Source organism: Rattus norvegicus, assembly GCF_036323735.1.
Source record: "Rattus norvegicus strain BN/NHsdMcwi chromosome Y unlocalized genomic scaffold, GRCr8 chrY_unlocalized_10, whole genome shotgun sequence".
Lineage (NCBI taxonomy): Eukaryota > Metazoa > Chordata > Mammalia > Rodentia > Muridae > Rattus > Rattus norvegicus.
In genome coordinates this window covers 88,410-160,498 of record NW_026947368.1, presented here as the reverse complement: position 1 = coordinate 160,498, position 72,089 = coordinate 88,410, and the positions used below count along the sequence as shown (strand labels likewise).

At 37.3% G+C, this 72,089-nt stretch overlaps 1 long non-coding RNA gene across 1 annotated transcript; it reads right to left on the bottom strand.

Annotated features, from left to right (window-relative positions):
* Positions 1–32,175: 32,175 nt before the first annotated feature.
* On the bottom strand, positions 32,176–59,351 carry LOC134484567 (uncharacterized). The gene is made up of 2 exons (XR_010062034.1): positions 57,906–59,351; positions 32,176–32,270 (listed from the first exon to the last, which is right to left on the bottom strand). It is a non-coding gene; the product is annotated as an uncharacterized LOC134484567 (long non-coding RNA).
* Between the last annotated feature and the right edge of the window lie 12,738 nt (positions 59,352–72,089).

Sequence of the window (72,089 nt, the reverse complement as noted above, 5' to 3'; positions counted from 1 at the left end):
AATACAGTCACAAAGCCCCAAGTGAACCTCACAACACACATACCAGCCCTAGCAGAGACAAAATTTTCTGCATGTACACCTTTAGATCAAGTACAATTGCCAGCTTCAGAAGGGGCTCTTGAGAGTTCCATACCCAAGGAAGATGTGGTAGAAAATTCTGAGTCCACCCAAGGGACTCCTGTGCATTCTGTACATAAAAATATCATTAGCGTACTCTACATCTCCCCCAGTACTTCTACTGTCACTATACAGAAAATTATTCAAATATCCTCTACCACCGAAAAGGACCCTCTTGACTTGTCATCAGGCCCAAAACGACCCAAGTTTATCGCAATACACAGTCAATGAGAGATGAACAGTCCATATTTATATGATGTAAAGAGAAGATAAAACATCCCCTACATCCTCAGAGAACTCTAGGTCATTCTGGCCTGAAAGGAGAGGCTCCAAAATTTTCCACATATACATCAGAGATGCTAGAATTTCCCAAAACTGAGCAGGACTCTCTGAATAGTACTCTATCTCATAAAGAGACTGTAGGACAAGAAACATCCACAAAAGGATATCTATCCACAGCCAAATCTTTAGAAATGGTTTGCGGATGTGACACAAGTAAAAAACATGTTCTAGGACATTTTCCATCTTAGAGAAGGTTATGGATCCAACCATATGTTAATGAGGAGTGGGGGAACATGATATGCAAACACCAGTGTCTGTACCATCCTTGACATTGAGGAAAGGGATTCCTCGTTTTAATTTGTGCAAAAGAATGCATATGACCTCTGCAAAATTCACAGGGGGCTATTTGAAAATCCGTATATCCTCAAGATCAGGCCATCTTCCCCAAATACAGAAGATGCTACACACTCTTCCAAATATGCACAAAGGTTTTCCAGTCCTTCTTTATACCCACAAGCGGACCCATAACATCTGCAAAATACATCAAAGACTTTGGATTTTTTCCTTATATTCTGAAGGGGCCTTGGATCCTGTTTTGCCTATCAAGCAGGCTATGGAACCTGACACTTCTACACAAAAGTCTGTTTCCACTTCTCCAGCAGAAGAAAATTTTTTGGAACTTCCTCAATTACAAAACAATATCTAGAAACATGCTTATCTGCTCATGAGGCTCTCAGCCCTCTCACATATGTCCATGATGCTCTAGGAGAGGTCACATCTTCTGAGGTAGCTCTAATACCTACCCCCCATTCTGATGTCACAGTCAGGATTTCAAAACATATACATGGTACATTAAGACCTTCCTCATCTGAGAAGGAAGTCGTAGGATCTACTGCATCTGAACAGCATGCTTTACAACTATCCCCATCTACCCAAGTAGATTTCACATGTCCACTCTGGGGAGAAATAGTCGACATTCTCCCTCTACCAAAATGGACCACAGGCATCCAGTTTCTAGAAACAAAGGGTTAAGTTTTGACCCTTCTGATGGACTTGAGAAATTTCTCCTCGAAGGAAGAGAGTTTCAACCTTACCCCTTCTGCCAAAAGGTATCCTTTGCCATCTTCTGCTGACAAAGAGACACCAAAAGCTACAATTCTTCCACAGGTGAGTCCCACACATTCTCCATCTGTCCAAAGGGCCTTGAAATTTTCCATAAATGATGAAGGAATGGTGGAAAGTTGCCAATCCTTACAAGAGAATGCTGGATATACCATATTGTCCCAAGATGCTCAAGTACCTCCTCCTTCTACCAAAAAGGCATGTTCACCGTCTACCCTAGGATTTCAGGGAATTTCTTCACCCCTCTCTAGAGCTCCAGAAAGTGTTCTCCCATCCTCAAAGTAATTTGTCATTGTGAAAATTAGACTCCAAAATAAAAAAACAACTTTTTATATTTTGAAAGGTCTGATGGAAAGTCCACATCGAAAAAAAAAATCATTTAGACCTTTTGCCATTAGCCCAACTATATCAGAAAAATATCATGTCTTCTAAAGCATCAAAAAATCAATCTGGTTCTAGCACTCTTCCTGGGAAACATTTACCATCAGCCATAGTATCCCCAGGACCATCAAAATCTAAAAAGGGGTATCTAGAATATTTACCATCTGCCAAAGGTCTTTAGGATGTTCAGCAACTTCTCCATGAGCTTGGTTAACCCACAGAACGAAAGAACTAAAGCCATCTTCCCAGGGTGTTTTCCCAAGAACCACATAGTTTTTTCTTTTCTTTTATGCCAAGACTTAAGGCCAGCTCATTCATATCTCTATTCTCTTGACCTCTTTCTTCTCCCTCCCAAATGGCTGTTAACACTGAATTAGAGACCGATTAGTAAACCCTAGAGGTACTGAAGGAATATCCGAGAGGCAGTTGCTGTCAGGACAACACTAGAAACATCACAGAACCAGTTAGGGCTCTCCAGGATACAAGAATATTTCTGGCAGGACCTAATGATGATGTCACTGAGAACTTCCATGGCCTACCTGCTAAACAGCTTTCCTTACATTGACCAATTTCGAGGGTGTCCTTTCCATGAGTGTCTGCTGTGACACAGTGGAAACCTTTACATACTACTTCTCTCCACTGCTAAGTACTTCTATTGTTTCATTTGTGGTTACATTCTCTGAATGGAGAAAGTTAGTTAGGGACTTGGCATTGGAAGAAAAGATTTAGGAACATGGAGTGGAGGAGATTCTTCTGGATAATAATTTTATTCCCAGGTCCAAACCTGTGACATACTCTTGAATTTCCTAGGATTTCTCTGTATCTCCAAGGCAAGTATTTTCCCTACAGACCTTCAATTGAATAAATATTGTATTAATTATTTTGTCTGCATTCCTTGAGAGGGGACGTTATACATATTCCTGAATGTGTACTCAAAAATTCAGTTTTCCAATTCAATTTTTTGCAATTATTTTGTCAACAAAGGGGGCACAGCTATAGAGTGAGTATACCATTGTAAATACTGTGTACCTTTTTCAAATGATAAACTCCCAATCAGTTATTTAATCCAAACATTACAAGACATCATTAAAGCAAAGGAGAGCATGGACTATAGAATCCAATGCATGGAGGAGCTTACTCTTTGCTGAGAACACAATACTTGCCTTACCTTTCTTCTTTAGGACCTTTTCCTTCTTGGCAAAAGGATAAAAGCTAAGAGCTCCTTGGAAAAAATAGAGTGCCCTACCAAAACCTGACATTTGGGATAAAGAAATGAAATACAAAAACTATCTGACTCCCAAGAAAGTAACAAGCAGGAAAGTCCAAATGCTCCTGATTCCCATATGTGAAAAGCTAAGATAAAGGCTATCTCTTCAGTCAACCTACTCAACCCCTACACAAGACTCAAGGAGCTTTCCCATTGACCACATATTTCTTCTTTTTTTTATACCAAGACATAAGGCCAGCTTCCTACTCCCCGTATCTGATCACTTCATCCTCTGTGTTCTTCCTCCCAAATGGCTGTTTACCCTGCAATAGAGGCCAATAAGTAAACCCTAGAGGTACTGAAGGAATATCTGAGAGGCAGTTGCAGTCATGACAACACTTGTGACATCACAGAAGAAGCTTGGGCTCTCCAGGATACAAGAGATTTTTCAGGGAGGACTAATGATGATGTCACTGAGAATTGCCATGGCCTACCTACTAAACAGCTTCCCTTACATTGACCAGATTTGAGGGTGCCATTTCCAGGAGTTTCTCCTGTGATACAGTGGAAACCTTTACATACTATATCTCTCTAAAGGTAGAGACTTCTCTTTGCTTCATTAGTGGTTACATGCTCTGAATGGACAAAGTTAGTCAGGTGCTTAGCATGGCTAGAAAAGATTTAGGAACATAGAGTGGAGAAGACTCTTCCAGATAATATTTTATTCCCAGGTTCATTCCTGTGACTTACAGTTCAATATCCCAGGTTTTCTCTATTTCCCAAAGGCTAGTATTTTGCCTACAGACCTTAATTGAATGAATATTGTATTTCACTTTCTCATTGTACATTCCTTGATAAGAGACTTTATTAATATTCCTGTATGTGTACTCAAAAATTCTGTTTCTAATTCCATTTTCATCAAAGCAAAGGACAAAATGACTATAGAATTCACTTATTTAGTCCTTTTTGGAATCAGTACTACACTATCTATCGTCCTGTGTCCCCTTCAATAGACTTGAGGGTCGGATGTTTTACCAAGATTGTCTCTGAAGCCCAAAGATAAGATACCGGAAGATGGGTAGAAAGAAGAATGGCTTGAGGACCAGTATAACCTCAATTTCAATAGGTTCATAAGACAAGAGGGATTCTATTTGGCATTGTCATTTCTGTACTCTATATTCTTGAACTAGTTGTGCAGAATCCATGTTACAATTCCACCTAACTACATAGCTGTAGGAGCCATCAAAAGTATATATATATATATATATATATATATATATATATATATATATATATCTGCCACCAAAACTAGATAAGATTGATGTAGCTAAAAAGTAAATTCTGCAAGCAACCAGACATAGATATTTCCTGAGAGACACAGGTAGATCATGTCAACTGCCTAAAAAACACAAAGACCCAAAAAAGAAAGAGAACTTCAGACCAATTCCCTTTATGAATATTGACACAAAAATACTCAATATAATTCTTATGAACCGAATCTAAAAAACAATCATCCATCATGATCAGGGATACAGGGATGTTTTAATATACAGAAAACCATCAATGTTATCCAACATCTAAACAAACACAAATATAAGGACACATGGTCATTTCATTAGATGCTGAGAAAGCATTTGACAAAATTCAACAACATTTCAGTGTAGGGAGCGTTGAGGTAAAACATAAATGGTGCCGACATCCAGTCCTGTCTGGTAGTAAATGATTTATTGCACATGCACAGCCTTTTCCCCTTGCCAGGGTGGCTGTAGGATAATGAGGTGATCCGGGGCCCTCCTGTGGTGATCAACGATACTGCACATGAGCGGTTTTTCCACCTGCATCAGTTCGAAGGGATGGTAATAAGGTAATGAGGAATTCATGTGCCGCCAATCCCTGAAGGAAAAGTAGCAGGTGTGATAGTGGGGTGATTCATGCTCGACCAATCACTGAAGGACAATTAGCATAACCACAGCCTGTTGTGTATATAAGGCAAGTGCTTTTGGCAATCAAGGTCCCTGTATCAACAAAGAGGTGGTCCTGCCATAAAGGCTGTAGAGAAGAATGCGACCTTGTTGTGTCTCCATGCCAGACGAGGTGGGCGTGAAACTTCAGAATAAAGAAAGATCAGGAATTGAAGGCCCATTTCTAAACATAGTAAAAGAAATGTACATCAAGCTGCTAGCCAATACCAAACTAAATGGAGAGCAACTTGAAGCAATCTCACTAAAATCAGGACTAGACAAGGCTGCCCACTCTCTCCCTACTTATTCAAAACAGGACTCCATGTCATAGCCAGAGAAAACAGACAACAAAAGGAGGTCAAAGGGATACAAATTGGAAGGGAAGATATCAAAATATCACTATTTGTAGATGATAGGATAGTATACACTTAAGTGACCCAAAAGTTCCACCATGGAACTTCTTAACGTGATGAATAACTTCAGCAAAATATCAGGATATAAAATTAACTCAAACATACCAGGAGCAATCCTCTCCTCCATGGATAAACAGGCTGAGAAAGAAAATAATGAACCCACACACTTCACAAGAGTCCCAAATAATATAAAATATCTTGGTGTGAGATTAACCAAGCAGGTGAATGATATGTATGACAAGAAGTTCAAGTATCTGAAGAAAGAAATTGAGGAAGATCTCAGAAGATGGAAACAGCTTCCATGCTCATGGATTGACAGGATTAATATAACAAAGATGACCATTTTGCCAAAAGCAATGTACACATTCAATGCAATCTCCATCAAAATTCCTACTCACTGCTTTAATAGAGGTGGAAAGAGCAATTTGGAAATTCATTTGGAATACTTAAGAAGTTAGACTCTAGAAAGCAAAAGAATTTTAAAAACATATTTTCTAGGGTCTTTCTGCCCCCTTTTCTCAAAGTCCTAACTAATATCATATCAAAAGTTAATGAAAATATTTTAAACCCTCTCCAAGGCACAGAAACTTATTTGTTTACAGCCAATACGGTACAATCGGGGTGACTTTCAGCTCTTTATGAGAGGCACAACCAGAAACGTCCAGCCCCTACTACTCCTATATCCATATGCACAGGAGGCCCAGATGGAGCTATGTGGTTTTTTTTTCTTAAGTCAGGAATGTGAGCAGAGTTCTCAGGGGTTTCCGTCCCTCTGATTGTCTCAGACTGACCCACCCCACACGAGATTTGGGTATAGGATGCTGTTTGGACCAGTTCAGATCCAGGTGCAGTTTGGACTGCAGGTCTCCTGCAGCTTAAATGCTCCTATATATATATGTGTGTGTCCAGAGGCACTATGCAGTTTCCTCTTGGGCTAGGGATGTGGGAACAGGTGGGCGGAGGTGGCAGTCTCTCCTTCCCTGAGTTCTCAGTATTGCCCACTCTTCTGTCCCACAGAGTTTCCAAAGGAGTTTCAAATTTTCATTCCCAAACCTACCTGTCTCCATCTTTCCAATTCTCCACCAGATGTGTTGGAGAAGACGCCTCTGGTCAAGGGGAGGTACAACAGGCCCCACCAAACAAAGAGGTCTGCAAATCTTCTTCTCTTAAAGGTAATCTCAGTGATTTCCATATTCCACAAATGGATTAAGTCCTGCCCCCTCTCAACATGAGACTTTAATACCTTCACCAACTGCCAAATCTTGGCAGAGAGCTATGTCCACTCACAAAGACACTCAAAGATGTCCCACATCTCCACCCAAGTGCCTTATGCAATCTGCTTCGGGTAAAATGAGTTGCAAACTGATTCTGCTGACAAAGGGGATTTCAGAAATTCCTTATTAAACCAAGTGGAACTTCAAAGTCCTCCACTATTAAAAATGGGCTTAAATCATCACTTATGATCCAACGGGAACAAAATACAGTCACAAATCCCCTAGTGAACCTCATAACACACATAACAGCACAAGCAGAGAAAAAACTTTCTGCTTGTACACCATTAGATCAAGAACAATTGCCAGTTTCAGAAGGGGCACTTCAGAGTCCACACCCACACAAGATGTGTTAGAAAATTCTGAGTCCACCCAAGGAACTCTTGTGCCTTCTGAACATAAAAAATATGATCTAGTACCCTCACTATCTCCACCAGTACTTCCAATGTCCCTTATACAACAGAGAATTATTCAAATATTCTCTACCACCAAAGAGGACCCTCCTGACTTGTCATGAGGCCCAAAAGAGACAAGGTTATCAGAACACACACTCAATGAGCCATCCAGACATCATATTGATACAATGTACAGAGAAGATAAAACATACCCTTCCTCCTCAGGGGACTCTAGGTCATTCTGTCCTGAAAAGAGGGGCTCCAAAATTTTCCACACATACATCAGAGATGCTAGAATTTCCCAAAACTGAGCAGGATTCTCTGAGTAGTACTCTATCTCATAAACAGACTGTGGGATAACATCTACAAAAGGAGATCTACCAACAGCCACATATGTAGAAATGGCTTGTAGATGTGACACATGTACAAAAGATGTTCTAGGACATTTTCCATCTGTAGAGAAGGTTATGGATGCAACCATACATGAACGAGGAGTAGGGGAACATGATATGCAAACACCAGCGTCTGTAGCATCCTCGACATCTGAGGAAAGGGATTACTTGGATTCCATTTGTGCAAAAGAATGGATATGACCTCCGCAAACTTCACAGTTGGCTATAGGAACTTCTTAATTTCCTCAAGATCAGCCATCTTCCCCAACTACAGAAGATGTTCCACACCCTTCCAAACATGCACAATGCGGTTCCAGTCCTTCTTTATACCCACAAGCGGGCCCAGAAAATCTGCCAAATACCTCACAGGATATGGATTTTACCTTATCTTCTGAAGGGGCCTTGGACCCTGTTTTGCCTATCAAGCAGGCTACGGAACATGACACTTCAATTCTTCAATACGAAATTCTCTTTCCATTTTTTCAGCAGAAGAAATTTTTCTTGGAACTTCCACAATTACACAACGCTGTCTAGAAACATCCTTATCTGCTCATGAGGCTCTCAGACCTCTCACATATGACCATGTTGCTCATGGAGAGGTGACATCTTCATAGTCAGCTCTAATACCTTCCCCCCATTCTGACATCACAGTCAGGATTTCTCCACATATACACTGTACATTAAGACCTTCCTCATCTGAGAAGGATGTCTTAGGATCTACTGCATCTGAACAGCATGCTTTACAACTATCCCCATCTACCCAAGTAGATTTATTTCACATGTCCACTCTGGGGAGAAATAGTTGACATTCTCCCTCTACCAGAGTGGACCACAGGCACCCAGTTTCTAGAAACAAAGTGTTAAGTTTTGATCATTCTGATGGAGTCTTTAGAAATTTCTCCTCTAAGGAAGCCAGTTTCAACCTTCCCCCTTCGGCCAAAAGGGATCTTGTGCCATCTTCTGCTGCCCAAGAGACACCAAAAGCTACAATTACTCCTCAGGTGAGTCCGACACCTTCTCCTTCTGTACAAAGGGACGTGGAATTTTCCAAAAATGACGAAGGTATTGTGGAAATGTGCCAATCCTTACAAGGGCATGCTGGACATTCCATATTGTCCCAGGATGCTCAAGTAACACCTCCTTCAACCGAAAAGGCATGTTCACCATCTGCCCTAGGGTTTCAGGGAATTTCATCACCACTCTCTAGTGCTCCAGAAAGTGTTCTCCATGCTCAAAGTGATTTGTCATTGTGCAAATTAGATTTCAAATATACAAAACTTTTTTTTATATTTACAAAGGTCTGAGGGAAACTCCACATCGAAAAAAAAATCATTTAGAACTTGTTCCATTAGCCCAAGTATATCAGAAAAATTTCATGTCTTCTAAAGCATCTAAACATCAATCTGGTTCTAGCACTCATTCTGGGAAACATTTACAATCAGTCATACAGTCCCCAGGACCATCAAATTTAATAAGGTGTATCTAGAAACTTTACCATCTGCCAAAATGTCTTTAGGATGTTCAGCAACTTCTCCATGAGCTTGGTGAACCCATAGAACAAAATAACTAAAGCTATCTTCCCAGGATGTTTTCCCAAGATCCACATATTTTTTCTTTTTTTTTTTTATGCCAAGACAGAAGGCCAGCTTCCTTCTCCCCATCTCTGATATCTTCATCCTCTTTGTTCTTCCTCACAAATGGCTGTTTACTCTGAATAGAAGGCTAATTGGTAAATCCTAGAGGTACTGAAGGAATATCCGAAGTGCAGTTCAAGACATGAAAATACTTATGACATCACAGATGATGCTAGGGCTCTCCAGGACGCAAGAGTTTTTTCAAGGAGGGACTAATGATGATATCACTGAGAATTGCCATGGACTACATGCTGAACTGCTTTACTAACATTGACTAGATAAAAGGGTGCACTTTACAGAGTGGAAAACTTTACCTACTATATCTCTCTAAAGCGAAGGAATTCTCTTGGCTTCATTATTGATTACATGCTCTGAATGGAGAAAGATAGTTAGGGGCTTGGCATGGGTAGAAAAAATTTAGGAACCTAGAGTGGAGGAGATTAATCTGGATAATACTTTTATTCCCAGATCCATTCCTATGGCCTATAGTCCAATTTTTTCAGAAATATGTTTCCCAAACACTACGATTTTCCCTATACTCATTTAATGGAATGAATATTACATTATATTTTCTTATTGTACATTCTATGATAGGGGACTTTATAATATTCCTGAATGTGTACTCAAAAATTCTTTTTTCCAATTCCATTTTCTGCAATGATTTTGGCAACAAAGTGGGCCCATCTACAGTGTAAGCATAACAGTGTAAATACTGTGTACATACTTCAAATGACACACTACCAAATCCTTATTTTATCCAAAAATTACCAGACATTAATAAAGGAAAGTACCACATTGACTATATAATTTGTTTCTCTATTCCCACTTGATATTATTTCTGCAATATCTGCCTTCCTGTGTTTCGTTGCCACACATGAGGGTTTTGGATATTTTACCATGATTTTTATTAAGGCCAAACATAAGATATAGGAGGCTGGGCAGCGAGTGGAATGACTTGAGGACCAGTGAAACCTCAATATCAGTAGTTTCAAAAGAACAGGATGGGGTCTACTTGGTGTTGCCATTTGTGAATTCTACAGTCTTGACCTAGATGCACAGAATTCATGTTAAAATTCCAGCTAAATTTATAGCTTCAGGAGCCACCAAAAGTACATATATATACATCAGCTTCTGAAACTGCACAAGATTTATGAAGGTAAGAAGTGCATTCTGTCAGATATAAATATTTCCTGAGAGACACAGCTAGATTATACAAATACAGAAGTGAATGCTAGTGGCAAACCAGTAAAGTGGAAATGGACTTCTTGTTTGTAGATTTTGAGGAAAGATTACAAGAGCTGAAGGGGCTTTAACAGTATAAGAACAACAATGCCAATGAACCGGAGCTTTCTGATACTAGAACAATATTCAAAGAATGTACATGGACAGAGCTATGGCTCCAACTGCCTATGTGGAAGAGGATGGACTTGGTGAGCACAATGGAAGGAGAAGTCCTTGGTCCTCCCTAGGTTTGACTCCAAGTTCAAAGGAATGTCAAGGGGTAGTATGGAGGGTTATAGAAGAGGAGGGGGACCAGTTAGGGATCTTATGGGCAGGAAACTGGGAAAGGAAATAACATTTTAAATGTAAATATAGAAACATCCAGTTAAAAAAAGCAATAATAATTGCTAAAAATGAAAGATATTAAAGAAAAGATAATTGCCAACTAATCATACCTATTGACTTGGAAATCTACAATGATAGTCAGAGTAATACTAGTGGAAAGACTAAGATGATGAAATCTGAACTAGAGCACTTCTCTCTCCCAGATAGAAGTATCAGACAGAAACTGCACTATAGGTACCCAAAACATTGAAGAGTTTACTCTGAGCTGAGGACATAATACTTCTCCATCCCATCTTCCTTAGTAACTTTCTCTTTCTGACAAAAAGTATAAAGTCCATGACCTGTCAGGGATACAACTGTGCCATTCAAAACACTTGACTTTTGGAATAAAGAAATGAATCATATAAACTCTCTGACTTCCAGAAAGCAAAAGAACAGGGAAGTTCAGATGCTCCTGAGAGGCTCCTGGCTCCTGATTCCCTTATGTGGAAGGCAAAGTTAAAGGCTATCTCTTCAGAGATATGCCTCAACACCTAACAAGGACACACTAAGCTTTCCCAAGCACCAAATATTTCTTCCTTGTTTTTATACCAAGACAGAAGGCCAGCTTCCTTCTCCCCATCTCATATCCTTCATCCTCTTTTTTCTCACTCCAAAGTTGTCTCTGAATTAGGCCCATTAGTAAACCTTAGAGTTATTGAAGGAAAATCTGAGCGGCAGTTGCAGTAACTACAACAGAAGGAGCTAGGACTCACCAGGTTGTAAGAGAGTTTTCAGGGAGGTCCTAATGATAATGTCACTGAGAACTACTGTGGTCTACATGCTGAACACTTTTCCTTACATTGACCAGATTCTAGAGTGTCCTTACCAGGTATATCTCCGGAAACACTGTTGAAACCTGTATGTACTACATCACTCTAAAGTAGAGACTTCTCTCTGCTTAACTAGTCGTTACATGCTCTGAATGTAGAAAGTTAGCCAGGAGCTTAGCATGGGTAGAAAAAATTTAGGAACATGGAGTGTATGACATACTTCTAGATAATATTTTTATTCCCAAGTTCATTCCTGTGACATAAAGTTCAATTTTCTGTGTTTTCTTTCTTTCCCAAAGGCAAGTATTTTCTCTACAACCTTAAATTGAATGAATATTGTATTTCAATTTCTTCCTGTAAATGGGTAGTTTTACCAAAAGGTATGGCCAATAGCCTTCTATGTGTCAACATTTGTGGGCAATGCCATTGCCCCAATAAGACAGAAGTTTCCTGCACCCCATTTTACAGATGATATCCTTTTAACTGCAAAGAATGAAGAGATTTTAGATTTAGTATATAGAAATTTATTTAAATTGCTAGAAGGTAGGGGATTTGATTACTGCCCCAGAAAAGGTACGAAAGGGCAATTTTGTAAATTATTTAAAAGCAAAACTAAGTCCTTATAACATTATCCCCCAGAAGGTTGAATTGAGGAAAGATAATCTTAAGACTCTTAATGATTTTGAAAATTTGAAAAATTACTAGGAGATATTAATTGGGTCAGATGTCATTTAAAATTACCTAATTATGAATTAAAACCATTGTATAACATTTTAAGAACAACAATGCCAATGAACCAGGGCTTTCTCATACTATACCAATATAGAAAGAAAGTACATGGACTGAGGAATGGCTCCAAATGCATATGAGACAATGGATGGAATTTTTGGGCAACATAGGAAAGAGAAGCCTTTGTCCTCCCTTGTACATCTTTCACTTCAAGGGAATGTCATTCAGGAGAAAGGCTGGTTAGAGAAGAAGGAAATGGGAATGTGTAGGGATCTTATATGCAGGAAACAGGGAAAGGAAATAATATTGGAAATTTAAATATAGAAACATCCAGTTTAAAAAAACAATATAATTTGCTAAAAAATAAAAAAAGTAAGATGTAAAAGACAGTAAAAGTTGCCAAGTAATCACACATATTTACTCGTAAATCTGATGTGGTCGAGTAATACTAGTGGAAAGACTGAGATGATGAAATCTCAACTAGAAGCAATTCTGTGTCCGTAATATTAGTGTCAGACAAAAAAATCACTATAGGTGTCCAAAGCATGGTGTTTACTCCGAGATAGCAACACAATATTTGTACTTCCCTTCTTCGTTAGTTCCTGTCTTCTTGAGAAAAACAGTAAAGGTCAGGAGCTCAGGGAATCAATTGTGCTCTTCACAACACTTGGATTTTGTAATAAAGAAATGAATGATATAAACTCTCTGAATTTTAGGAACCATAAGAAGAGGGAAGTTGAGATGCTTCTGAGAGACTCGCAGCTCATGATTCTCATATGTGGAAGGTTCAGATAAAGACTATCTCTTTAGCGATCCCACACAACTCCTATCTTGGAGTCACTGAGCTTTCCAAGGACCACATAGATCTTTCTTTTTTTTCATAAAAAGACAAAAAGCCAACTTAATCCCCTTCTCATATCTCTTCATCTTCTTTTTTCTCACTCCCAAATGACTGTTTACTCTGAAATAGAGGACAATTAGTAAACCCTAGAGGTAATGAAGGAACATCTGAAGATCAGTTGCAGTCACAGCAAAACTTGTGACATCACAGAAGAAGTTTTGGCTCTCCAGGATACCAGAGATTTTTCATGAATGAACTAATGATGATGTCTCTAAGACCTGCCATGGCCTATCTGCTAAAGAATTTTTCTTACATTGACTAGATTTGAGGGTGCCCTTTCCATGTATGTCTTCTGTAACATAGTGGAAATGTTTACATACTCCATCTCTCTAAAGCTAGTGACTTCTCTTTGCTTCTTTAATGGTAACATGCTCTGAAAGGACAAAGTTAGTCAGGGTCTTGGCATGGGTCGATGAGATTTAGGAACAGGTGTGTAGAAGATTCTTCTAGATAATATTTTCATTCTCAGGTTCATTCCTGTGGCACACAGTTCAATTTTCTTCATTTTCTCTGTTCCCCAAAGGCCAGTATTTTCCCTACAGACATTTATTTGAATGCATGTGCATTTCAATTTTTATTGTATATTCCTTGATAGGTGACTTTATTCATATTCCTGAATGTGTACTCAAAAATTCTCTTTTCCACTTCTATTTTCTGCAATGATTTTCGCAACAAAGGCGCCCAGCTCTAGAGTGATAATAACAGTGTAAATTGTGTGTATCTACTTCAAGTGGTAAACTCCAAATTCCTATTTCATCCAAAAATTTCCACATATCAGTAAAGCATAGGACCACATGGCGTACAGAATTTGGTTCTCAGGTCCCTTTCGATATCGGTTCTTCAATATCTCTGTTCCAGTGTCTCTGGGTTAGATTTGAGATTTTTGAATGTTTTACCATGAATATTTCTTGAGGCCAAACATAAGATAGAGAAGGATGGGAATTGATAAGAATGGCTTCAGGACCAGGGAAACCCCCACTTCAATAGTTTCATAAGGACAGGAGGGAATCTATTTGCCAATGCAATTTGTGGACTCTACATTCTTGACCTAGTTGCACTGAATCCATTTTAAAATTCCCCCTAACTTCATAACTGTTGGAGCCACCAAAAGTATATACATATATATCATATATATTTCATATGTATATGATATATATATGTGTATATATATATATATGTATGTATATATATATATATATATATATATATGAAATCAGCCACCAAAACTAGATAAGATTTATGAAGCTAAGAAGTGCATTCTACCAGGAACTGGATATAGATAATTCCTGAGAGACACATTTAGAGCATGTCAAATACAGAAGTGAATGTTAGTGGCAAACCAGTGAACTGAAAACAGACATCTTGTTGGTAGTTTTTGAGACAGTATTACAATAGTTGAAGGTGTTGTTAACTCCAAAAGAACAATATTGTCAATGACCCAGTGCTTTCTTGTACTAGACCAATATTCAAACAATGAACATAGAACTATGGCTCCAAATACATATGTGGCAGAGTATGGGCACCAATGGAAGGAGAAGCCTTGGTCCTACCTAGGTTTGTCTCCCAGTTCAAGGGAATTTCAAGGGGCAGAATTATGGTTAGAGAAGAAGGGATTGTGAACAGGTAGTGATCTTATGGGCAGGAAATTGAGAAAGGACATAATATTTTAAATGTAAATATAGACTCATCCAGTTTAAAAACACTATAATTTGATAAAAATTTAAAAAAGAAAGATTTAAAAGTAAAGAAAACTGCCAACTAATCACACTTATTTACTCAGATCTCTAAATTGGTATTCAGAGTAATACTAGTGGAAAGACAAAGATGATGAAGTCTCAACTAGAAGCACTTCTTTCTCCGAAATATCCGTGTCAGACACAAAATGCACTATAGGTATCCAAAGCTTGGAGGAGTTTACTCTGAGCTAAGTACCCAATACTTGTCTTTACCTCCTTCCTTAAGACCTTTTTCTTCTGGGCAAAAAGAATAAAGGCCATAGCTCTCAGAAAAACAACTGTGCCCTCTCAAAATCTATTCTTTGCAATTAAGAAATGAATGATATAAACCCTTTGACATTCAGGAACCATAAGAACAGGGAATTCCAGATGCTTCTGTGAAGCTTCCAGCTCTTGATTCTCATATGTGTAAGTCTCAGATCAAGTCTATCTCTTCAGCGATACCACTCCAACCCTTCCAAGGGCTCTCTGAACTTTTCAAAATACCACTTATTTCTTCATTTTTTTCATACAAAGACAGAAGGCCAGGTTCCTTCTTCACATCTCTGATCTCCTCATCCTGTTTGTTCTCACTCCCAAATGGCTGTTTACTCTGAATTAGTGGCAAATTAGCAAACCAGAGAGGTAATGAGGTAATATGTGAGAGTCAGTTCCTGTCAGGACAATAATTGTTACATCACAGAAGAAGCTAGGGCTCTCCTAGTTACAACAGATTTTTCATGGAGGTCCTATTTATGATGTCACTGAGAACTGCCATCTCCTTCCTGCTAAACAGCTTTCCTTACATTTACCAGATTCGAGGGTGTCCTTTCCAGGTATGTCTCCTGTGACACAGTGGAAAGCTTTACGTACTCCATCTCTCTTAAGCTAGAGACTTATGTCTGCTTCACTAGTGGTTACATGCTCTGAATGGAGAAGGTTAGTCAGGGGCTTGGCATGGGTCCCTAAGATCTAGGAATATGGAGTGCAGGAGATTCTACTGGATAATAATTTTATTCCCAGTTCCATTCCTCTGGCCTATAATTCAATTTCCTCAGATATCTTTCTTTTCTAAAAGCCAGTATTTTCCCTACAGATCTTTAATTGATTGAATATTTTATTACATTTTCTTAGTGTACATTCCTTGATAGTGGACTTTATATATATTGCTGAATGTGTACTCAAATGTTCTATTATCCTATTCCATTTTTTGCTCTGATTTTGAAAAAAAGGGGGCCCAGTACTAAAGTGAATATAACAGTGTATATATTCTGTATCTACTTAAATGACAAACTCCCAAATCCTTATTTTATCCAAAAATTACCACACATTAGTAAAGCAAAGGACAACATAGACTATAATGTGGTTCTGCGGTAGCATTAGATAGCAGGTCTCTAATATCTACCTTCCAGTGTTTCCATGGCCAGACTTGAGGGTTTTGGATGTTTTACCATGATTCTTTATTCAGTCCAAACATAAAGTTCATTACATGGACTGGGAGAGGAGTGGCTTGAAGTCAAGTGAATCTTCTACTTCAGTAGGTTCATAAAAATAGAATGGAGTCTATATGGCTTCGTCATTTTTGGATTCTAAATTCTTAACTTAGTTGCGCAGAATCCATGTTAAACATCCACCAAACACCATAGCTGTACAAGGGACCAATTATATCCTAGTCATTCTGATTGCTGTGCTATGGAAACTCAGGATTTTGTTTTTGATTTCCATTTACCTGATGGCTAAGGATGTTGATATTCCTCATTTGAGAATTCATTGTTTAGCTCTACACACACAAACACAAACACAAACACACACACACATACACACACTCTCTGTCTCTGTCTCTGTCTCTGTCTCTCTCTCTCTCTCTCTCTCTCTCTCTCTCTCTCTCTCTCTCTCTCTCCAAAATCAAATGTAGATAAGAGTGATGAAGCTAAGGAGTCTATGCTGCCAGTGAACTGATAATGGACATCTTGTTGGTAGGATTTGAGAAAGGATTAGAAGAGCTAAAGGTACTTTCAACACCATAATAACAACAATGCAAAAAAAAAAAAAAACAAAAAAAACCAGAGATTTCTGGTACTAAACCAATATTCAAAGACTCTACATGGACAGAACTATGGCTCCAACTGCATATGTGACAAAGGATGGTCTTGGGGTCACCAATGGAAGGAGAAGCCATTGGGTTTGACTCCAAGTTCAAGGCAATGTCAGGGAGCAGTAAGGTGGGTTATAGAAGAAGGGGAGCAGAATTGGATAGGGCAATTATGGAAAAGAAACTGGGAAAGGAAATAACATTTGAAATGCAAATGTAGAAATATCCAATTAAAAAAGCAATATAATTTTATAAGAAATTAAAAAAATGAAAAAAAGAAAAGAAATCTGCCAGCTAATCAAACCTATTGAGTCAGAAATCTAAAGAGTCACTGTCAGGGAATGGAATTCAGAGTAATACTAGTGGAAAGACTGAGATGATGATGTCTTAACTAGAAGCTCTTTTCTTTCAGATATCAGTGTCATAAACAAATTGCACAATAGGAATCCAAAGCATGGAGGCATTTACACTGAGCTGAGGAGATAATACTTGTCTTTCCTTTGTTTCTTTGGACCTTTTCTTCAGGGCAAAAAGAGTAATAGCCACAAGCTCTGAGAAGAACAACTGTGCCCTTCCCAACAACTGGCTTTTGTAATGAATAAATTGATTATATAAACTCTCTTACTTACAAGAACCATATCAAGCAGGGAAGTCCAGATGATTCTGAGAAGATCGCAGCTCATGATTCCAATGTGTCGAAGGCTCAGATCAAGGCTATTTATTCAGAGAACCCACTCATTCCCTACCCAAGACTCACTGAACTTTCCCATGGACCAGATTTGAGGGTGCCTTTCCAATAGTGTCTCCTGTGACATACTGGAAAACTTTACATACTATATATCTGTAAAGCTAGAGACTTCATTTTGCTTCATTAGTACTTACATGTTCAGAATAGAGAATGTTGGTCAGGGACTTGGCATGGGTAAAAAAGATCTAGGAACATGGTGTGGAGGAGATTATTCAGGATAATAATTCCACTTCCACGTCCATTCCTGAGACATACAGGTCAAGCTCCTAGTTTGTCTCGGTTTCCCAAAGTCCAATATTTTCCTCCAGACGTTTAATTGAAGGAATTTTGTATTACATTTTCTTAGTGTACATTCTTTGAAAGAGGACTTTATATATATATTCCTGAATGTGTACTCAAAAATATTGCTTTCCAATTTTATTTTTTGCAATGATATTGCAACAAAGTGGGCCCAGCTAAAGTGTGAATATAACAATATAAATATTGTATACCTACTTCTAATGATAATCTCCCAAATCCTTATTTTATACAAAAATTAACAGACATCAATAAAGCAAAGGAGAACATAGACCCTAGAATGCGGTCCTGAATTTCTTTTAGGCTTGAAAAATTTTGCCTAGAAATTTTGTAGTTGTATTTGTGTCTTTATCCCTCCACTGGTGTCCTTCCGGGCTACAGGAGTTGGCCTCTTAATGTTCCATATCACCAATGTAAGTCACAGCTTAGGTAACCCCCATTGATTCGTGGGTACCTCCATTATCCTGGACTCTTTCTCTTCCTGGAGATTTCCCCTACCTCCTCATCTCTAAAATTTCAAGATTTCCTTTCCTTCTCCTGACTATTGGATCATATCTCCTGTCCCTTCCCACACAGGATCCATTCTCCTCTTCCTTCCATCTCCCATCTAGTTCCTTCCCTCAATCGGCCTCCTAGACAATTTTATGCCCATTCTACATGAGACTCAATCCTATGCACTTGGGGCATTCTTCTTGTGTATCTTCTTTGTATCTATGAGCTTAGTGGAGAATGTCCTGTAGTTTACGGGTAATATTACTTATAATTGAGCAATTTCAAAAACCCTGCTGGATCATATTTTTATAGTAGTATTCAACTTTGAAAATGATAATTTAATATGTGTGAATGTCCGGAGAAACAAATTTAAGTAAAAAGAAACTTAAAACATAGATCAAATCACAGATTTTAAAAGTTGACCTAATAATAAAATTGTCTACTATCATAAAGTTTGATTATATCACAGGCAATTTTTTAAGTGGTACAATAAATTTGGCAGACAAATGATGTTTTTACCAAATAATTATGGATAATTTGACTAAGATCAAATAAGATAAATATATTATTTCCATTTTGATATCACTTGCTGGCATTTTTCCTCAAACATGATGTATATAGCATTAAACATAATGGTATTAGTTTTAAATTTTAATATTTATTTTAACCTAACCTATAACAGGTTGTTTTATTTTATTCTTGTTGACATTCAACCTCATCCTTGATTTTTCAGTTCTTTGTTCCTTCCTGTCCTATGTCCCTCACCACTTATACTAGTCTCTCTTCATTATTCTTACATCTACATCCATATCCCACATGTTCAATATCTTCCATAGCACACTGTATAAAACCCAACTTTCTAATGTCTGCGACCTATATCAGTTAAATAAACTCAAGCCATCCACAGCTTCACATAAATACAAGTATATTAGAAGGAGATTCTATGATCTATATGAGAAAGAACACATGGTATTTGCCTTTCTGAGTCTTTGCTACCTTACTCGGTATATTTTCTAGTTACATTTATTTTCCTGAAACCATGATAGTTTAGTTTTCCTAGGGCTTAATGAAATGCCATTTCGTATATTGTCATATTCTTATGTATCTACATATCAATGAACATTCCTTACTATTCTCAATAAAACAACAATAGATTTTTTGTGAATAATGATGAGAAAGCTCAGATAGAGAAGTCAAGATTAATTACTGACAAACTAAGAAAAAAATTTCAAAGATAAAAATTTGTGGTTATGTTAACTAGATCAGTGTACATTAAGGTTAATAAAGGATGTGGTATTTATAATGTTTTAATAAAAATTAAAATTGTAGAATATTCAATACTTTAGAGAATGCTTATAAAATTGTCCATCACTAAGTGTTACTTACACTAAAAATTTAATATTTTTATAAAATATTTTGGAGATATATATATATATATATATATATATATATATATATATATATATATAACCTTCAAAATAACATTAAGAAGTTACTGTCATAAAATTCAATAACAACACCAAAAACCGATTATATGAATTAAAAATGGACTAGAAGTTATTGAAAACCTCTACAATTAAATTCAGAGACTTAGAAAAGAGAGCCTTTTAATAGAAAGGCACATGGCAAACAAGAAGCAATAAAATCCTGAAACTATACTAAGATGGTTATTATTCATTCCTATGTGCTAAGGTTTCATCAACAAGCATGGTAGATGAAGAGAAGGTATATGTCAGAAAAATTAATTCATGTTTAACATAGTAACTTTCTTCATAATACCCAAGCAGACACTTCTCTTTTTTGTTGCTTAAAAAGTATGTAAAAAGCACGGCTTTTGGTTATAACACTAATATTTCAAAACTATCATTAAATATGCAAAGATCTTAACACAAAACCCATAGTTTTCATAGCAACCATACAAACTTAAGAAGGAAAAGAAAACATTTTTAAGTACATAGATATGCGTAATGAAGTCCCCACCTTACCAGTAACAGATGGGTCAAATTTATTGTTCTATGCATTACATAGAATACTCTATCCCAGTTCACTGTTCCTTAGCATATGTTTTTCCTCATCTTTCTCTGTTACTTATCTTCTGAAAGCAGGTTGTATTTCTCATAAAATTAGTTCAAATCATCCAATCTTCACTCCAACAAAAAGGTGTTGACATTAGAGGAAAACCAATTAAAGGTTCTCATTTTTTATTGTGCAAAATTTTATATATTATTTTGTATGCTTAATATGCTTCTACACCTTAGTGATGACAATTCAATATTGGCCTGAAATCCAACATTCTTAATTCACAATGTAAAAGCCCTTTAGCTAATCACAGAAAAGCCTTCAAAGTGTATTTACATAGGTTTATTTAAAAATAATTCAACTTATAGTGTAAGGGGAATAGTGATGTATAACATCTTTTCTTACATTTTTGGTGCCTCACATTATTTTATAGCTAAGAGATTTCATTAGAATCAAGAAAAAATTATTAACATCTTACTAAAATAAAATGAGAATTTTTCTCTGTATAATTCAGAACTTATTCTTGAACATTTTTGTGACACTGTTTCTTTTATATCCCTGGCAGTACCAGAACTCACTCTCCCTCTCACCTTTTCTCTCTTTCTCTCTCTGTAGACCAATCTGGCCTTGAACTTAGAGTTCTGCCTGCTTCTGCTCCCCAGTGCTAAGAATAAAGGCCTGTGCCACCACACCCCGTTCTTGTCTACATCTTTAACATGCTCTTGTCTGATTATATTCCAAATCTTATGAAGTTAGTTCCCTAAAGTACTAGAAAAACTCCAATACCAAAAATATATTTTGCATATCTAAGTCCCTCTTCCCAAATTCCTGATTGATCTAGTCACCTAGCAAGCTCTATGAAGGAACTGAAAACAACAAATTTTGCTTTCATAACAGGAATAAAGAAAAGGACTGTTTACTGCACGATCTCTTGATATCACGGAACAATTCTTCCAACACTACAAAGTGAAATCTCATAAAGAAATGGGTACCCGAAGCCACAGTTTCTTACCTTCTATTTGGTTGTGCACACTGTGACCACCATTTCATTTTAACCAGGTTTAACACAAAGGTATTCTCTGCCCCAAGAATCCAATTCTACTATATTGACATATTCAGCCATGTTCAGATAAATTTAATCACCAAGCACACCAAAGTAAGGATTTATAAAATATCCAACAGAAACATGGGAAGAAATGCTACAAATATAAATTCATACAGAATAAATAAACAAAAGGTCATTTACTTTTTGTAACACAACATCTATCCATTTTCATTGTATTGATTGGTTCTGTGTATATTCAGAAGCCAAGAAAATTGTATTTAAGCCAGGACACAATTTGTGAGTTTTAGTTCTCTCTATTATATAGACTATGAAGACTAACACTTAGATATCAATGCTTAATAGAAAGCAATTTTACATGTTGTGTCATTTAACTATTTCTCGGATTTTTTTGTATAATTGAAAAAGTATAGCTAAATCTTGTTATTTAATATTATTCCCACTCAATTTCAATATCTACTTTAACTCTGAGTAATAAGTCCAAATGGGATCTGATTACATATATTGGCCACATACGTATTTTTCTAAAAATTATAAGGCAAAGTTTTATATGCTAGAATGTACACTTTTGGGAGTACTGGAATTTAGTTCATCCTTTTTCATTACTTTTCTCTGAAAGACTATTTTTTACTAATTTGTTTCAAATTTTTAGAAGTATTGTTGTGTGTGTGTTTGTGTGTGTGAGTGTGCCTGTGTGAGTATACATACATACATATACATGTATATTTTATAATTCAAATATAATAAGACCAGAGAAAGTAGCTTGAGTGATATTGATAATTTATAGACACAGTGAATTTTTGTATATGCCGTATATATAACCTTGAAAATATTTTCTGAGTATTTTTTCAAAAGCAATTTTTAAATATGTATACTAGATCAAACATGCTAATTGCAGTTTTAGCTTTTTCCACACTAATTTTATCTCATTAGATGTCTAGAAAGAAATATATGGATCCCTGAATCATATATTAACTCCAACTGTAGGTAGAATCAATGATAGATCTTATTTTTCTCACCTTTACTTCATAAATTATATATTTAATATGCTCTATTTATATTAGAAACGTGTGCCACATTATACATATATATATGTATTTGTTGATAACTTCCTTCTGTAAACAAACATTAAGAATTAATGATTTATATACATTATTACAAAATCTAAGAACATTCAGTGTCTTCCATAATCAACTACCATAATGCATAAATATTAGAATCATTTCCTGACTGACGCTATTAACAAAAATTACTTGATGTACCATTCCTATAAACTAATTTAGATATTATCCATCTGAGTTTCTTCAAGGAAATGTCTAACTTTTCATAAAGGGAAATATAGTAAAATTGTTACTGTCTTTGAATCACAAATGATGTCAGTATTTTTTTTCATTCTATATTTCTTTAAATTGTAAAATACAGTTTTGTTTAAATAAGTCATAACAAAAAGGGACATATTGATTATAGACAGCAAAAGAGAGCAAATGAAATTAATGCCAAACTCTAATATTTGAGCCAATATCAGAAAAGGGGAATGATATTTTACTATTAATTTAAGGAGACATAATGTCATTTTTATTTAATAATTTTCCTGAATATTTTATGTATTTTCAGTTCAAATGGTATCTCCTTTCCTCCCTCTCCCATAAACCCCCCTTCCAGCTTCTTTGAAGATGTTCCCATTTCCACCAACTCACTTCAACCTCAATGCCCTGGCATTACCCTACACTGGGGAAACAAGTCTTCACTGGATTAAAGGATTTTAATTCCAATCATGCTGGACAGTGCATTTCTCTGCCACACATGTGGCTGGAATCATTGGTTCCTCAAACTGTACTCACTAGTGGGTTGTTTAATCCCCCTAATTTCTGGTGTGGTCTTGTTGGTTGATATTGTTGTTCTTCCTGGGGTTTTGCAAATCCCTTCAGCTCATTAAGTATTTTCTCTAAAACTTCCATTGAAACCCCCATGTATAATCCAATGGTTAGCTGCAACCATCCTCATTTATATCAGTAGGGATCTGTCAGAGCCTCTCAGGAGACATCCATATCTGATTTCTATCAGCAAGGATTTGTTGGCATCAGCAATGAAGTCTGAATTGGGTGGCGGCATAGTGGATGGATCCCCACGTGGGGCAGTCTCTGGTTGACCCTTTGTTCAGTCCCTGCTTGACTCTTTATCATTGTATTTCCTCCCATGAATATTTTGTTCCTTCTTCTTAGAAACAATGTAGCATCCACATTTTGGTCTTCTTTTAGCTTGGGCTTCATATGACCTGTGGATTCTTTCTTATGAATTCCACACTTTTGGGTTGATACACACTTCCAATTAGTTTATATTATTTGTGTTATTACCTCACACAGAATGATAATTTCTAATTCCATCCTAAGAATTTTATGCAAACATTGTTTTTGATAGCTTAGGATACAGGGTGTAAATATACCACATTTCCTTTATCCATTTCTTTGTTGAGGGACATCTGGGTTCTTTTCAGCTTCTGGCAAATATATGTATATATGTATATATGTGTGTGTGTGTGTGTTTATACATACAATATATGTGTGAGTATTTATGCAGATATATATATATATATATATATATATATATATAGTTGCTTTCCACATATAGCATCATGTGTCCTTGTTATATGTTGGAGCATCTTTTGGGTAAATACCCAAGAAGTGGTATTGCAGGATCCTCATGTAGAACAAATTTTGTTAGAAAATTCCAGATTGATTTCCAGAGTGGTTATACCAGCTTGCAATCCCACCAACATTGGAGGAGTGTTCCTCTTTCTCCACACCCTTTTAAGTATCATTTGTCTACTGAATTTGTTTTTATCTTAGCCATTCTGATTGGTGTGCTGTGGAATCTCAGGGTTTTTTTTTTGTTTTTTGTTTTTTTTTGTTTTGTTTTGTTTGTTTTGTTTGATTTGTTTTTTTTTTTTTGTTTTTTTTTTTGTTTTTTTTTTTTGATTTCCATTTACCCGATGGCAAAGGATGTTGATATTCCTCAGTTAAGAATTCATTGTTTAGCTCTATACACAATTTTGATAGGACTATTTGATTCCCTGTAACATAATTCATTGAGTCTTTGTATAGATTGAATTTAGCCCTCTATCAATTGGAGGATTGATAAAGATCTTTTCTTAATCGGTTGGTTGCTTCTTTTTGCTAATGACAGTGCCCTTTGCCTTACAAAAGCTTTACAATTTTATGAAGTTCCATTTGTCAAATCTTTATCTTAGAGCATAAGCCATTGGTTTTATATTCAGGAAATTTCCCCAGTGCCCAAGTGTACAAGACTCTTTGACATTTTTCTTCTACTAGGGTTAGGTTATATGGTTTTATGTGGAGACCCTTGATCCACTTTTACTTGAGCTTTGTATGCGGTGATAAGAATTGATTGATTTCACTTCTTCTACATGCTAATTTCCAGTCAAACCAGCACTATTTGTTGAAAATGCTATGTTTTTTCCATTGGATGATTTTGGCTCCTTTGTCAAATACCAAGTTCCTGGTGTGTGCCTTCATTTCTGGCTCTTCAATTCTATTCCATTGATCTGGGTATTTGTCTCTGTACCATAACCATTAAATTTTTATCATTATTTTTCTGTTACACAGTTTGAGGTAAGGTATAGTGATTCCCAAAGAAGGAAAAGATCTTTACCAATCCTGCAAAAGATAGAGTCCTTATATCCAAAATATACAAAGAACTCAAGAAATTAGACCGCATTGAGACAAATAGCCCTATTAAAAAATGGGGTCAGAGCTAAACAAAGAATTCACAGCTGAGGAATGCCGAATGGCTGAGAAACACCTAAAGAAATGTTCAACATCTTTAGTCATAAGGGAAATGCAAATCAAAACAACCCTGAGATTTCACCTCACACCAGTGAGAAGGGCTAAGTTCAAAAACTCAGGTGACAGCAGATGCTGGCGAGGATGTGGAGAAAGAGGAACACTCCTCCATTGTTGGTGGGATTGCAGACTGGTACAACCATTCTGGAAATCAGTCTGGAGGTTCCTCAGAAAACTGGACATTGAACTGCCTTAGGATCCAGCTCTACCTCTCTTGGGCATATAACCAAAAGATGCCCCCAACATATAAAAAAGACACGTGCTCCACTATGTTTATAGCAGCCTTATTTATAATAGCCAGAAGCTGGAAAGAACCCAGATGCCCTTCAACAGAAGAATGGATACAGAAGATATGGTACATCTACACAATGGAATATTACTCATCTATCAATAACATTGCCTTTATGAAATTCATAGGCAAATTGATGGAACTGGAAAATATCAAGCTGAGTGATGTAACCCAATCACAAAAAAAAAAACACACACACACATGGTATGCACTCATTAATATGTTGCTATTAGCCTAAATGCTTGAATTACCCAAGAGGCCTAGAACACATGAAATTCAAGACTGATGATCAAAATGTGAATGCTTCACTCCTTCTTTAAACTGGGAATAAGAGTACCCTTGGCAGGGAAGAGAGAGGCAACATAAAAACAGAGACAGAAGGAACACCCATTCAGAGCCTGCCCCACATGTGGCCCGTACATATACAGCTACCCAATTAGACAAGATGGATGAAGCAAAGAAGTGCAGGTGGACAGGAGGCAGATGTAGATATCTGCTGAGAGACACAGCCAGAATATAGCAAATACAGAGGTGAATGCCAGCAACAAAGCACTGAACTGAGAACAGGAAACCCGTTGAAGGAATCAGAGAAATAACTGGAAAACTTGCAGGAGCTCAAGACCCCATATGAACAACAATGCCAAGCAACCAGAGCTTCCAGGGACTAACCCACTACCTAAAGACTATGCATGGACTGACCCTGAACTCTGACCTCATAGGTAGCATTGAATATCCTAGTAAGATCACTCGTGGAAAGGGAAGTTAGTCCTTGTTCCTGCTAAGACTGAACCCTAGTGAACGTGATAGTAGGGGGGAGTGTGGCAATGGGGTGAGGATGGGGAGGGGAATACCCATAAAGAAGGGGAGGTGGAGGGGTTGGGGTATGTTGGCCTGGAAACCGGGAAAGGGAATAATACTCAAAATGTAAATAAGAAATACTCAAGTTAATTTAAAAAAAAGAAATGAAAGGATCCAGTGTTAGAAATATGCACAAAAAATTAAGCGAAAGACTACAAAAATTTGGAAGGGAGATGAGATGCGGGCAGGTCTAGAAGGAGCAGGAGGGATTGTGGGTGCACTTGATCAGAGCACATTGTATTACATGTACGAAATGTTCCACAAATGAAAAGCAAACCTTCCCATCCTTTTGATATCTTTATGCTGTGTTACAATGCAAGGCTTTCAAGAGGAACACAGATCAGATATCAGCTCCTGCTTCTTCTTTTACGGGTGTCCTTGTGGTGAATAAATTTTACAAGCAGAAAAAAAATAAAGAAGTTCTTTTCTTGTTGAGGATAGTTTTCTCTGTCATGGGGTTTTTGTTTTTTCAAATGAGTTTTCAAATTGCTCTTTCTAACTGTATGAAGAAGTGAGTTGGATTTGTGATAGCAATTGCCTTGAATATGTTGATTGCTTTTGGCAAGTTGGCCATTTTTGCAATATTAACTCTACCAATCCATAAGCATGGAAAATCTTTCCATCTGAGATTTTCTTCAATTTTTTTCTTCACAGACTTGAAGTACTTGTCATAAAGATCTTTTACTTGCTTGGTTGAAGTGACACTGAGGTATTTTTTATTATTTGTGACTAATGTGAAAGTTGTCATATCCCTAATTTCTTCTCAACCTGTTTATCCTTGAAGTAGAGGAAGTGTAATGATTTGTTTGCGTTAATTTTATATCCAGGGACTTTACTGAAGGTGTTTTTGGCTGAAAGAGTTCTCTGGTTGAATTTTTGGGGTCACTAAAATATACTATCATATCATATACAAATCATGATATTTTCAATTCTTGAATTCCCTTTGATCTCCTTTGGTTGTCTAATTTCTGTGAATAAGATTTCTAATGCTATATTAAAAAAGTAAGTGGAGATTGGGCAACCGTTTCTATTCCCAGATATTTGTTGAATTGCTTCAAGGTTCTCTCCATTTATGTTGATGTTGGGTACTTTTTTTGTAATATTGTTTTTACTATGTTTATGTATGGACCTTGAATTTATTATATGTACCAAATCTTTTAACATGAAGAGGTATTGATTGTTTTCATTCTTTGTCACCATCTAACAAGATGATCATTTGTTCCCCCACCCTGTGAGTTTGTTTAAATAATTGATTTTTCTACATGCTGACCTCCAGTTGATCCAACACCATTTCTTGAAAATTCTGTCCTTTTTCCATTAAATGGTTTTAGCACAGTTTTCAAAGATAAAGTGACCATAGGTTTTTGCATTCATTTCTGGATCTCCAGGCTTGGATATCTGGTAAAACATTCAATTACCATGGATGGAGAAACCAAGATACTCCATGACAAAGCCAAACTTACAAAACATCTTTGAACAAATCTAACTCTACATAGGAGAGTAGATGGACACTTCCAACACAAGGAAGGAAACTACACCTAGGAAAAATTTGGGAATTAATCTTTCAACAAACCCAAAAGATGATAGCCACACAAACGTAATTCCATTCCTAACAATAAAAATAACAAGAAAGAACAATAAATTTTATTTAATATCTCTTATCATCAATGGACTTAGTTCTCCAATAAGAAGATATAAACTAAGGGATTGGATAAATAAAGTGGACCGAACATTTTGCTGCATACAGGAAACACACCTTACTTATATAGACAGTCACTATCTCAAGGTAAAAGGATGGAGAGAAATTCCAAGCAAATGGTCCCAAGAAACAAAACAGAAATAGCCTTTCTTACATTGAATAAAATTGACGTTCAACCAAAGATATCAAAAATGATAAGGAAGGACAAAATAATTGTCAAAGAAAAAATAATACTAAGATGAACTATCAATTCTGAACAACTATGTTTCAAATGCTAGGGCACCTAAATTCACCAAAAGAAACATCACTAAGACTCAAAGCATATATTGGCGCCAACACAATAATAGTGGGAGACTTCAATACCCAAGTTCATCAATTGACCGTTTGTGGAAAATGAAACTAAATTGATACAGTGAAAATAACAGAAATAATCATCCAAATGGATTTAGCAGATATTTAAAGAACATTTCATCCTAAACTACAGAATATACCTTTTTTTTGCACCTAAAAGTAACTTCTCCAAACTTACCATATACTCTGTCACTAAACAGGTCCCTATAGATACCAGAATACTGAAATAATCCCATGCACCCTATCAGATTATCATGGAGTAGTGCTGGTCTTCAATACTTTCTTATTTTTATATTTGTTTTTATTATCAATATTTGCTTAATGTGGTATTTTTGAAACACCAGCTTTCTTGATAGTTTGGCACTATGAAATCTAGGTTGGGTTTAGCCTAGTAGTAATCCTTCCATTTTGCCTCTATAGTAGCAAGAGAGAGAGCTCCATTCCATTCTTGGATATATTCTACATTTTGAGTGAGCATTTTGGGCACACTGTGCATTTAATGGTTTTCATCTTTTCTTAAATATATATTATTATTATCTCATCTTACAAATTTGTAGTTTGATAATTACATTTTAATATCATGGTTCCTGAATGGATCTTTTGATCTCATTTTGTTTATATGTTATCTCCATTTTAAATGGATTTTCCTTTGTGAATATTTTCTGTCTTTAAGTATGTTTTTGTCTTTATGTGATTTTATTATTGTTTATCAATGAAAAAATGCAATTTATTTATACCAGCAGCCTTACAGGAAGGGGAACACAAGAGTTAGTTAGATATTTGTATAGTATGGGTTACTTATTAAAAAATAAAAATCTCTGAAACAAAGGACAGTGATGAATTTCACACTATCCTCCCCCAATGTTCCCAGAATACAATAATTCCCAGTAATGGCCTGAGGTCATGTGCTGTTGGGAATAGTTGATGGAAGAATAAACCCACAAACCACAGAATATTTAAAGAAAAACTTTCTTCCATACACACAGATACATAATAGGATTACATGGAGGTCAATACAATTAATTGAAGAAGATGAGAAGAGGAATGTTGTGAGGACAAGGAAAGAATTTAAACCACTGTCAACTATACAATGGTGAACATTTGTTCCCAAAAAGTGGTTTGTGTGCCAGAACAATAACAGCTGGACTGGACCCACCTTTTATCTACACAGAGTGTGGAGCTATGGTCCTATTGGAAACAATGAAGACAGAACCCAAAACAATAGCAAAAGGAGGAATTAATATAAGCAATCCGGTGATGCAAACTACCAAAGACATGTTTATGTTCCAACCAGAAATCGCAGGAAAACTAAAGTCATATTTGAGCGCCCCATCTAAAGACAAGAGTGAGCGAGCCATGGCCTTTCTCCCTTTCATATTTTTCAAGTACTTTACAGAAACAAGAATCTCAGACTGCTTTATCCATGATTTATGAAAGGGTTTTCTAGGCGTCATGTATTAAGAAATCATTTAAAAGTATTTTTAGCTCCTGACACGGTTTTATTAAAGTTCTCAAACTTCTTGGACTAAGATTCCAAAGTGTAACTAGGCCAACCCTGAGCTGTAAAACTATGACAAGGCAACAATAACAGATATTTTCATGGCCCAAGCACTATAGCAATATACTATTGAGTAGAGTGATCCAAATTAATTCAAACAGCTCAAGAGAGAAGCAGAAAAAGGTTAGAAAAGTGATGAAGAATCAACACCTTGCTTGTGTATGCCAGCAATTATGGTTCTGCAGTAAGTCCTAAGAGGCAGTATCCAAGTAGCAAGGGGAGGAAAGGACTAAGGACAAGACAGGGAGAAAAACTAGCATGGCACATATATGGAAGAGAAAAACTGAAAATGTCCTGTAATTTAAAAAAAAAGATTTTTTCATTATTTTCTCATTCCAATCAAAAGAGACATCCATGAATGATTCTCCTCTAAGGCTTCCATAAAAGAGGTAAAACGAAAAAGAACATAAACATTGAAAGTTTGAAAATAAAACAAAAGTAAAAGAACTTGTGTACGTTTCAGAGCAGGAACACTGAAAATGCACTAAATCTGGTCAAGATGAAACGTAGAGTGGGAAGCAGGAATTAGAATTAAGAGCTGCAAGAGATAGGCAGGTGAGCAGTGACAGGAACATGGCCAGGCCTGAGAGATAAGGCTGGATCTTTACAGGGACACAGAATGAGGTAAGAAAACATTTCAAATAAAGCAGCACCTTTCCTTTCTGCTCACCTCAGTAATCCCATCCTCTAATATCCCCCATTGAAGGACTAAAATAGAAGAGTTGTGGTATGTATGTCACTCACTTCCCATTTACTTTTAACCCTGCCTCCAAAGTCAGGAAATCCAAACTTTCTAACTTCCAGGAACAAAAATACAGCCCCAGGTATAAGGAGGTCCTGAGGGCCAAATGACAAACTGCAGTTAGTGAGAGTAGAGAATATGGAGATGTCTCATTCAACATAGCAGAAGTGTGACGGCCCAAGCTAAGAAAGGAAAAGGCAACCATATCAGGTAAACAAGGTCTGCTTCTCATAGCATTAAACTCATTTATATTATTCATTCCTTATAAAAGAAATACTTTATTTGGGCTTATAAACCAGAATATCAGAGTCAGTGATTGATGATATCAGAGCAAAGATATACAGGCAGAGGTTGCTGACCATAAGCGGAAGGTGGAGAAAACTAGATTGAAATAGCTTCAATCCTTTGGAACTTCAAAGCCTACCCCGAACAACATACCTCCTGCAACAAGGACATACCACCTAGTGAGGTTACAATTTTTGGGCATTTACATTATTCTTAACTACACTTAGTCAAATCAATTCCCAGCTCAATCTTCATTTTGAATGAAGCTGATTTTCCTGCAAAGTGGCTCTACCATCTTCTCTTCCTAATATTGGCTTTCATCATGGGGATAATAGATGATTCTGGATGCATAGGGGATGTTTTTATTCCTATATATCACTCCATATACGTACTATTATGTGTACTGACATTTCAATGAGTTTCATTTGGAGAAGGTATAAATGGTTTAGCTTATATATATGCTTTCAACCTCTATTAACATCTTTTAGAAAATATCAAATATCCATTCTTGGTTAATAATTTCTTCTCTCATATGATAAAAAAATAAAATTTTACTCTAATCAAAATAATTCTCTATTATTTTAATATTGAAAGATACAGAAGAATATTAAGATAATGTGGAATATTAAATCAGCTGATCTGCATGTTCATTAATTAAGAACAACTAGAATCATTGATATGTTTTTGGAACATAATATAGTAACAAATACAAAAGCATTGAATAAATAATGGCAGAAGACGAGTGTCATCATCTAAAATGTACCTTACCTTCAGATCCAGTGTTTTCTTTCATGTAGCAAGAATTCAATTTACCTACTCTTCCTCAGTATTTTTCAAACTCTCATTGACTCTAATTTCAAAGCTGTATCCTATAACTAGCATGATTGTTAAATTTCAAACCAAGAACAGTGCATGTGTCAATCATTTTCCGCCTTTCCTTATTTGTGTTTTATTCTGTTCCCAAAGGCCATGTTGTGTTGAAGTTATGAAGAATTTCTTGCTCCTTTGATGAAAATTTTCTGAAAGCATAGATTATTCATATTTGTAAAATACTGTTGATATGTTTAATAGTACTGGATATTATAGTTAAAATCATCTGGATTAGGAATTTTTGCATGTATATCATAACACACTAAAATACTAAAGATTAAAAGTAGAAGAGCTAGAATTTATCACATGTTTTTACTCTTCTAGGGTTTGTAAATTAACAAAATCTGAAAAATGACTTCTTTCTGTGAAATTCACATTCATGAGCTATTAAATTCTAATCAAAGAGTGTGTCAGCACCAATTAAATTGGATTAAATTATAATTGCAATACAAAATGTTTGTAGTAAGTATATGGGCAAATAATTTGTCTGAATATACTAAATAAGCATGTAATATAATCATAGGTTTGCTCTTCATTAAATAAGTACTCCCATTTATAACTTAAAAAATACAGATATTAAAGTGAGTTTTGTTATATAACAGCTAATAATGGTCTTAGTAATGGATTAAATCACCAAACAATGAACAGTAAGTAGGAATGTCTAGTGAGTTAGAGGTTCTTTCAAGCATCTTCAAGGGGCTAAAATAAATTCCTTTATAATTCTCCTAAATCCACTTATCATGAAATATTCCACATCAGATTAAATAACACCAACATCTTTTCTTTTGCTCAAAAAAAGACATTGGCTTTCTTTTCTTCCTGCCCACACCACACTCATTCTTCTACCAAACACAACAATTTCCAACATAGCTCTCTGATATGACTCTTTTTCATTATCACTGACAGTACTTCCAGATAGACTTCAAAAACATCCTTAAAATTATTCTCTGTATCATCTCATAATACATAAGTAACCAGAGTCCCTTCTATATACATTGTGAGTTAAACAAACTTATTTAAAACTGTTCAATGATTTCTAAGACATTTACAGTAAATAAAAATTATATGTCTAATACTTTTCCTATATTCCCATATGAGACATTGCCTAAGCTTCAGCTTTATTTGGACCGCTCTTCTATCTCTTAGTCAATACAAACTACTATCATATTTACTTTTTGGAAATGTCAAGCTCTTTGTCCTTTTATCATCCTTCTATTTACTGTGATTTTGCCCAAAATATAGATCAACTATATTTCATCTAATCTAACTTAAATGTCACTTCCTTATGACAATCTCCATGACCATATTTTTAAAATAGATTCTTCAACTACTTGCATACTATCAACTGTAACAGACTCATTTATGAATTCATTTCTTTCTTTTTCTTGAACTATAATGCAATTTTTATAAAAGAAAGTTCATAATACATTTTATTCATTCCTAATCTATACCACTATTATGGACCTGATACAGTAATGGAGACTTATTATTTATTACATGATTCAGTAAGTTTCAAAAATAAACTTTATACTATTCTTCATTTTAATAAATATGCATCCCATTCATTGGTTAGTCCAACATGTAGTAATTATGTGAATTCTTCAATATATTACAATTCAATGACCTAGTTGACATTGCCTATATATTTTAATTTGTCACAGATAGTCTGTGTCATATTCAACACAATACTGTGTTCACTGAGCAATTATCTCATCTGGCAATATATTTGACATGAAAGAATGAGATCCCATGAGGAAATAGATGGACTTCCAGGAGTGCTGACACACTCAAGAGCACAGGAGAGACTTCTTCTCAGAGGTAACTTCCTGGAGTGCTCAGAACCCACGAATGGAGGTGTAGTCTGTTACAGCATACTTTTGTTTCTATCTATTCCATATAGCTGAACCTGATCCACAGTTCTTGGTACACAAAAAACTCCTAACCCAAAACATCCGGAAAATCCCAGACAAAATGACAAGATAAAACCTAAGGATAATAGGTATAGTAGAGAATGAAGACTCCCACTTTGAAGGGTCAGTAAATATCTTCAACAAAATTATAGTAGAAACCTTCCCTAACCTAAAGAAAGAGACAACCTTACACGTACAAAATTCAAAGAGAACTCCCAAAAATTTGGAGCAGAAAATAAATTTCTTCCATCACATAATAGTTAAAATATAAAGTACACAAAACAAAGAAAAAATATTAAAACCAGTAAGGGAAAAAAGGTTGAGTTACATAAAAAGGGAGACCAATCAGTATTCCACACTTCTTAAAATAGACTATGAAAGCTATCAGGTCCTGGGCATATATCACACAGATCATAAATGAACAAAAATGTCATCCCAGGCTGCTATAAAACCTCTCAACTACCATAGATGGAGATTCCAAGATATGCCATGACAAGAGCAAATTTACACAATATCTTTCCACAAATCCAGTCCTACAAAAGATGAAAGGTGGAAAATTCCAGTACAAGGCAGGAAACTACACCCAGAAAAAGAAAGAACACAATCTACTTTTAAAACACAAAAGAAGATAATGTAGGTAGCCACAGAAACATAATTCGACATCTAACAAGAAAAATAATAGACAAATCCAATCATTTGTCTCTGATATCATTAAACATCAAAGGACTCAAATGCCCCTGAAACGACATACACTAGAAATCAACTGCCCTGGAATAGAAACACTTTATTCTTCCTCTGTCTGCAATGGAGGGGTCAGAGACATAGCTATCTGATGGAACGAAATCTAGAATTGACCTTGTGACTGAGGAGTGTCTCAAAAAGTCAGCCTCTGCTGTAGTGTACCTGAAACTGAATCCTTGTGAACAAGAATCCATAGGAGACTCTCACTTTGTTCGTGGCTGACTCAGGTATACCATTCAACTAATAAAGACCAGAACTTGTTCCTCAAACCTTATTGCATAGCCAATACAACTTTGACCCCCAAAAATCTCCAAGAACAATGGATTGACGTCCCATGGCCAATGAATAAAAGTTCCACCCTGGATCCAAGGCCACTTATCTAAGATACTCACCAGAAAGGTAAATATCCCTCACACCCATACCTGTGCTGCTAATAGTAAGTTTAAAAAAGGATTAGAGACAGTGACTTCACACAAGATTTCAGAATAAACCTCAGATTGCTGTCACGTCTGTAGTGGAGTCCTTGGAGATAAGAATTTTCTGGAGTTCTCTGAAAATGTAGAGGCCTGGAGTGATGGGATCATTGTTTTTTATAGAAGGTAATCATGGATTTTCCCCTACTATCAAACCAGATTAAGACTTTTCTCCTTTCAAAAACATTGATATTTTTTATAGGCCTTAGAGTTACCCATTTGACAAAATGGTCTCTCAGAACCATCCCTTCTGCTTGGGGCCCATGGGATATTTTACCTCGGACCAAGGAGCATTGATCCCTCTGGTGAAGGTTCACTGAAATCCAAAAGGAGGGAGCAAATCCTGGAATCTTATGCTACTTCCTTGAGTAAAGTCACATGATATGTTGTGAAGTCATCAGTCTGGTGCTCATTTCGTTTTGGTTGAATATACTTTTAGGGGGCAATCATGCTTAGGACACCTCAACTTTTCATGAATCATGTAATCTATATTCAGGCTCTTGCATATTCAGCTAAAGATGTGGATATGCTAGACTGTGAGGTATCATTAGAAGATGATGCAATGCTAGGACCTCCTGAGCTATTGTAAGCAATTTAATTTTTTCTCAAATACAAGGGGAATATGAATACTCTAATCAATTCTCCTGCTACAGGGGCATCAGCAACTCATCTTTACTTGGTGGTACTCATCCATTCTTTCTTTGATTAAGGAGGCATCATGTGTTATCCCTGAAGGAAAGGTTACTTCAGATCATTCTAGTTTGTCCAAAGTAGGTTTAGATATTAATTTAGGGTGAGGAAACCCACACTAGTTCCTGATATTATGGACTGTGCCACAGATATGTTTCCTAATTTTTCCCAGGTTTCTCCTTCAGTTCAAGGTAAACTTGGGTTTCAATTGGGATGCAATGAAGAGCCCCTGAAAAACATATTCTGCAAAGTAAGATGAATATATTCTACTTTCTTTGAATAAGAAAATCTAGCAATACCCTGTAAGTTGAAAGGGGCTTAATACAAATTATTTTGATGAAGAACATACAGAGAAGGAAATGAAATGAAATCTCACACAGTTTTTTTTTTCTTAAGGAAACTTTAAATTAATATCCCCTGACAATGGTTTTTCCGAGAATCCACTTCTATCCATAGGATCTCAGTTCTATTCTTCTAAGAGGTCTTAATGTTTCCTTTCTTACCTGGGTGGCCAGGCATAGATAAATGTTTGAAGGAATGGAAGACCACGTGGACATGATGTCCTCAGACATGTCAGTGCAAATCTGAGCCCTAACCTAAGTTCTGCCTTTAAGGTTTTTCACATAAAATGGAGCAGTTTCATCTTTGTTGTCGATGATTATCCTGCTTCTGAACAGCTTGTGCAAAACATAAATCCAGATATTACCACCCAATATGTAAGAGCAAATTCCCTAATTTCTGGCCAGCACGCCTCAGAGTACCCCGACCCATAGTTATTCTGGACTGTGAAAACAGTTGCACTTGACTGCCTTCTTCCAGTACCCAAGGTAAACTTTTGCCTGAAGGATTCTGTGACCTTCTCACTCTTCCCAATCCTCCTAAAATGTTCTCTCTGAATAATGGGCCCTTGACTTTCCAACAAAGTAGTCGTATCCCTAACTGATTAAACATATTTTCAAAAGTGACTCCTTCTATAATCCAATGACTCTGCTCCACTCCGGTTTGAAGTCCCAGAGTCGTAGTTTAGAATCAGAGTATATAACCCTTGCAAACTGCAATAAGACAAATCAATAAAAATGTAATAATTTCAACATTTCTGCTTAGATCTTAACAGCTGAACAAACCAGAAGAATTAACCTAGCCAGAAAAAATTATCCAAAGCCTTTGGCAGAAGAAATATGTTCCTGTCTTTTCTCTCCTGCATTAACAGAAATTATGAATATATAAACCTCTGAATGAGAATTTGAAACTTATGATTACGGCTGGAAACTTTATCCACTGTATAAGGTACCAGGAAGCTTTTCTCTTGACAGAAGTGTGTATGACACCTATATACACTATGCCTGAAGAAGTTTCTCTTCATTTTCAATAGGGCTTTAGAGTTTTCCTCTCTTACATGGGGTTCACTTTACCCAGTGTTAACTTACTCCTTCTGATTATATTGTAGAGCATGTCAGTACTCGCCTAAGTATAGCATTGCCCTAGACCCTTTATGATAAAGGGGCTTAAAACCTGTTTGAAGCCTGACATGGGCCTTTTATTTTCCTATACCCATCAAGTGGTGTTGTCTTTTCTCCTTAAAGGTCTGCCAGACCTAGGGAGTGTTATACCTCGCATCCTACATGAAAGACCATCTAGCATTCGTTGTCTTTCCAGTAGGATTGTGGGCCAATTGTCTACTTCAATCCACTAAGTCGATTTTAGACCCTCAGCTTCTGCGAATGGGGGCTAGGGAAATGAAATTCTATTGAAAGGGCTCTAAAAATTATTCTCAGTGCACATCAATTGTCTCAGAACTCCTCCCTGTGTACTATGTGAATTTTGGAGTACCTGTGGAACTAAAGAATTACTAGAGCTGCCCTTCGGCCCATGCCACTCAACACCCCTATAAAGAAAGTTTGCTTAAAACTAACCTCTTTATTCAATGTATTCATACAACACATATGCAAACAATGGTATCTTATATTTCTCTGCTTCTAAATCCTAGTTCAGAAGACACAAAGCTAAATTGACTCTTATACCATGTGCCTTAAAGTAGGTCATCAAAATATTCCTATATTTTATTCACATATGTTTGCAGCTGAACACATCCTTGAAGAAACATCACCGCTTCCTGAACCACTTATACTTTTGTTGTGACCATTGCCTGGACTAAAAGATATATATGTATACATACAGGGAACATACTTAGAAGTTACTGAAACAGAGTCAGAACATTCCTCAAGGCCCAGTGTAGCCGATAACCTTCCCCTGCTGACCATGGGTGAAGTTGATAATTCTTTTCTTCAAAATATGACTAGGGTACTCCACATTGTGAACCAATACATTCAGGATTTCACTTTAGCTAAAGATCTTCTCAGAACTTCCCATTCTGTAAATCTGTTCTCAGAAATCTCCTGTTCTGAGATACATCCTAGACTCATTCCTCTTTGAAGAGGCCCTGAGAACTACCCTGAACGATGATGTGACTCCTTCCCCATCAGTGTGGCCTTGGATCTTGCTCACCTCTTGATGGTGTACACTGCCTTTGACCAAATGAAACTCACACATTGCTTTATTCACAAGGTGACATGAGACATGCTTTTTCAAATAATAGTGTGCCAAAGCTTGTATTCTAAAGCAGTCCCTCATGACTTTGAATTACTTCACATGGATATACTCTAAATAATAGAGAATCAAGGCTTTTACCTTTTACCATTGTGGATAGGGAAATATGTTCTTCCATCGGGTTTGAGGTCCCAGGTCCTATATATAGAATCATTGATTGATTCCAATCAAGCCAATCACTAGAAATCAAGAGCACCCTTTGTTGCTACCCATATATGGACATATTAAGACAAACTGAATGAGCAACAGATCCAGAGACAGTCATCCAAGCTGTTTAAAAAAGGCTTGGGTTGTTACCTAAACTTCCCCAGATTTAATACAAGATGTAAAATTTCTACCAACTAAAGAAGTATAGAAATTGAAGGGCATTGTTGGAGAAAATCCTTCACCAAATCAGGTTACAATGACATCCATGTGTCACAGGATGTTTCATGCTACCAACCCCAACTCCAAGGGTTTTCTAACACATACCATTGCACAATCAGATCTCAAAGTTTTCTCTTTCTTAAAGGCGTCGAGATCTTCCTTTTTCCCTCAGTTACCTAAGTCATTGAACAGAATGTCAGACCTCCCTCCTACAACTGAGCCTACTCTACTCATTCCCTGGTTGCCTTATGTCTTCTCAAGTACTCATATAAAGGAAAGACCACCAAATTTTGATTATTTGAAAGTGGGCAGAAGTCACTTCACTTCTGACTAAAGAGGCCCCATGGTCTCATGGCATACCTCTGTAGAAGCCAGAATCAGATTCAATAACATGTATTTCAATGTAGTACAAAATGGGACCTTCAACCACAAAAACTATAGGCAGTCAGTTCATGGCCAAGGGTGTATATGCTATGGAATGATGCTCACGAGATATGTCAGGTTTGGCTCCTAAGGGCAAGTCTCATTGATTCCATCTATACTTGTGAGGAGTTTCAGTTGTAGCCTCTAGCTCTGGAAGTCCCAAGAGCATCACTTAATTACAAGGACATCTTATACCTGATTTAAACTCATTTTACTTAAGTGCCAATCTTGACCAAGATTACCAGGCAATCCTGATTGCGATTTCGCAGTGGGACATCATAAGATACTTGTTGTAGATCAGAGGGCAGAGTATAGAAAGCTAAAATTAACATATATGCAATCTTACTACAGATGGTTGTCAGAAATGCAATTTTTCCATCTCTCATTTATGGATGTGTACACATGTACACTTATACTTATATATATATCATATGCACATATATACATCACACACACACACACACACACACATATATATATACACACACATTATACATAATATATATACATCATATGTATACATTTACACATCTTATTTATACACATATGATATATATACATATATATATATATATGTATCGATGGAGCATCAGAGTTCAGATAATCACTTACCCTGATGGAAGAGCATGCTAATGGAAACTGGAAAGAATAATCGGAAGAAAATTAAGCAATACCATACTGTTTTCCCACCACCAAAGGTGAGCTAGAATTTTTCCTTCTTCACAGTTAGGTGACTAGATCTTGGTAATTGGTTAAAAATGGCCAGGCACTTTCTTGTTTAGCAAAGCAGTTCAGGATGACTCCATAAGTTGCAGTTATGAACACAGGTTACTAAAACTGCACCTATTTCCTAGCCATCTCAACACCATCCCCTTTAGATGAAGGGGAATCAGCACTTCACTTTGATTGGTGGCCTTCAGGTCTTTATTTTTTGACAAATAATACTTTACACCATCCCCTTCTGTATAAGATCTGTTATAAGAAGGACTGGAGTTTACTATTGAGATCTCATATTTTTTTTTTTTGCCCAAGAGGACCAAGATTAAAGAGTCCTTAGAGCATACTCAACCTTCTAATAGGGAGCTTTAGTTCAAGTATAACCCTCTAATAGGGAGCTTTAGATCATGTTCATCTAATAATGGCCACTAAATAAATATAGGTTTGGCCAAAGGTACTTCACCTAATTATGATCTGTGTTAGCAAATCATGAAACTTTCATTATCTCTCCTATATACCATCCTTCATGCTTATACCCATGTCGTTGATGATTAGCTTCAAGAGGACTTAGAGACTGAAAATCATGACTGCTGAATAATACTAATGCTTGGACCCCGGTTAGAGCCTACCATGGTGTAACTGAAGATGTGAATATGTAAAGTAGCCCTAGCTTTCCTGCTCAATTTAGGCTTGAAAACTCCCTTATCCTAAAATAGGTTTGTCACTTTAAGCAGTTTCTACATCTTCTTTAATATTCTACTCTTAAACATCATTACTTTAAATCACCAATTTATGTCCACTATATATCAAATGTATATTCTGTATATAAGTGTCTGCTATCTGTCTTATAAGACTGACAGTTCCTGAGATCATCTCTGGCACCCAGGTCTAAAACTCCACTTCTAGTCAAAAAGGTCCTCAGTAGCTAACCTATTTGACAAAGAATGATTCTGAACTACTCTACTTTTGGTGAAAGATGGCACAAAATTTACACTTAACTGTGTCTCATATTCAAAACTTCCTCTAGGAAGGACATCAGAATGATACCTTTTGCTCCAGTTGTTCTCAAATTCACATCTTCTGTCCAAGAGGTCTGTAAATGTCATCATTTCAAAGAAGAGATTCAGTGTCTCTCCTTTTCCCTATGGGAGTATCAACACTCCACAACTACTCAAAGTATTTCAAGTTTTTTCTCTGTATAGTGGGCAAGAGCACTTTCACCAAAGGACAACATTGGCCTGAAATATCTTCTTTTGCCCAAGGGGTACTCATGCCTGCACTCTCTATTGGCCATCTTCAGCACTTCTTCTCTTGATTTTGTGAGCCTGCTACATCCCAACTGTCTAGGACTACATACAAACTTCTTCCTGCTAAAGGTATTCTGAGACATTCCTCCATGGAAGAAAGGGGTTTTGATCTTTTCTTGTCTGACAAAAGTCTTCAAATCCCAAAGACAACTGTTGGAATAAAATGCAACCTATAGGACTGATGCAAGAATTACTACCTGGACTTTCAAATGGCATGAAAATATATGGACATTCTAAATACTGAAAAAGAATAGGAAGCTGATCAAGCAATACTGGATCTTCCTCTGCTCCACGAGGTACTTACATTTTCTCCAGCATGAAATGGTCTTTCTAATTATTTTAAAATAATTTTACAGAGATTTTACAGTTCTAACAAACAGGTATAGAATATCTCCTTTGCACATTTTCTCAGAAATCCCGGTGATGTCCACGGTGCAATAACAAATTTTTCCCATGAAGTCTTGCATATTACCTTTTTGAGGACTGACACAACAGTCCTACTTCTGTTCAAGTTCCCTACCTCCACCATCTTACCCAGTAAGATTTAGACTTATACAATTAAGAAGACTCCAGGAGGCCAAGGAATTACCACAGATTCCCCATATGCCAAATGTATTTCCTCTCTTAAATTTCTAAGTTTATTGTCCTGGGAAACACTGTTCTGACCGAAGAGATCTCAGAGAAATCTGGACTGAGTTCTCAAACAAGAGTCTAAAAGCAAGCATAAATCCGACTACTGTCTTCATTGTGTTCCCTTACACAGAGATGTCCTTTCACATGCAGAGGAATGTGTAGATGGATATATATTTGAATAAGACACTGAACACAACACTACTCCATTAGAGCCTTGTACAAGACTTCTAAGACTGTTGACTGCCTACCATGGACATTCAAATGTGTATTCTTTACTGTGATTTCCAGTTTGGAGTTGCTGAAGTAGTGTTTGGCTGGAATGTTCTATAATTTTCAAGGTATCAATCAACCTTCAACTTCTGCTCAGTAGTGCTCCAGACATAAGAGGAAGAGAAGCTATGCACATTCCATACAGTCTAGGGGAGATCCTTTTTCACCCTTCTACTTTAGAACATCAAAAATCTATTACATTTTCCTAGAGGGACAGCAACAATTCCTCTCCTGCACACAAGGAAATTAGATATGCTTCCACCTATTCAAAGGAATCTGAGTATCCTCTTTTCATTTATTTGATTTTTTAATTTAAATTTCAAATATACCCTTTCTTGGTTTCCTACTCATAAGACATCTATCTGCTCTCCCTCCCCTTCTTCGATAATGGAGTTCCCATCCACATCATCCACCCTTCTAGTCTTTCTGACCTTCCTTACACTGGGAGTCCAAATTTGGAAGGACTAAGAGTTTTTCCTCCCCTTTGTTCCCAAAAAGGCCATCCTGTGCTACATATACATCTACAGCCATGAGTCAATCCTTGTATATACTTTGGGTGATGCTTTACTCCCTGGGACCTATCGTTGTTGGGCATTGCTGTCCTATGAGGCTGCAAGCCCCTTCAGGTCTTTCAATCGCTTCTGTAATTCCTCCAACAGGTGTTCCAATGTCAGATTAATGTTTTGCTGCTAGCATTCAAATATGAATTTGACCTGTTCTGGCTGTGTCTCTCAGGAGACAGCTATATCCAGTTCCAGTCAGCATGCACTTCTTAACTTCAACAATCTTATATAATTTGGTGACTGTATAAATGTATATGGGCCACAGGTGGGGCATGAATTCCTTCAGTCTCTGCTTCTACCTGTGCCTCCACATACCCTCCTGTGAATGTTTTTTGTTCCCCCTTTTAAGAAGGAGTGAAGCTTCCATACTTTGATTATTCTTCTTGAACATCATGTGGTCTGTGGATTATATCTTGAGGAATTCGAACTTTTGGGCTAAAATCCACTTATCAGAGATTGCATACTATGTGACCTTTTCTGTGATTGGGTTACCTCACTCAGGGTGACGCTTTCTAGGTCAATCCATTTGCCTATGAGTTTCATGAATTCATTGTTTTTAATGCGGAGTAGTAGAACATTGTACAGATGTATCACATTTTATGTATCCATTCGTCAGTTGAAGACCATCTGGATTCTTTCCAGTTCCTGGCTACTACAAATAATACTGCTATGAGCATAGTGGAGCATGAGTCTTTGTTGAATGTTGCACCACCTTTTGGGTCTATGAAGAGTACAGGTAGAGCTGGGTCCTCAGTTAGGGCATTATCCAATTTTCCCAGGAAACTTCAGAATGATTTCCAGAGTTATCGTACAGGTTTGCAAACCCTCCAATAATGGAACAGTGTTTTTCTTTCTCCATAACCTCACCAACATCTGTTGTCACCTGAGTTTTTGATCTTAGCCATTCTGACTGGTGTGAGGTGGAACCTCAGGAGTGTTTTTATTTTTATTTCCTTGATGACTAAGGATGTTGAGCATTTCTTGACATACTTCTCAGCTATTTGTTATTCCTTAGTTGAGAATTCTCTGTTTAGCTCTGTACCCCATTTTTCATAGGATTGTATGGCTCTCTGGTGTCTAACTTCTTGAGTTCTTTGTATATTTTTGATATTAGCTCTGTATCAGGTGTAGGATTGAAAAAGATCTTTTCCCAATCATTTGGTTGCTGTTTTGTCCTAATAACAGTGTCCTTTGACTTACAGAAGCTTTGTAGTTTTATGAAGTCTCGTTTCTGATTCTTGATCTTACAGTACAAACCAGTGGTGTTTGGTTCAGGAAAATTTTCCCAGTGCCCATGTTATCAAGACTCTTCTCTACTTTTTCTTCTATAAGTTTCAGTTTATTGGGTTTGATGTAGAGGTCTTTGATCCACTCATACTTAAGCTTTGTATAGGGCAATAAAAATGAATCGATTTGCATACTTCTACATGCTGCCCTCCACTTGTTGAAAATCCTATCGTTTTTCATTGGATGGTTTTAGCCTCTTTATTAAATATCAAGTGACCATTTATGTGTGTGTTTGTGTTGGTGTCTTCAATTCTATTCCACTTATCAACATTCCCAGGAATCTGTACAAATACAACTTTTTTGTCGTTGTTCTTTGCTTTGTAATCACTATTGCCCTGTAATACTGCTTGAGGTAAGGAATGGTGATTCCCCCAGAAGTTCTTTTATTGTTGAGTACAGCATATGTATGTTGTGCCATCACTTGTATTAAATTCTTAAAAGTCTTTAATCTTTCTTTATTTCTTGCTTGACAAGTTATCTTTGAGTAGAGCACTGTTCAAGTTACAGTTATGTGTGGGCTCACTGATGTTTTTGTGGATATTTAAGACCAGCCTTAGTTTGTCACGGTTTGATAGGATGCATGGACTTATTTCAGTCTTCTTCGATCTGTTGAGTCCTGTTTTGTGACTTGATATATGATCAATTTTGGAGAAAATACTATGAGATGCTGGGAAGAATATATTATTTTGTTTTAGGATTAAATATTCTATAAATATCTGTAATGTCCATTTTGTTCACAACTTCTGTTAGTTTGTCTAGATCTTGGTTTAATTTTTGTTTCCATGATCAGTCCATTGATGAGATTGTGGTGTTGAAATCTCCCACTATTATTAAGTGAGGAGCAAATGGGTGCTTTGAGCTTTAGTAAGGTATCTTTTAGGAATGGAGGTGCCCATGTATATGGAGCATACATATTTAGGATTGACAGTTACTATTGGTGGGATAATCTTTTGATAAATATGAAATTTCCTTCCTCACCTGTTTCGAAAAGTTTTGGTTGATAGTCGATTATATTCCATAGTAGAATGGCAAATCCAGCTTCCTTCTATCAGACCATTTGCTTCAAAATTTGTTTTCTAGCCTAATACTCTCAGGTAGTGTCTGTCTTTGTCTCTGAGTTGTGTTTTCTACATTCAACAAAATACTGGGTCCTCTTTATGTATCCATTCATTTAGTCTATGTCTTTCTATTGGGGAATTCACTCCATTTTGTTAAAAGATATTAAGGAATAGTGATTGTTGCTTCTGTCATTTTTGTTGTTAGAGGAAGAGTCATGTTTGTGTGTCTCTTTTCTTTTGGTTTCATTGCAAGATTAGTTTGTTGCTTTTTCTAGGATGTAGTTTCCCTCCTTGTGTTAGAGTTTTCTACCTATTATCTTTCGTTGGGCTGGATTTGTAGAAAGATACTGTATAAATTTCGTTCTGTCATGGAATATCTTCGTAATTCCATATGTGTTAATTGAGAATTTTTCTGGCTATAGTAGACTGGAATGGCTTTTGTGTTCTTTTATGGTCTAGAGTATTCCAGGATCTTCTGACTTTCATAGTATCTGGTGAGAAACCTTGTGTAATTCTCATAGGTCTGACTTTATATGTTACTTGACTTTGTCCCTTATTGCCTTTAAACTTCTTTCTTTATTTTGTGCATTTGGTGTTTTGACTATCATGTGATGTGAGGAATTTCTTTTCTGGTAAAATCTATTCACAGCTCTGTTGGCTTCTGGCATGTTTTTCGGCATCTCTGTCTTTAGGTTGGGGAAGATTTCTTCAATAATTTTTTGAAGATATTTACTGGCCCTTTAAGTTGGGAGTCTTCACTCTCTTTTATACTTCTAATTGTAACATTTGATCTTCTCATTGTGTCTTTGAGTCCAAATGACAGGTAACTTGGAGCATAAAAGTTGGTCTTATCTCTGCTTTCAAGTGTGTAGGCACCCTTACCAACTGGTTTTCAGCTCTCAGCACAGCCAGAAAACAATAATGTCCTTCAGCTGAATTCTCCTAGGTCCCTGTGTAAATATTGTGTACCTACTTCAAATGATAATCTCTGAAAGCCTATTTTATCCAAAATAGTTTTGTTGCATATGTGTGTGTGTGTGTGTGTGTGTGTGTGTGTGTGTGTGTGTGTGGTTGGGTGTGTGACACATGTCCAGCAGACTCTGAATGGCCATTCCTTCAGTCTCCTATGAACAATCTCTCCCTACCCCTCTTATGGATATTTTATTTACCCTTTTAAGGGAGGAGTGAATAATCTGCATTTTGGTCCTCCTTCTTGAGTATCATGTGGTCTGTGCATTGGATCATAGGTAACTTGAGCATTTGCACTGATATCCAATTAAAAATGAGTGCATACTTTGTTTTTCTGTTATTGGGTAACCACCCTCAGGATGATATTTTTTTAGGTTCATCCATTTGCCTATGAATTTCATGAACTCATTATTTTTGATAAATGAGTACTAATCCATTGTGTAAATATAGGCCATTTTCTGTATCCATTCTTCTGATGAAGGACATCTGGGTTAATTCCAGCTTCTGGATATTATGAATAAGGCTGCTATGAACATAGTGTAACATGTGTCTTTGTTGTATGTTGGAGCATCTTTTGGGTATAAGCTCAGGGGAGGTATAGCTGGGTCTTCAGCAACTGCAATGACCAATTTTTGAGGAAACTCAGGACTGATTTTCAGGGAGGTTGTACCAGTTTGCAATCCCAACAACAATGGAGGAGTGTTTCTCTTTCACCATATCCTTGCCAGCATCTGCTGTCACCTGAGTTTTTGATCTTAGCAATTCTGACTGATGTGAGGTGGAAACTCAGGGTTGTTTTGATTTGCATTTCCTTTATGACTAAGTAGGTTATACATAACACAAATCGTTCTAAGAAATGATGTTACCCTAACTGTTGGTCTGTATATAGCTCTGTGCCAATTGAACAATTTCTATCTCCTTCTTCAAAGTTCAAGTCCAAGGATATCCTATACCCAGTATTGCTTCTGGAAGTGAGTAATTAGCTCACAATTTCTGTAGGAAATTTAGACCAGGGTATCACAGGGGCCTCAACCGCTGAGTTGAGTTTCTTTGTTTGGATCCCAGTTGAATGACTCAGGTTGCACTCTTGGAAGAAATCTCCACACATCAGGGTCACAGTCCATGATGAAATGTATAAGTTGCTCAAACTGGTTAGGATTTCAAATAGATGATGCTGTGGCTTAACAATATTATAGGGTAAAAATTGAAAGACCATTCAATATGACCAAGGCTTGGAGAGAAACATTTTCAATAGACTAACTCTAATTGCAAATTACCAGATTTCATTGTAAAGACAATGTATACAAGAAAAAAAACACATCCTGTTTGACTGATGCAAGGGAAAACAAGAATGCAGTTTAATAAGAGTAAAGAATATGCAGTCAGCTAGGTCATTTTGACTCTCATTTTCTAGAAGAGAGTTGTGTGCTCTCCCACAAAACTTTTCAGGACAAGAGGTAGAAACCAGAGACAGATGCATGTGGGAAAAGATGGAGAAATATTTGCCCACATACTCAATGTACAAAGAAAATAGCTAAACCCATGCGGAATGACAAAGGGTGCAAATCCATCAGGAATGTAGATTGTTATCTAAATAGGTGCTTCTTATGGGTGAAGCAAATAAGACAGGGTAGTGAAGAAGGTATTTACACATGGTTGTCTTTATAACCATAACCAGTTGTAGAAAAATGATTAATAATTGAAATCAATAATTCCTTTGTATTTTGTTAACAAAGTTTTTCTATAGATTTTTGTGTTTTCTTTCATCAATTTCTTCATCATGCAATATAATACCAATTAAGACGATACCAATGGTTTTCATATTCGTTTCAAATTTGAGATACTGAAAGAATGTGCCGTAGAACACATTTCCATCGATTCTAAATATGTACCGTGTTTTAGATTGTAGAATTGATGATTATATCACATCAGTATATCTATGATATTGTAAAATATATATTGCATTTCTATTTGGATGTAGGATCATTCTATTTTATCAAGGCACCATTATAATCTGGTTATTATTTTCATTTACAAATTATTCACAACATAAGGATATATGATGTAATTTTAAGTTGACAAGAAATAGACTTTTGATGGCTATTTTTGGTTGCCTACTTGACTAAAGCTGGAATTATCTAAAACCATAAAATAATGGCCCTACCTCTGAGGTAATCCACTTTCATTCAAAGTGAGAAGATCTACTTCTATTCTGAATACTTGAAATACAAAAACACTCCTTGAATCCAGGTATTTAATCCAGCTACAATGTTGGCAATTCCTCCTAAAGGAAGCCTATATAATGACATGGAAGTTGCTCTTATCCTGGTTGCTCTGTCTTGCTAGCAAGTCTATTTCATTACTGGCATTAAATCTTTTTTTTAAATCCTTATTAACTTGAGTATTTCTTATTTACATTTCGATTATTATTCCCGTTCTCAGTTTCAGAGCCAACATCCCCCTAATGCCTCACCCTCCCCTTCTATATGGTCTTCCCTTACCAAACCTTCCCCCATTATCACCCTCACCCCCAACAGTCATCTTCACTGGGGTTCAGGCTTAGCAGGACCAAAGGCTTCCCCTTCCACTGGTGCTCTTACTAGGATAGTAATTGCTACCTATGAGGATGGAGCCCAGGGTCAGTCCATGTACAGTCTTTGGGTAGTGGCTTAGTCCCTGGAAGCTCTGGTTGCTTGTCATTGTTGTTCATATGACGTCTCGAACCCTTCAATCTCTTCTACATCTTTCTCCAATCCCTTCAAAAAGGGTCCCATTCTCAGTTCAGTGGTTTATTGCTGACATTTGCATATGAATTTTGTGAATTGTGGCTGTGTCTCTCAGGACAGATCAGCATCCGGATCCTGTTTGGATGCACTTCTTTGCTTCATCTATCTTGTCTATTTGGGTGGCTGTATACATATGGGCCACATGTGGGTCAGGCTCTGAATGGGTGTTCCTTCTCACTTTGATCTAAATTTTGCCTCCCTATTCCCTGCCAAGGGCATTCTTGTTCTCCTTTTAAAGAAGGAGTGAAGCATTCACATTTTGATCATCTCTCTTGAGTTTCATGTGTTCTGTCCATCTAGGGTAATTCAAGCATTTGGGCTAGTAGCCACTTATCAATGAGTGCATACCATGTGTGTTTTTCTGTGATTGGGTTACCTCACTCAGGATGATATTTTCCAGTTCCATCCATTTGCCTACGAATTTCATAAAGTCATTGTTTTTGATAGCTGAGTAGTATTCAATTGTGTAGATGTACCATATTTTCTGTATCCATTCCTCTGTTGAAGGGCATCTGGGTTCTTTCCTGCTTCTGGCTATTATAAATAAGGCTGCGATAAACATAGTGGAGAACATGTCTTTTTTATATGTTGTGGCATCTTTTTTGTATATGCCGAAAAGAGGTATAGCTGGATCCTCAGGTAGTTCAATGTCTGATTTTCTGAGGAACCTCCAGACTGATTTCCAGAATGGTTGTACCAGTCTGCACTCCCACCAACAATGGAGGAGTGTTCCTCTTTTACCACATCCTCACCAACATCTTATATCACCCGAGTTTTCATCTTAGTCATTATGACAGGTGTTAGGTGGAATCTCAGGGTTGTTTTGATTTGCCTTTCCCCTATGACTAAAGATGTTGGACATTTCTTAGGTGTTTCTCAGCTATTAGGCATTACTCAGCTATGAATTCTTTGTTTTGCTCTGAACTCCATTTTTCAATAGGGTTATTTGTCTCATGCAGTCTAACTTCATGAGTTCTTTGTATATCTTGGATAAAAGCTCTCTATCTGTTGTAGGATTGGTAAAGATCTTTTCCCAATCTGTTGGTTGCCATTTGTCTGAACCAAGTGTTCTTTGCCTTACAGAAGCTTTGCAGTTTCATGAGATCCTTTTTGTCGATTCTTGATCTTAGCACATAAGTCAATGGTTTTTTCTTCAGGAAAATTTCTTCAGTGCTCATGTGTTCGAAATGCTTCCCCATTTTCTTCTCTTAGTTTAGTGTATCTGGTTTGATGTTGAGGTCCTTGATGCAGTTGGACTAAAGGTTTCTACAAGGCAGTAAGAATGGATCAATTTGCCTTTTTATACATGCTGACTTCCAGTTGAACCAGCACCATATGCTGAAAACGCAATCTTATTTTCCATTGGATGGTTTTGGCTTCTTTTTCAAAAATTAAGTGACCATGGTGTATGGGTTCATTTCTGGTTCTTCAGTTCTATTCCACCAGTTTACTTGGCTGCCTCTGTCTCAATGCCATACAGTTTTTATCACTGTTGCTCTGGAATACTGCTTGAGTTCAGGGATATTGATTCCCAAGGAAGTCCTTTTATTGTTGATGGTAGTTTTAATTGTTCTGTGTTTTTTTGTTATTCCAGATGAATTTATAAATTGTTCTGTCTAACTCCATGAAGAAATGATTGAAATTTTGATGTGGATTGGAATAAATCTGTAGATCTCTTTTGGTATAAAGGCCATTTTTACTATATTAATCCTGCCAGTCCATGAGCATGGGAGATCTTTCCATCTTCTGAAATCTCCTACAGATTCTTCAGAGACTTGATGTTCTGGTCATATGCTTATATTTTTTACTTGCTTGGATAAAGAAACCCTGAGATATTTTATATTATTTGTTGCTATTGTGAAGGGTTTCATATCCCTAGTTTCTTTCTCCGCTTGTTTAACTTATGTGCAGACTTATTATTATATATGACAACTTTGCTGAAATTATTTATCAGGCTTTGCAATTCCTTGGTGGTACTTTTGAGGTCACTAAGTATACTATCTTATCATCTACAAACAGTGCTATTTTGACTTCTTCCTTTCCAATCTATATCCCTTTGACCTCCTTCAGTGTCTGCTTGTTCTGACTAAGATGTCTAGAACTATAATGAATAATTTCTGAGAGACTGGGTAGCCTTGTCTAGGACCTGATGTCAGTGTGATTGCTTAAAGTTTCTGTCCACTTAGTTTAATGTTAGCTATGTATTTGTTTTATAGGTTTAGGTATGGGCCTTAAGTTCATGTACTTTCCAGTACTTTTATTATGAAGGGGTATTGAATTTTGTCAAATGTTTTATCAGCATATAATGAAAGGATCATTGGGTTTTTATATTTGAGTGTGATTATATAATGGATTACATTGATTGTTTCCATATACAACACCATCCCTGCATGCCTGGGATAAAACCTACTTGATCATGATGGATAATTGTTTTGATATGTTCTTGGACTCGGTATTTTTGCAACGATATTCATAAGGGAAATTGGTCTGTAATTCTCTTTTTTGTTGGGTCTTTGTGTGTTTTAGGTATGAGAGAAATTGTGGCTTCATAAAAGCAATTAGGTAGTGCTCCATCTGTTTCAATATTGTGGAATAGTTTGCAGAGTACTAGTATGAAATTTTCTTTGAATTTTGGATAGATTTCTGCACTAAACCCATCTTATCCTGGACTCTTTTTGGTTCAGAGGCTTGTAATAACTGCTTGTATTTTTTTAGCAGTTATTGGTTGTTTAAACGGTTTTTCTGTTTTTTTTTTCTGTTTTTCTGTTAAATCGTTTTGGTACCTGGCATTTGTCTAGAAAATTGTCATTTTTCTCCAAATTTACAAGTTTTGTTGAATATAGTGTTTTGTAAGACGATCTGAATACTTTTTTAATTTGCTCTGATTCTGCTGTTATGTCTCCCTTTTCATTTCTTATTTTGTTAATTTGGACACACACTGTGGACCTTCAGGTTTGTCTGGCTATGGGTTAATGTATCCTGTTGATTTTTTAAAAGAACCAGCTTTTGGTTCTGTTCATTCTTTGTATGGTCCCCTTTTTTCTACTTGGTTGATTTCAGCTCTGAGTTTGATTATCTCCTGACTTCTACTACTCCTGTACATATTTACTTCTTTTTCTTCTAGAGTTTTAGGTGTGCTGTCAAGTTCCTGATGTATGCTCTCTCCTGTCTTTATGCAGGCACTCAGAGATATTTTTCCTTTTAGCACAGCTTTCATTTGTCCCAAAAGTTTGGGTATATTGTACGTTAATTTTCATGAAATTCTAAGAAGTCTTTAATTTCTTTCTTCATTTCTTCCTTGACCAAGTTATCATTGAGTAGAGCATTGTTCAACTTCCATGTATATGTGGGTGTTCTTTCCTAATTGTTATTGAAGAACAACCTTAGCTCATTGTGGTCTGATAGGATGAATTGGATTATTTCTATCTATCTGTATACTTTGAGACCTGGTTTTTGATTGATTATATGATCAATTTTGGAGAAAGTGCCAAGAAGTGGTGAGAAGAAGTTATATCCTTTTGTTTTATGATATTCTATTTATGATAGTATGTTCTAAAGTATCTGTTAAGTCCATTTTGTTTATAACTTCTGTTAGTCTGTCTATGTCTCTGTTTAATTTCTGTTTCTGTGATCTGTCCAGTGATGAGAATGGGATGTTGAAATTTCCTAATATTATTGTTTGCAATGCAATACTTTCTTAGAGATTTAATAAGGTTTCTCTTATGTATGTAGGGGTCCTTGTATTTGCGGCATAGATTTTTAGGATTTCGAGTTCATTTTGGTGTATTTTTCCTTTGATGAATATGTAGTGTACTTCCTTATGGATTTTTATGACTTTTGGTTGAAAGTCGATTTTATATGATATTAGATCTTCAAACCATTTGCTTGGAAAGTTGTTTTCCAGTCTTTTACTCTGAGTTAGTGTCTGTCATTATCTCTGGTGTGTTTCCTGTATTGCAAAACGATGGGTCCTCATTACATATTCAGTTTGTCAATCTGTGTCTTTTTAGTGGGGAATTGAGTCCATTGAAGTTGATGGATATTAAGGAATAGTGATGATCACTTTCTCTTATTTTCATAATTGGACGTTAGTTTACGTTTGTGTGCTTCTGTTTATTTTGTTGTGAAAAGAATAATTTCTTGCTTTATCTATGATTTTACTTGCCTCCTTGTATTGGGGTTTGCCACTTAGAGTCCTTTGTATTACTGGATATGTAGAAAGATATTGTGTAAGTTTGGTTTTGTCATGGAATATCTTGGTTTCTCCATCTATGTTAATTGACAGTTTTGCTGGATACAGTAGCCTTGGGTGGCGTTTGTGTTCTCTTAGTGTCTGTATGCCATCTGTCCAGGATCTTCTGGCGTTCAAAGTCTATGGTGAGAATTATGGTGTAATTCTGATAGGTTTGACATTATATGTCATTTAACCTTTCCCTTACTGCTTTTAATTTTTATTTGTTTTGTGCATTTGGTGATTTGACTATTATGTGATGGGAGGATTTCTTTTTCTGGTCCAATCTATTTGGAGTTATGTAGGCTTTGTGTATGTTTATGGACATCTCTTTCTTCAGATTAGGGAAGTTTTATTCTATAAATTTGTTGAAGCTATTACTGTCCCTTGATGTTGGCAGTCTTCACTCTCTTCTATACCTGTTATTATTATGTTTGATTTTCTTATTGTGTCCTTGATTTCCTGTATGTTTTGGGCTAGGAGATTTTTCTGTTTTACATTATCTTTGACAGTTGTGTCAATGTTTTCTGAGGAATCTTCTGCTCCTTAGATTATATCTTCCATATCTTTTATCCTGTTGGTGACGCTCACATCTATGACTTCTGGTCTCTTTCCTAGGTTTTCCATCTCCAGGGTTGTCTTCCTTTGTGCTTACTTTATTGTTTCTATTTCCATTTTTAAATACTGGATGGTTTTGTTCATTTCCTTTTCCTGTTTTGTTGTATTTTCAGTAGTTCTTTAAGGTACCTTTTTGTTCCCTCTCTATGGGATTCTACGTGTTTACTTCTGTATTTTCTATTGCCCTGTATTTTCTTAAGGGAGTTATTTATGACCTTCTTAACATCCTCCATCGTCATGATAAAATGTGAACTTAAATCTAGATCTTTCTTTTCTGGTGTCTTTAGATATCCAGTTTTTGCTTTGGTGGGAGATTTGGGCTCTGATGAACCCAAGTAGTCTTGATTTATGTTGTTTGATTTCCTGTGCTTCCCTCTAGCCATCAGGTTGCTCCTGAATTTAGCTTGTCTTGCTCTTTCTGACAGTGGCTTGACTTCCTGCTTTTTTGTTTTTTTCTTTTTATTTTTACCCTGTTATGGGAACAGAGTATTCTGCTCTCATGTGTGCAGTTACTCCTCTCCACTGGCTTTAAGCTGTCCTTGTGGGCAGGAAGCAGAAGGAACTTCCCATATTTCTCCTAGGACCTTCTGTTTGGTGAGGTGGCATAGAAGGAACAAGGTGTTTTCCTCTTGAGTCAGGAACTTGGCAGAGTGTAGACTCCTCTCTTTTCCCAGGAGTGTCTGCTTTACTGAAGGTCTAGTTCCCTACTCTCAGGATTTGGGGGCAGGGAGTTGTTTGACCAGTTCCTTTCAGATCCAGGCACAGTCTGGCACATGATACTCCTGCAGTTTTACTCCTCTTATATTCCTGTGTCCAGAGGCACTGCTCTTTTGTCTTGGGCCAGAGATGTGGGAAATGGAGGGCAGAAGTGGCAGTCTCTGTGCCTTGTAGGCTCATTATTGCCCACACCCCTGGGTGATCAGCTCTCTCTCCCACAGCATCTGGGAGCAGGGAGCTCTAGGTCAGGAGTAGTAAAGCTCAGGAGCCAGCTAGAAACTGGAAGTGCCTTCTCCCAGAGGAGTTCTGTTTTTTCGTGTCCTGAGTCCACCAATCAGGTCACTTAGAGCAGAAAATTTTGATTCACCTCTGGTCTCAGTCCTGAAGACGCTCCTCGGGCTGACTTTCAGCTCTCTATGAGAGCTGCAACCAGAAATGTTCTGCCCCTACTGCTCCTAGGTCCCTATGCACAGGAGGCCGAGATGGAGCTAGGTGTTTGTTTTTTTTTCTTAAGTCAGGAATGTGAACAGAGTTCTCAGGGGTTTCTGCCCCTCTTATGGTCTATGTGTCCCCCACCCCACAAGAAATTTGGGTGTAGGATGCGGTTTGGACCAGTTCAGATCCAGGTGCAGTTTGGACTGCAGGGCTTCTGCAGCTTGACTACTCCTATATTCATGTGTCCAGAGGCACTCTGCAGTTTCCTCTTCGGCTAGGGATGTGTGCACCGGTGGTCAGAAGTGGCAATCTTTCCTTACCTATGGTCTCAGTATTGCCCACTCTTCTGGGTGATCAGCTCTCTGTCCCACAGAGTTTCCAAAGCTGTTTCAAATGTTAATTCCCTATCCTACAGTTCTCCAGTCTTTCCAATTCTACTCCAAAGTGTGTTGGAGAAGACCCCTCTGGTCAAGGGGATGTAAAACAGGCCCCATCAGACAAAGAGGGCTGCAAAAGTTCTTGTCTTAAAGGTAATCTCAGTGATTTCTCATGTTCTACAAAAGGATTAAGTCCTGCCCCCTCTCCATATGAGACTTTACTACCTTTGCCAGCTGTCAAAGCAGGGCAGAGAGTTATGTCCATTCACAAAGATAGTCAAAGATGTCCTCCATCTCCACCAAAGTCCCTTCTGCAATCTGCTTCGGGTATAATGAGTTTGAAACCTGATTCTGCTGACTAAGGGGAATTCAGAGCTTCCCTATTAAACCAAGAGGAGCTTCAGAGTCCTCCAATAATAAAATTGAGCTTAATTCATCACTTATGGTCCAAGGGGTACAAAATACAGTCACAAATCCCCACGTGAACCTCATAAGACACGTACAAGACCAAGCAGAGACAAAACTTTCTGCATGTACACCATTAGATCAAGGACCATTGCCAGTTTCAGAAGGGGCTCTTGAGAGTTCCACACCCACTCAAGATGTGGAACAAAATTCTGAGTTCACTCAAGGGACTCTTCTTCCTTCTGCACATAAAAAATGTGATTTAGCACCCTCAACATCTCACCCAGTATTTCTAATGTCCCTATAAAACAGGGATTTATTCACATTTCCTCTACCACCGAAAAGGATCCTCCCGACTTGTCATAAGGGCCAAAAGAGTCAAGTTTATCACAAAACACAGTCAATGAACCATGCAGACTCCATATTTATACAAAGTAGAGAGAAGATAAACCATTCCCTACCTCCTCAGTGGACTGGAGTCATTCTTTCCTGAAAGGAGAGGCTCCAAAATGTTCCACATATACATCAGAGATGCTAGAATTTCCCAAAGTTGACCAGTATTCCCTGAGTAATACGCTATCTTATAAAGAGACTGTGGGACAAGAAACATCTACAAAAGGAATTCTACCCACAGTCACATCTTTAGAAATGGCTTGTGGTTGTGACACATGTACAAAAGATGTTCTGGGACATATTCCATCTGAAGAGAAGGTTACGGATCCAACCATATGTGAACGAGAGTCGGGAAACATGGTAAGCAAACACCAGTGTCTGTAGGATCCTCGACATCTGAAGAAATGGAATCCTTGGTTTCCATTTGTGCAAAAGAATGCATACAACCTCCGCAAATTTCACAGTAGGCTATAGGAACTTCCTTATCTCCTCAAGATCAGCCATCTTCCCCAACTAAAGAAGATGTTTCACACTCTTCCAAATGTGCACAAAGGGTTGTCAGTCCTTCTTTATACCCACAAGCAGACTCAGAACATCTGCCAAATACCCAAAAGGCTCTGGATTTTACCTAATCTTCTGAAGGTTCCTTGGAACCTGTTTTGTCTATCAAGAAGCCTAGGGATCCTGACACTTCTATACAAAAGTCTGTTTCCTCTTCTCCAGTGAAGAAATTTTTCATGGAACTTCCTCAATTACACAACAATATCTAGAAACATCCTTATCTGCTGCATGAAGCTCTAAGACATCTCACATATGTCCATGATGCTTTAGGAGAAGTCACATCTTCAGAAGTAGCTCTAATACCTAACCCCCATTCTGACATCACAGTCAGGATTTCTACACATATACACAGCACATTAAGACCTTCCTCATCTGAGAAGGATGTCTTAGGATCTACTGCATCTAAACACCATGCTTTACAACTATGCCCATCTACCCAAGTAGATTTATTTCACATGTCCACTCTGGGAAGAAATAGTAGACTATCTCCCTCTACCAAAGTCGACCACAGGCCTCCAGTTTCTATAAACAAAGGGTTAAGATTTGATCCTACTGAAGGAATCTTGAGAAATTTCTCCTCTAAGGAAGACAGTTTCAACTTTCTCCCTTCTGCTAAAAGGGAACTTGTGCCATCTTCTGTTCTCAAAGATACACCAAAAGCTACAACTACTCCTCAGTTTGGTCCCACACCTTCTCAATCTATCCAAAGGGCCTTGAAATTTTCCAAAAATGATGAAGTAATTTTGGAAAGTTTCCAATCCTTACAAGAGTATGCTGGACATTCCATATTTTCCCAAGATGCTCTCGTAATTCCTCCTCTAACCAAAAAGTTATGTTCACTGTCTGCCCTAGAGTTTCAGGGAATTTCTTCACCACTCTCGAGGGCTCCAGAAAGTGTTCTACATCCTCAAAGTAATTTGTCATTGTGGAAATTAGATTTCAAAAATACAAAAACTTTTTTATATATCCAACGGTCTGAGGGAAAGCCCACACTGAAAAAAAAATCAATTAGACATTGTGCCATTAACCAAAGTATATCAGAAAAATTCCATGTCTTCTAAAGCATCTAAAAAACAATCTGGTTCTAGCATTTTTCCTGGGAAACATTTACCATCAGCCAAAAAATCCCCAGGAACATCAAAATCTAAAAAGAAACTTTTCCATCTGCCCAAAGGTCTTTAGGATGTTCAGCAACTACTCCAAGAGCTCGGTTAACCTAGAGAAAAAAAGAACTAAAGCCATCCTACCAGGGTGTTTTCCCAAGAAACACATATTTCTTCTTTTCTATTATACCATGACAGAAGGCCATCTTCCTTCTCCCCATCTCTGATCTCTTCATCCTATTTGTCCTCCCTTCCAAATGGCTCTTTACTCTGAATTAGAGGCCAATTAGTAAACCATAGAAATATGGAAGGAATATCTGAGAGGCAGTGGCTGACATGACAACACTTGTGACATCACAGATGAAGCTAGGGCTCTCCACGATACCAGAGATTTTTCAGGCAGGGCCTAATGATGAAGTCACTGAGAACTGCCATGGCCTACCTGCCGAACAGCTTTCCTTACATTGACCAGATTTGGAGGTGGCCTCTCCAGGAGTGTCTCCTGTGACACAGTAGAAACCTTTACATGCTACATCTCTCTAAAGCTAGAGACTTCTCTCTGCTTCATTAGTGGTTACATGTTCTGAATGAAGAAAGTTAGTCAGGGGCTCGTCATGGTTAGAAATGATCTAGGATAACGTAAGGAAGGAGATTCTTCTGTATATTAAATTTTTCTCAAGTCCAATCCTGTGACAATAAGTTCAATTACCTAGGTTTTCTCTGTTCCCCAGGTGCCAGTATTTTCCCTACAGACCTTTAATGAGTGAATATTGTGCTACATTTTCTGATTGTACATTAATTGACAGTGCACATTATATATATTCCTGCATGTGTACTCAAAAATTTCATTTTTTCCAATTCCATTTTTGCAATGAATTTAGCAACAAACATGGCCCAGCTATAGAGTGAATATAACAGTGTAAATATTGTGTACCTCTTTCAAATGATTAACTCCCAAATCCTTATTTTACCCAAAAATTACCAGACATTACTAAACATGGACTATAGAATGTGGTTCTGTAGTTCTATTAGATATCAGTTCTCTAATATTTACCTTCCTGTGGTCCCAGGGCAATACTTGAAGGTTTTGGATGTTTTACCATGATTCTTTCTTCAGACATTATATATATTCCTGAATATGTACTCAAAAATTCTGTTTTCCAATTGATTTTTTGCAATTATTTGTCAACAAAGGGGGCACAGCTATAGAGTGAATATAAAAGTGTAAATATTGTGTACCTTCTTCAAATCATAATCTGCCAAATTCTTATTTTATCCAAAAATTACAAGACATCATTAAAGCAAAGGACAGCATGGGCTATAGAAATTTTTTTTTTAGTCCCAGTATATATCAGTTCTCTAATATCTACCTTCATGAGTTCCCAGGAAGAGACTTGAAAGATTTGGACGTTTTAGTATGATTCTTTCTTCAGGCCAAACAAGATTCAGGAGCATGTGCAGGATTAGGAATGGCTTGAGGTACAGTGAAACCTCAGCTTCATTAGATTCATAAGGACAGAAGAGAGTCTATTTGGCACTGCCACTTGTGGATTCTACTTTCTTGACCATGTTTCCAGGAATCCAGATAAAATTCCATCTAACCTCATATATATACATATACATATATACATATATACATGTATATATGTATATATGTATATGTATATGTGTGTATGTATATGTATATGTATATGTATATGTATATGTATATGTGTGTATGTATATGTATATGTATATGATGTATATGTATATGTATATGATGTATATGTATATGTATATGTATATGATGTATATGTATATGTATATGTATATGTATATGTATATGATGTATATGTATATGTATATGTATATGTATATGTATATGTATATGTATATGTATATGTATATGTATATGTATATGTATATGTATATGTATATGTATATGTATATGTATATGTATATGATGTATATGATGTATATGATGTATATGATGTATATGATGTATATGATGTATATGATGTATATGATGTATATGATGTATATGATGTATATGATGTATATGATGTATATGATGTATATGATGTATATGATGTATATGATGTATATGATGTATATGATGTATAGATATAGATATAGATAGATACAGAGATATATATATATATATATATATATATATATATATATATATCACCACCAAAAGTAGATAAGATTGATGAAGCTTCTAATTGCATGACTTGAAAAAACGGATATAGGTCTTTACTGAGAGACACAGCTAAAGCATATCAAATACAGAAGTGAATGGTAGTGGCAAACCAGTGAACTGAAAACACATCTCTGGTTGGTAGGTTTTGAGAAAGGATTACAAGAGCTGAAGGTGCTTTCAATGCGATAAGAAAATCAATGCCGACACCCGCGGATTCCGGCCCGCAGCAGCTTTCTGCCCCCAGACCCTGTGAGAGAGAGACCCAACCGCCTGGTCAGGTGGGCACTCCTGAGGCTGGAGAGCGGAAGAGACCACCAACTCTGCTCACCCCTGCCCACATCCCTGGCCCAAGAGGAAACTGTATGAGGCCTCTGGGCTCCCGTGGGGGAGGGCCCAGGAACGGCAGGAACCCTGTGCCTGAGACACCACCAGAACCAGAAGGAAACAGACAGGATAAACAGTTCTCTGCACCCAAATCCCGTGGGAGGGAGAGCTGAAACTTCAGTGAGGCCGACAAGCCTGGGAAACCAGAAGAGACTGCTCTCTGCACACACATCTCGGACGCCAGAGGAAAAAGCCAAAGACTATCTGGAACCTGGTGCACTGAAGCTCCTGGAAAAGGCGGCACAGGTCTTCCTGATTGCTGCTGCTGCAGAGAGTCCCTGGGCAGCACCCCAGGAGCGAACTTGAGCCTCGGGACCACAGGTAAGACCAACTTTTCTGCTGCAAGAAAGCTGCCTGGTGAACTCAAGACACAGGCCCACAGGGACAGCTGAAGACCTGTAGAGAGGAAAAACCACACACCGGAAAGCAGAACACTCTGTCCCCATATCTGAATGAAAGAGAGGAAAACAGGTCTACAGCACTCCTGACACACAGGCTTATAGGACAGTCTAGCCACTGTCAGAAATAGCAGAACGAAGTAACACTAGAGATAATCTGATGGCGAGAGGCAAGCGCAGGAACCCAAGCAACAGAAAGCAAGACTACATGGCAACATCGGAGCCCAATTCTCCCATCAAAACAAACATGGAATATCCAAACACACCAGAAAAGCAAGATCTAGTTCCAAAATCATTTATGATCATGATGCTGGAGGACTTCAAGAAAGACATGAAGAACTCCCTTAGAGAACAAGTAGAAGCCTACAGAGAGGAATCACAAAAATGCCTGAAAGAATCACAAAAATCCCTGAAAGAATTCCAGGAAAACATAAATAAACAAGTAGAAGCCCATAGAGAGGAGACACAAAAATCCCTGAAGAATTCCAGGAAAACATAAATAAACAAGTAGAAGCCCATAGAGAGGAGACACAAAAATCCCTGAAAGAATTCCAGGAAAACACAATCAAACAGTTGAAGCAATTAAAAATGGAAATAGAAGCAATCAAGAAAGAACACATGGAAACAACCCTGGATATAGAAAACCAAAAGAAGAGACAAGGAGCTGTAGATACAAGCTTCACCAACAGAATACAAGAGATGGAAGAGAGAATCTCAGGAGCAGAAGATTCCATAGAAGTCATTGACACAACTGTCAAAGATAATGTAAAGCGGAAAAAGCTACTGGTCCAAAACATACAGGAAATCCAGGACTCAATGAGAAGATCAAACCTAAGGATAATAGGTATAGAAGAGAGTGAAGACTCCCAGCTCAAAGGACCAGTAAATATCTTCAACAAAATCATAGAAGAAAACTTCCCTAACCTAAAAAAAGAGATACCCATAGACATAAAGAAGCCTACAGAACTCCAAATAGATTGGACCAGAAAAGAAACACCTCCCGTCACATAATTGTCAAAACACCAAACGCACAAAATAAAGAAAGAATATTAAAAGCAGTAAGGGAAAAAGGTCAAGTAACATATAAAGGCAGACCTATCAGAATCACACCAGACTTCTCGACAGAAACTATGAAGGCCAGAAGATCCTGGACTGATGTTATACATACCATAAGAGAACACAAATCCCAGCCCATGTTACTGTATCCAGCAAAACTCTCAATTAACATTGATGGAGAAACCAAGATATTCCATGACAAAACCAAATTTACACAATATCTTTCCACAAATCCAGCACTACAAAGGATAATAAATGGTAAAGCCCAACATAAGGAGGCAAGCTATACCCTAGAAGAAGCAAGAAACTAATCGTCTTGGCAACAAAACAAAGAGAATGAAAGCAGACAAACATAACCTCTCATCCAAATATGAATATAACGGGAAGCAATAATCACTATTCCTTAATATCTCTCAATATCAATGGCCTCAACTCCCCAATAAAAAGACATAGATTAACAAACTGGATACGCAACGAGGACCCTGCATTCTGCTGCCTACAGGAAACACACCTCAGAGACAAAGACAGACACTACCTCATAGTGAAAGGCTGGAAAACAACTTTCCAAGCAAATGGTCAGAAGAAGCAAGCTGGAGTAGCCATTCTAATATCAAATAAAATCAATTTCCAACTAAAAGTCATCAAAAAAGATAAGGAAGGACACTTCATATTCATCAAAGGAAAAATCCACCAAGATGAACTCTCAATCCTAAATATCTATGCCCCAAATACAAGGGCACCTACATACATAAAAGAAACCTTACTAAAGCTCAAAGCACACATTGCACCTCACACAATAATAGTGGGAGATTTCAACACACCACTCTCATCAATGGACAGATCATGTAAACAGAAATTAAACAGTGATGTCGACAGACTAAGAGAAGTCATGAGCCAAATGGACTTAACGGATATTTATAGAACATTCTATCCTAAAGCAAAAGGATATACCTTCTTCTCAGCTCCTCATGGTACTTTCTCCAAAATTGACCATATAATTGGTCAAAAAACGGGCCTCAACAGGTACAGAAAGATAGAAATAATCCCATGCGTGCTATTGGACCACCACGGCCTAAAACTGGTGTTCAATAACAATAAGGGAAGAATGCCCACATATACGTGGAAATTGAACAATGCTCTACTCAATGATAACCTGGTAAAGGAAGAAATAAAGAAAGAAATTAAAAACTTTTTAGAATTTAATGAAAATGAAGGTACAACATACCCAAACTTATGGGACACAATGAAAGCTGTGCGAAGAGGAAAACTCATAGGGCTGAGTGCCTGCAGAAAGAAACAGGAAAGAGCATATGTCAGCAGCTTTACAGCACACCTAAAAGCAGAACCAAAAGAAGCAAATAAACCCAGGAGGAGTAGAAGGCAGGAAATAATCAAACTCAGAGCTGAAATCAACCAAGTAGAAACAAAAAGGACCATAGAAAGAATCAACAGAACCAAAAGTTGTTTCTTTGAGAAAATCAACAAGATAGATAAACCCTTAGCCAGACTAACAAGAGGACACAGAGAGTGCGTCCAAATTAACAAAATCAGAAATGAAAAGGGAGACATAACTACAGATTCAGAGGAAATTCAAAAAATCATCAGATCTTACTATTAAAAACCTATATTCAACAAAACTTGAAAATCTTCAGGAAAAGGACAATTTCCTAGACAGATACCAGGTATCGAAGTTAAATCAGGAACAGATAAACCAGTTAAACAACCCCATAACTCCTAAGGAAATAGAAGCAGTCATTAAAGGTCTCCCAACCAAAAAGAGCCCAGGTCCAGATGGGTTTAGTGCAGAATTCTATCAAACCTTCATAGAAGACCTCATACCAATATTATCCAAACTATTGCACAAAATTGAAACAGATGGAGCACTACCGAATTCCTTCTATGAAGCCACAATTACTCTTGTACCTAAACCACACAAAGACACAACAAAGAAAGAGAACTTCAGAACAATTTCCCTTATGAATATCGATGCAAAAATATTCAATAAAATTCTGGCAAAGCAAATTCAAGAGTACATCAAAATAATCATCCACCATGATCAAGTAGGCTTCATCCCAGGCATGCAGGGATGGTTTAATATACGGAAAACCATCAATGTGATCCATTATATAAACAAACTGAAAGAACAGAACCACATGATCATTTCATTAGATGCTGAGAAAGCATTTGACAAAATTCAACACCCCTTCATGATAAAAGTCCTGGAAAGAATAGGAATTCAAGGCCCATACCTAAACATAGTAAAAGCCATATACAGCAAACCAGTTGCTAACATTAAACTAAATGGAGAGAAACTAGAAGCAATCCAATTAAAATCAGGGACTAGACAAGGCTGCCCACTCTCTCCCTACTTATTCAATATAATTCTTGAAGTTCTAGCCAGAGCAATCAGACAACAAAAGGAGATCAAGGGGATACAGATCGGAAAAGAAGAGGTCAAAATATCACTATTTGCAGATGACATGATAGTATATTTAAGTGATCCCAAAAGTTCCACGAGAGAAGCTGATAAACAACTTCAGCAAAGTGGCTGGTTATAAAATTAGTTCAAATAAATCAGTTGCCTTCCTCTATACAAAAGAGAAACAAGCCGAGAAAGTAATTAGGGAAATGACACCCTTCATAATAGACCCAAATAATATAAAGTACCTCGGTGTGACTTTAACCAAGCAAGTAAAAGATCTGTACAATAAGAACTTCAAGACACTGAGGAAAGAAATTGAAGAAGACCTCAGAAGATGGAAAGATCTCCCATGCTCATGGATTGGCAGGATTAATTTAGTAAAAATGGCCATTTTACCAAAAGCAATCTACAGATTCAATGCAATTCCCATCAAATTACCAATCCAATTCTTTAAAGACTTAGACAGAACAATTTGCAAATTCATCTGGAATAACAAAAAACCCAGGATAGCTAAAGCTATTCTCAACAATAAAAGGACTTCAGGGGGAATCACTATCCCTGAACTCAAGCAGTATTACAGAGCAATAGTGATAAAAACTTCATGGTATTGGTACAGAGACAGACAGATAAGCCAATGGAATTGAATTGAAGACCCAGAAATGAACCCACACACCTATGGTCACTTGATTTTTGACAAAGGAGCCAAAACCATCCAATGGAAAAAGATAGCATTTTCAGCAAATGGTGCTGGTTCAACTGGAGAGCAACATGTAGAAGAATGCAGATCGAACCATCCTTATCACCCTGTACAAAGCTTAAGTCCAAGTGGATGAAGGACCTCCACATCAAACCAGACACACTCAAACTAATAGAAGAAAAAATAGGGAAGCATCTGGAACACATGAGCACTGGAAAAAATTTCCTGAACAAAACACCAATGGCTTATGCTCTAAGATCAAGAATCGACAAATAGGATCTAATAAAACGGCAAAGCTTCTGTAAGGCAAAGGACACTGTGGTTAGGACAAAACGGCAAACAACAGATTGGGAAAAGATCTTTACCAATCCTACAACAGATAGAGGCCTTATATCCAAAATATACAAAGAACTCAAGAAGTTAGACCGCAGGGAAACAAATAACCCTATTAAAAAATGGGGTTCAGAGCTAAACAAAGAATTCACAGCTGAGGAATGCCGAATGGCTGAGAAACACCTAAAGAAATGTTCAACATCTTTAGTCATAAGGGAAATGCAAATCAAAACAACCCTGAGGTTTCACCTCACACCAGTGAGAATAGCTAAGATCAAAAACTCAGGTGACAGCAGATGCTGGTGAGGATGTGGAGAAAGAGGAACACTCCTCCATTTTTGGTGGGATTGCAGACTGGTAAAACCATTCTGGAAATCAGTCTGGAGGTTCCTCAGAAAATTGGACATTGAACTGCCTGAGGATCCAGCTATACCTCTCTTGGGCATATACCCAAAAGATGCCTCAACATATAAAAGAGACACGTGCTCCACTATGTTCATCGCAGCCTTATTTATAATAGCCAGAAAATGGAAAGAACCCAGATGCCCTTCAACAGAGGAATGGATACAGAAAATGTGGTACATCTACACAATGGAATATTACTCAGCTATCAAAATCAACGACTTTATGAAATTCGTAGGCAAATGGTTGGAACTGGAAAATATCATCCTGAGTGAGCTAACCCAATACAGAAAGCGTACATGGTATGCACTCATTGATAAGTGGCTATTAGCCCAAATGCTTGAATTACCCTAGATCCCTAGAACAAACAAAACTCAAGACAGATGATCAAAATGTGAATGCTTCACTCCTTCTTTAAATGAGGAAAAAGAATACCCTTGGCAGGGAAGGGAGAGGCAAAGATTAAAACAGACACAGAAGGAACACCCATTCAGAGCCTGCCCCACATGTGGCCCATACATATACAGCCACCCAATTGGAACAGATGGATGAAGCAAAGAAGTGCAGACCGACAGGAGCCGGATGTAGATCGCTCCTGAGAGACACAGCCAGAATACAGCAAATACAGAGGCGAATGCCAGCAGCAAACCACTGAACTGAGAATAGGTCCTCCCTTGAAGGAATCAGAGAAAGAACTGGAAGAGCTTGAAGGGGCTCGAGACCCCAAAAGTACAACAATGCCAAGCAACCAGAGCTTCCAGGGACTAAGCCACTACCTAAATACTATACATGGACTGACCCTAGACTCTGACCCCATAGGTAGCAATGAATATCCTAGTAAGAGCACTAGTGGAAGGGGAAGCCCTGGGTCCTGCTAAGACTGAACCCCCAGTGAACTAGACTATGGGAGGAGGGCGGCAAAGGGGGGAGGGTAGGGAGGGGGGCACCCATAAGGAAGGGGAGGGGGGAGGGGGACTTTTGCCCGGAAACCGGGAAAGGGAATAACACTTGAAATGTATATATGGGGGGAGGGCGGCAATGGGGGGAGGGTTGGGAGGGGAACACCCATAAGGAAGGGGAGGGGGGAGGGGGATGTTTGCCCGGAAACCGGGAAAGGGAATAACACTCGAAATGTATATAAGAAATACTCAAGTTAATAAAAAAAAAAAAGAAATGTATATAAGAAATACTCAAGTTAATAAAAAAAAAGAAAGAAAAGTAGGGAAATAAATACCACAAAACAAACAAACAAACAAACAAAAAAAATAAAGAAAATCAATGCCAACGAAACAGAGTCTTCAGGTACTATATGGATATTGAAAGATTGTACATGGATAGCCCTATGGCTCGAACTGCATATGTAGCAGAGACTGGTTTTGTTCGGCCCCAATGGAAGGAGATGCCCTTGGTCTAAATGAGGTTTTATTACGAATTCAAGGGAATGTCAAAATGCAGTAAGAGTGATTATACAAAAAAGGTAGGGGGACCGGTTAGGGATCTTATGGGCAGGAAACAGGGAAAGGCAAAAATATTTGAAATGTAAATATGGACAAATCAAATTAATAAAGCAAAAAAATGCTAAAAAATAAAAAAAAATAAATAAGTTAAAGATAAGATAACTGCCATTTAAACACATATTGACTGAGAAATCTAAGGGGTCACGATCAGGAGTCAGAGAAATATTATTGAAAAGACTGATATGATGAACTAGAAACATGTCTCACTCCCAAATACCAGTATCAGACACAAACTGAACTAAGGTTATCCAAATAATCGAGGAGTTTATTCTGAGTAAGGACATAATACTTGTCTTTCACTTCTTCCTTAGGACTTTTTTCTTTTGGGCAAAAAAATAAAAGCCATGAGCTCTAAGGAAAAGGACAGCCCCCTTCCCAACAAATGGCTTTTGTTATAAAGATATTAATGATATAAACTCCCTGACTTACAGGAATCACTAGAAGCAGGGAAGTCCAGATTCTTCTGACCGAGTCTGAACACCTGATCCCATATGTGGAAGGCTCAGATCAATTCTATCTCTTCAGCTTACCTACTCAACTCCTACCAAAGACTCAGTGAAATTTTCCAGGGTCGACATATTTCTTCATTTTTTTTCTACCAAGACAGAAGGCCATCTTTGTTCTCCCCATCGCTGAGCTCTTCACCCTCTTTGTTCTCATTCCCAAATTGCTGTTTGCTCTGAACTAGAGGCCAATTAGTTAACCCTATAGGTATTGAAAGAATATCTGATAGGTATTTGCAGACACAACAAAACTTGTGACATCACAGGAGAAGGTAGGGCTCTCCAGGACACAAGTGATTTTTCAGGGAGGGCCTAATTATGATGTAACTGAGAATTGCCATGGCCTCCTGCTGAGCAGCTTTCCTTACATTGCCAAGATTAGAGGGTGTCTTTTCCAGGAGTGTGTCGTTTGAAACAGTGGAAATCTTTACATACTCCATCTCCATAAAGAAAGAGACCTCTCTTTGCATCATTAGTGGTTACATGCTCTGAATGGTGAAAATTAGTTAGGGGCTTGGCATGGGTAGAAAAGAACTAGGAACTTGGAGTGGAGGAGAATCTTCTGGATAATAATTTTATTCACTGGACCATTCCTGTGAAAGACAATTCAATTTCCTAGGGGTTTTCTGTTTCTCAAAGGGCAGTATTCTCCCAACAGACCTTTAATTGAAAGAATATTGTATTACATTTTCTTACTGTACATTCCTTGATAGTGGACTTTACATATATTCCTGAATGTGTATTCAAAAATTCTGTTTTCCAGTTCAATTTTTTGCAATGATTTTGGCTTCAAAGAAGGCCCAGCTTTAGAGTGAATATAAGTTTAAAATTGTGTATCTACTTCAAATGATAAACTCCCAAATCCTCATTGTATCCAAAATTTTTCAGACATCAGTAAAGCAAAGGACAACATGGACTACAGAATGTGGTTCTGTAGTCCCATTAGATATCAGTTCTCAAAAATGTATCTTCCTGTGTTCCCATGGCCAGACTTGAGGGTTTTGGATGTTCTACCATGATCTTACTTCAGGCCAAACATAAGATTCAGGAGGATGTACAGGGAGAGGAATGGCTTGAGGTCCAGTGAAACCTCAAGTTCAATAGGTTCATAAGAACAGGAGGTAGTCTATTCGGCATTGTCATTTGTGGATTCTACATTCTTGACAAAGTTATGCAGAATCCATGTTAACATTCCACCTACCCTCATAGTTGTAGGAGAAACCAAAAGTGTGTTTGTGTATATATATATATATATATATATATATATATATATATATATATATATATATATATATATATATATGCCACCAAAACTAGAGAAGATTGATGAAGCTAAGAAGTGCATTCTGCCAGGAACCAGATGTAGATATTTCCTGAAAGACATATCTAGAGCCGGTCAACTACATACAAGAATGCTAGTGGCAAACAGTGTACTGAAAACAGACCTCTTGTTGGAAGATTTTGAAAAAGGATTACAAGAGCTGAAGGTGCTTTCAACACCATGAAAACAACAATGCCAAAAAACTAGATCTTTCTGGTACTAGACCAATATTCAAAGAATGTGCATTGACAGACCTATGGTTACAACTGCATATGTGGCTGAGGATGGCCTTGTTGTGCACCAATGGAAGGAGAAGCCCTTGGTCCTCCCTAGGATTCTCTCCTAGTTCAAGGGCATGCCAAGTGGACTTAAGGGGGATTAAAGGAAGGACTTAAGGGGGATTAGGGGAAGGGAACGGGTAGGGATCTTATGGGCAGGAAACTGGGAAAGGAAAAAAAAAAACATTTTAAATGTAAATATAGAAACATCCAGTTAAAAAAGCAATAAAATTTGCTAAAAAATAAAAAAAAATGGAAGAAATTGAAGAAAAGAGAACTGCCAGATAATCACATCCATTAACTTGGAAATCTAGAGGATCACTGTCAGGGAAGGGTAGTAGAGTAATACTAGTGAAAGACTGAGATGGTGAAGTCTCAACTAGAAGCACTTCTCTCTCCCAGATATCAGTGTCAGACACAGACTGCACTATAGGAATCCAAAGCATGGAGCACTTTATACCGAGCTTAGGACACAATGCTTATATTTCCATTATTCCTTAGGACATTTTCTTCTGGGCAAAAAGAACAAAAGCCATGAGTTCTCAAGAAAACTATTGTACCCTTCCCAACACTCAGATTTGGGATAAACAAGTTAATGTTATAAACTCTCTGACATCCAGGAACCATAACAAGCAGGGAAGTCCAGCTGCTGAGAGGCTCCCAGCTCCTGATTACCATATGAGGAAGGCTCTGATCAATGTTATCTTTTCATCAAACCAACTAAACCCTACACAAGATTCACTGAGCTTTACCATTGACAAGATATTTCTTCATTTTTTTTTATACCAAGGCAGAAGGCCAGCTTCTTCTCCCCATCTCTGATATCTTCATCCTCTTTCTTCTCCCTCCCAAATGGCTGTTTGCTCTGAATCAAAGGCCATTTAGTAAACCCTAGAGGTAATGAATGAATATCTGAGAGGGAGTTGCTTTCACGACAACACCTGTAACATCACAGAAGAAGCTAGAGCCCTCCAGGATACAAGAGATTTTTCCAGGAGGTCCTAATGATGATGTCACTGAGACCTGCCATGGCCTACCTGCAAAACATCTTGAGCAGGTATGTTGACTGAAGGCAGCCGAAAAAAAAAATACTAAATGTATGACATCGCAGTTGTGATGATCATTCATTAATTAGACCCGTTACCATAGAGATGTCTTATTCAGGGGAATGTATGGATGATAAAGCAGTAAATGGCCCTGAATTAAGAACCAGATGCCTGGTAAAGTTTCACGTTATTCACCCCCATGTTGTATGGGCCCTGAGCGAGAAGAGGGGGACTAGTGGGCAGGTTGTTGATTTTGCAGAGAATGGTAGAAATAGAAACCAATTGGGGTAGGTAATAGTATTATTGAAGAGAAAGGTTTATGACTTTTATGGTGTATGTCTGATAACACAAATATGTCCATAAATCATTATTTTAATGTTTTTGAGAATATTCATGTTAATATGCAATGAAGTTAAAGTTGGGTTTTATGTCTTAATTCATTAATTTAAATTACATTTTTATATGATAGGGGAATATATATTAATGTATGATATACATTAATTTTGTAATGTTCTAGATTATTTAATGTACAATATAAACCTGACGTCTGTCTTAGACATATCCTGCCATGCCGTTCAATGTAGGTAGTTATAATATACATTGTTACTGGCAATTCATAGAGTTCTATGGACCCAAGACAGGTAGCCTGGTCAAGCTGAATTACCAGAAAACTGCCAATTGTTTCTGAAAGAATGATCTTTCCTTCTCCTGTTCACTACCAACCTGTGATTCAAGGTATCCATTTGATTCTTTTGCATGCTCACATCTTATTTATACTGTGAAGTCTCAGGTAGCAGGTCAGTATGATCATGGGTTTTAGGGACACTTGTTGGGAATCCAGGTCAGTGATCTTGTTACCTTCAGTCACAAGGCAGACATCTCTTTGATGTCCATAGTAGTAAGCCTAGCAGATCATAGGGGAATCCAAATATTCTCTTGGAGAGCCAAGACCTTCTCTAAATTCTTAATGTCCTTTACTCAGCAAAAAGGACAATTTTGTCTCTGTATTATAAAAAAGACATGTGGAGTATCCAAAGCATAATGTCTGTATATGTACAAGATGACAGGTTTCCCCTTTCCTTATTTGACATCCTGAGTCAGAGTGATAAATCAGTTCTCTTCTCTGGGCCTAGGTACCTGGCCCTAAGGCTTCCGTGAAATAATTTCAATAACAGTAACTATTGAAGCTCCTCGATACCTTGCTCAATGTTTAATGAAAATACTACCAACTGTACTGACTATTGCATTAGAGTCTTTCTTGGGATGGGGTTTTGCAGTAATCCATTAGGTCTGTCTAGATAAATTGGACCATTGTTGTTACCTTGGACAGTCAGTGATGAGCATCTGTGGGTCTACACCACACAACAGGGTAACAGGATTTATGTCAAGTGGGTCTTCTTAACTACACTCCAGGATGGTGCAGGAATAGTATCTGTAAGTGTGCAACAGGGACATATAGAAGCCAGGGTCTCATGAATACACTTGGGAGAAAATAGGGAGGCAAATTTTAAAACAGGGGCAGAAGGAACACCCATTCAGTGCCTGCCCCACATGTGGCCCATATATATACAGCCACCAAACTAGATAAGATGGATGAAGCAGCAAAGAAGTGCAGGCTGACAGGAACTGGATATAGATCTCTCCTGAGAGACACAGCCAGAATACAGGAAATGCATAGGCGACTGCCAGCAGCAAACCACTGAACTGAAAACGGGGCCCCAGTTGAAGGAATCAGAGAAAGCACTGAAAGAGCTGGAATGGGCTCAAGACCCCATATGAACAACAATGC